Raw genomic sequence first — 72,089 nt, 5'->3', positions numbered from 1 at the left:
ACATGTTCTGTACCAGCTCTATTAACTACATAGAAAGATGGGTGTTGGCGCATTTGTGTTGATGAGCCATCAACAAAATCACCATAAAATACAGTTTCCTATACCACGGTTGGACGATATCTTGGACATGCTAGAGGGTGCAAAAATATTCTCTAAATTGGACCTAAGGAGCGTACCATCAGATTCGAATACGGTCGGGTGATGAGTGGAAAACGACCTTTAAAACCAAGGAAGGATTATACGAATGGATGGTCATGCCCTTCGGCTTTCGAATGCGCCTAGCACATTTATGAGATTGATGAACCAAGTTCAAACCTTTCATTGGGCGGTTCGTTGTGGTTTACTTCGATGATATTTTGATATACGATCAAGACGAAACCACCCATATGGAACACCTCAAGAAGGTCCTTCAAGTGCTCACTAAAAATAAACTGTATCTCAATTTAAAAAGTGCGCTTCATGACTGATAGCCTATTGTTTCTGGGTTTTGTCGTCACATCCACGGGCATTCGGGTGGATGAGGAAAAGGTGAAGGCAATCGGAGAATGGCCGGTTCCTACAAATATTCACGAAGTGCGAAGTTTTCATGGACTGGCGACATTCTATCGTCGGTTCGTGAAAAATTTCAGTACCATTGTGTCACCAATCACAGTTTGCATGAAGAAAGGGCAGTTTGAGTGGACTGACGACAGAGCTTTCCGAAATCAAGTGCAGACTATCCACGACCCCAGTTCTTGTACTTCCCAACTTCGACAAACTGTTTGAAGTCGAATGTGATGCTTCATATGTCGGAATTGGGGGAGTTTTGTCTCAAGAAGGTAGACCGGTAGCCTTCTACAGCGAGAAACTTAGCGATGCACGTAAGAAGTGGTCTACATATGAGATCGAGTTATACGCGGTGGTCCAGGCAGCACTGGCGACATTATTTGATTCAAAGGGAATTCATACTTTACACGGACCATCAAGCTCTCAAATTCATTAATAGTCAAGCTAACATTAACCGTGTGCATGCTAGGTGGATCTCGTTTTTGCAGGAATTCACGTTCGTACTAAAACATAAGTCAGGGCAACAGAACAAGGTAGCTGATGCACTGAGTCGCCGCGCAACTTTGTTAGTCACCATGAGCAATGAGGTTGTCGGGTTCGAGCGCCTCAAAGACATATATGCCGATGACGACGACTTCAAGGACGCATGGGTTAGATGCCAAGAAGGTCACCCCGATGACTTACATATGCAAGATGGGTTCCTTTTCAAGAGAAATCGATTGTGCATCCCAAACAGTTCGCTAAGGGAACAGATAATCCAAGAGCTACATGGATGTGGCCTTAGTGGACACCTTGGGCGAGACAAGACGCGAGCTCTTGTGGAAGAACGGTATTACTGGCCGCAATTGGTACGTGATATGGGAAGGGCAGTCCAACGTTGTTATATTTGTCAGACCTCTAAGGGGCAATCTCATAATACAGGCCTTTACACTCCGTTACCCGTGCCTGACGGCCCTTGGGAGGATTTATCTATGGACTTCGTGCTTGGTCTCCCACGAACACAACGTGGCATGGATTCGGTGTTCGTGGTAGTAGATCGTTTCTCCAAGATAGCGCACTTTATTCCATGCAAGAAGACTCTCGATGCAACACACGTGGCGAATCTATTCTTCAGAGAAATTGTGCGGCTACATGGGGTTCCCAAGACTATTACTTCTGACCGTGACACGAAGTTCACAAGCCACTTTTGGCGGACTGTGGACTCGATTCAATACACGACTTCAGTTCAGCAGCGCCTACCACCTACAGACTGACGGTCAAACTGAGGTTGTGAATTGCACGTTGGGAAACCTCCTTCGATGTATTTCAGGAGAAAAACCGAAGCGGTGAGATTTGACTTTGTTTCAAGTAGAGTTTGCATTTAACAACATGAAGAACCGCTCGATAGGGAAATCTCCGTTCCAGGTTATTTACGGACAAGTACCTCGCTACACACTAGACTTGGTCCCTCTGCCCAAGCTCCCAGGCATGAGCATTGCAGCAGAACATATGGCTGACAAGATCATGGGCATTCATGAGGAGGTACAAACCAAGCTACATGCCTCGAACGAAAAGTATAAGGAGCAAACGGACAAGCATCGACGACAAAAAGTGTTTGAGGTGCGCGACCAAGTAATGGTCCATTTGCGCAAAGAACGATTTCCGACCGGAACGTACAACAAGTTGAAGAATAAAAAGATCGGACCTGTACCAATCATCCAAAAGATCAATGACAACGCTTATGTTATTGATATTCCGGATGACATGACGATCTCACGGACTTTTAACGTCGCGGACTTGTTCGAGTATCATGAACCAGCGCATGATGAGAACTCGAGGACGAGTTCTTTTGAAGTGGAGGGGACTGATGTAGAGCGGGTCGCGGACAGTTTCATGGCCAAGATGGTGAAAAAAGGCCCGGTCGACGACAAAAGTGATCCAAACCGTCGGACCTTAGATCGGGCGTATCTCGCAATCCGGAATGAGTTACCTGACGTAAAATATATGATTTTGGGGTAGAACGAGCTACTTTAGCCAACCAACCCGCTACGCCGGGTTGCGCCGCCCGGAATTGCGAAAAACCCCTTGATTGACGGTCGTTTCCCTGTTTTAATTTCGTTTTTACTATAAATAGTAAGTTTTAGTTTGATTGTAACTCTTCATCCGTTGGGCTTTAGGAGTTGCGCCCAACGTGAAAAGAGCTTAGAATAATTAGGGGAACGGTTTGGTGAAGCCAAATAGGACACTTACTATTTTTGGCCGAAAACCTTGCGCACTAGTAGACATCACGACCGTCTATAAATAGTAAGTTTACTATTTATAGTAAGTCGCGGATTCTAGGAGTTTGAGTTGTAGTTTGGTTATGATTTCTTTCCCATTGCTTGATACCCTTATTTAAAGGGTTGTGAACTCGATTTTAATAATTCATCAATCAATTTTGAATTTATTAGAATTTATTTCTATTTTCTGCTTTCCTTCCTCGTGGATTCGAGAAGTCTCTGTGAGGAGTCTAGAGAAGTTCCATGGATTCGGAATAGTTATCCTCTTGAGGAAGACGGTGCTCGACCTCACGTCCTCCCCTACGTCATTGGCCCACTTAATAAAAGTTTTATACATGAAATATGGTAATAGTTAGGTGACTGCCTGCATACCAAGCATCTCGCACGGCCAGAGTATCAAATAACTCCTAAATTAAAAAGGGCCCATGTATTAAAACGGTTGGGGGTGCAAATATCAATTCCTTTTTACATTTGTCCATTTGTTACTTGAAAGGGAATATTAACACGACATCCTTGAAAATTTTAACTATTATTGTTACTGTATTAAGACTGGGCGACAGTAAAAAAATTACTTCTATAATTCTGCATGTGAATAGCAGCCCAAGTGGGTGGTTTTGTGGGCCCCACACCAGATTTTTAATGGATGAAGACATGGATTTTCTAGGGACAAGTGCCTTAGGGATTAGGGGTAGGTTTTCTTTTCTTTAATGCTGGATGATTAGTGATTTTCTCTGATGCTCGATGTACCCATGGTGTACATAATCTTTAGGTGCACCCTCAGCAGTTGTAGGTATGTGGACATCGGATCATCTATCTGGACTGTCCATTGGGTTCAGACCACTCGTCATGGGCAACCATGGGAGATTCACTTTGAAACAATGATCTTATCCATTGGAAGAATGCAGAAAACAAAATGGACGGTCTTGATTACTTACTGCAAAAGAAGGGCCACTAATCAGCACGAATAAATCATGTAGTAGAGTCCATGGCATGTGTCTTTGAAGAGTGATCTTGGTCAATGGCCATAATAATCTTGTACGCTGCTTGGACAACCGAGGGTTAGAAAAGGGCGTTTTTCAACGTTTGGATGGTTCGATCAATATGAACATTTCATGGTGGCCCATGAAGAATGGCTTTGATCCAACGAATGGTCCGGATCGACAATTAGATTGTCCATGGGTATAGGTGTACACGAACCAAGCTAGCTCGGTTAGCTCGCTCGACCCAGCTCGAGTTGGCTCAGTTCAAAGTTGAGTTTGATCGTAGTCGAGCTAGCTTTTACAGCTCAAAAATGAGTTCGTGTGAGCTAGCTCCAACTCAACCCGAGTCGTTTTGACATGTAGCTCAAACCTGGCTTGACTCGGGTCAATTTGAATTGACTTGCTTAGATAAATATAAAAAGTGTATATATATATATATATATATATATATATATATATATATATATGGAAAAGGTTCCATGAGCTTAACCTCACAAGATAGTCCCATGAGGTCGAGCTGTGTGGGCCCCATTGTGATGTGTTTCATACATCTACCCCATTAGTTAGATGCAACATTCCATCATGGGCCTAGGTCTCAAAAATTAAGTCAATCCATGACTTGTGTGGGCCACACAACATACTGAAGTGGGGAGGGTCCGTGCACCATTAAAACATTCATAATCATTTTTTGGGCCCACTGAGATGCAGTTTGCAAATCCAGCCCATCCATTATGTGTGTCCCACTTGGATGAGGGTTCAGACCAAGTTTCAACAGCATTCAAAACTCAGGTTGGCCCCACCAAGTGCTTTTATATGTTTTTGGCATGTCTTCACATGATTTTAGATGGTATGGCCCACCTGAGTTCCATATACGGCTGATTTTTGGAATATCCCATAATTTAGAGGGGACACATCAAATGCACAGTGTTGATGGTCGACACACATCACGGTGGGGCCCACACAGCTTGACCTCACAGGAGCTTATCGTGAGGTCGAGCGCATAGTACCTTTTCCCACACACACACACACACATATATATATATATATATATATATATATATATATATATATATATATATATATATATATATATGCAACTCATTGATTGGTGGTTACAATCGTTCAACGATGCCATTTAGGAAATGGTCCGTCCAAATAGATGGCTTCGATCTATCGGTTCTACACTGCCATTAGTGTACCAAATCCCACCAGAACTGCACTATTTAAGCGTGCTTGGTTCAACATTTCTGGTATGCCGTTGTTATCTTAATCATTTACAGATGAACGGCACCGTTGGTGGGCCCCACAAAAATAAATGGCTATGAATGATTTAAAGAGGAGTTCTACAGTGCTTGGACCAAAAGCTTCTACGTAATGTTCGGGTTACAATTTGTACAGGCAAGCAAATCATGGATTGAATCAAACCGTTGAATGCCAGCTGTTTATGTACTTTCTTTCTTAGCCGTTCATTTGTTGGACACCCATTGAACGGTTGATATTCTTCCGATCCAGAGATTTTTTTTGGTGCATTGGCCATCCACGGTGGATAAATAGTACCAACGGAGTGGATCACTAAGCCACGGGTCCCACTCATACAATCTGAAAACCCGAATTAAACTCTCAGCCCGAGCATTGTAAGATACAAATCCTTTCATGGCTAATCATGATTTTTAAGAGAGTTATAGAGTACTTAGGCAGCTTTGATGCGCAGGCGCTCAGAAGCTGTACACGTGGCATACATAAAATCAATTAAACCGACTAAATTCATGGACCCACTGTCGATAAATAACCTTCTCAAAATCAGATTGTTTAAATGATCCTAGCCTCTGATTTTCCGATGCTTGTTCGTTGAAAGGAAACCATTAAAAATTCCCATTTTAACTGTCCAATAATGACTACGAATCTGATAATTAGATTATCGAATAAACTTAATTTTTGGTTTTGGGTATATGTAACCTGGGATCCATATTTTGGACGGTTTAAATTGAATACTTACATGCCACGTGTACAGTTTCTAAGAAACTGCGTATCATCCATCATCTTCTGCCAAAGTTTCTCTTTATCAAAAGGTCGAAAGAAGCCAAAAATCATGGTAGGTGGTCCAATACCGGACTAACCATATGGGTCCCCCCGGGGTGGGGTCCACTATTACGCCAGTGGGACCCACCAGCTAACTAATCCGGTATCCAACCACCTAATTCTCTACAGATATATTCAATTAACAAATACAATCTCATGATTCGTCATCCACGGTACCTGAGTAACTAAGGTGCTGATTTCCCATTCTGCGGCACATCTGAGCCGTACACGTGGCACATTCACCTGAAGCAATGGCTGATATCTCATTGATCAGAAGATCCCAACCGTTCAATCGGGAAGGATCTGTTATTGGAAGCCAGGTAGTCTGGATTTTAAAAAGCAGGACTTTAGCTCGAAAAGATGTGAAAAAGAGAAGGTACAAGGAATGCAGTCATTTTAGCTGGGGGAGTCTAAACGTGAATGTATGATAATTACCGTACATTCGACATTTGTGGGCCCATATGCAATGTGTATGTAGAATCCAAACCGTGCATCTGGCACGAATCCTATGTTCATCTTGTACCTCAGGAGTTATCATGATCCAGAACTCATTTGGGACAAACCAAAGGGACCAATATATGTTCATGCCTAAAACCTACATATTCACCCGGTGTGGCCCATATAAGTTTTTTAATGCCCTAAAATTTTCTATATCCCTTCATCTTGGTGGGACGCACTTGATTAATAGGTTCGATGGCATGTCATATATGCGATGGACCCCACATTTCTTCTGAAAATTTCTACGGTGAGCATCACCCTTCCCAATGTTCCCCACTGTCCCCCTCGCGTGGCCCACATGAGTTATGGATCAGTTGGATTAGATCTAACTACGGGAGAGGGTGGGATCTATTGACGGTTTAGATGGCACTCACGCTCACGACGGGTGGGCCTCTCGTAGCTCGAACATACGGTAATATCAATGTGTAATAATTTCTCCACAGATTCACCGTGCGCAAGGCGGCAGTAAATCCAGCAGTTCCATTTAAGCTCGTGTACTGCAATGGCGCGCTATAGTAATTACCAAAATCATTTGAAGAAGGACAATACTCTTCATCCACGCCGCGACACCCGTTGAGATCATTTTTGGGTGGGGTCCACTTCCCATCGAAATGTATGATCTTGATCGAACAGTGATAAGTTTAATCACAGACGTCCAAGTTGCTCCTCTATGATGGCCACGCTTGTGAAGTGGTTAAAATGTTTCATCAAGTGGGCCCCTTGTTCAAGGGCCACAAAGCAAGATTTCCCCCAGATCAACGGTGGATGATCTTTACATGGTGAATGTGAACAGAGATTTTTAAGGAGTGGGATACCAACATCAAAGCCCACCAGATCAACCGTCCGGATCACTTAAATATTGGGCACGCTTCTCCCAAATCAACACGTGGGATTAACCGTTCATTTCTTGGGCTGGAGGATCATTCAAATCGGTAATCCCTCGCCTCCCAAACTCAACAGTACCATCAACATGGCATGTGGTGAAGCTTCCCGAAAAAAAAACCAACACCGAATAAACTAATATACGCCTACAGTAGTCGATGGTACCAGAGACACATGCTTTTACAGTATCGGGTAGTAGTCGATGCTCGTGTGGCCCCTACGGCGCATTTTAGACACCAGAGACATCCCCTGCCAAAATCCCACCAAAAGGCTTCTCCTTTTTATTTCAACCAAAACCCAAAAGCCAACAAAGCCTGAGACAAATCAAGCACGTGACCTGACAAGCCAAAAAGATGAGATGGTAGACTAGAAAAGGACGATACGGTAGAACGGGGAGCACCAAATCATGGTACCGCCATCTCTCCATAGTTCCACAGGATAGGATGATGCATAGATCGGTTCCATCCATATACTGGGTCCTATGACAGAAAATACCTCCTATCATTTTTTATAAATTTACCCCACATATTACCTGGACGTTAAGTGATTTTATTCCTACCTTTGATTTGAGGGATGCCCTTCAGAGATGGATAGGAACGGCTTCGGTGGATCCGCGAGGTGGGTGGATCCCTGTGGGGCTCACCTTGATGTATGTGACTTACATCCATGACGTCCATCCGTTTTGACATCTCATTTTAGTGGAGGATTCCCAAAACGAAGCAGATCCGAATTTAATGACCACACCACAGGAAAAAGTGATGACTGATCATTAAAAACTTACTGTGGGCCACGGAAGTTTTGGATCAAGCTGATATTTATATTTTCCATTCATCCAGGTTTTTGTTGATGTTATCAACAGGTTGGATGGAAAATAAAAATTCCGGTGGCCCTCTTGAGAGGTTTTTAATGATGAGTATTCAATTACTACTGTTTCGTGTAGTGTGACCCACCTAAGATTTGGATCTCCATCATTTTTGGAACCATACTCTAAAATGAGCTGTTAAAACGGATGTACAGTGTAGATGTAAGTCATATACATTATGGGCCCCACAATCAATGAACCACCAAAGCCGTACCCGATTGAGGTATCCGCCAGTCACGGAGTAGAGCTCCACCAGACCACCTGCGGCAGTGTTTCATCCGAACCACATGCCGCGTGCCCGTATGGATCTAGACCGTCGAATTAGTGCGGACCATTTTGTACAGATAATCCACTCCGAAATCTCACCATCTCAACCATCAATTGTTGGTTACTAAAATTAACGGATGTAAATACATTGCTTAGCTGTCCAAAACTAAACAAGCAAAATCAGATAGCCGTCTAATCAATTTGAATTTTGTGCTATGATAATCATCAGAAAATGGCCCACAAGACATTCAGGATCGATGTATTATGCCACGTGTACGGTATATCTGATATGACAACTTAAAAAAGTGATGGTGAACAATCACTGTAGTTCTAAGCGAATGATATTTCTTATTTTCTTACCTGCCCGCTTTTTTTATTTAATTTTATTTTCTCCCATCCTTTCGTTCGCTTTTCTGATCGTCTTTCAGTCCAATCAATCCAAACCAGAGCTACCAAAAGGAAAAGAAAAGTACTGTAGTCGCAGGACTACCGAAGTGAATTCTTTTTCTGCTAGTTGGGCTATAGATACGGATGATCTGAACCGTTGGAAAGATGATTCCTTCTGTGGATAGGCTAAAAGAGAAGTTTGACCTTCACGAACTTTTCCAGTCGTTCGATCTATATACAGAAATGTAATCAAATTATAGATAGTTTGTATCTAATGTAAAATTTTCGAATGGTTAGGATCATCTTTACAGGAAAAGAGGGATATGGTGGGACCCACTTATTGAAGTGGGTCACACACAGATTCACGTGGTCCAGCTGGCAAGTGTGATTTTACTTCAGTAGTCCGAGGCTTACATGCTTTTATATCCCCTCACAAGAAGAAAAGAAAAAGAAAACAAAATCCCGTTTCCTCACTCTCTCTCTCTCACTCTCTCCCTCTGTATTTGTGTCTGTTTGGCCTTTTCCATTCGGCCATTGCGTGTTTGCTTGTGCGTTTGCTTGTGTTGTTTTGCTTGCTTGGGTTGGAGAGAGAATCGCGGTGGGTGGAGAAGAAAGCAGGGGATAGAAACCAACAACATACAGAACGAAATTTGCGAAGATTGTGTAAAGATGAGAGATGGGATTCTCAATTCTCTAGGATTTTGAATTTTCAGAGACGTTGGAGCTTGTTATTGAGGGAAGAATCTCTCCTTTTTCTGGATTCTGGGCCTTTTATTTGGAAGAAATGGTTGGAAGATGGAGAAGTCGGATTGAGATAAGTGGTTTTTATTGAGAAACAGTCGTTTGGCATCTGGGTTTTTGATTGCAGAGGATTTGAATGGAGTTTGTATAAAAAAGTTGGGGTTTTTTCTTGCTATTTTTCTGATGGCATACTAGTTCTGGAGTTTTAATTTCAGCTTTGGCATCTGGGTTTTTGTATGAGAAGTGTCTGAGTGGATCTTGAAGGAGTTTGTATTTAAAAGCTGGGAGGTTTCTTCCTTTCTGCTGAAAATAGTGGTTTTTGGGGTGGAAGTTTGGCTATTGGGATCTGGTTTTTATTGTGAGAGGCTTTTGATGGAGTTTGTTGAAAAAGAAGCTATAGAAAGTGAGTTTTTGGTTACTTTTCTGTCGAGATAATGGTTTGTGGGATGAACTTTCAGTTTCTGGCATCTGGGTTCTTACTGTAGAGGTTTTTGTTGAGTTTTTTGGAAGATAAAAGGCTAGAGCCGGGTTGAAGTTCCAGCAAGATTTTCAGTACGAGAGGCTTTTGATTGGGTCCATGGAAAGAAGTAGCTAGAAAGATCATCGCCTTTTACCCTTCTTTTTTTTAAAAATTTTTTCTGCTGAAAATGGTGGTTTTGTAGTTTGAATAAGTGGAGTTGGTTTCCTTTTTGGTAATGGTAATTTTTGCATTTGGGTTTTGACTGAGAGAAGTTAGAAGTCTTGTATTTGGACTGGAAAAGAGGATGGAAAGAAGAGATTTCCTGTTTTGGGAAATGGGATTTCTGGTTTTAGCATGGATGGAGAGTTCTTCTGCTACTTTATCTCCTTCTGGTATAAACTATGAAGGTTAGTTAGATCTTGTCCTTTTTTTTCCTTTCATTTTTCCTCTATATGAATTGCTGCTTCTGAATAAGTAGATGCTGTTTTGGAAGTGTAGAAGACTATATGCATAGTTCTCTCATTGATTTTTAGTGTTTTTGTTGTTGTTTATAATAGTGGAAATTGGATTTCTTTCATTTCTGTAATTAATGTACTTTTCTGCATTTGTATTAGGATATTTTTATTCACTTTCCTTCCTAATATTTTGGGTTTCTTGATTTGTATTGAGAAATATATGTGTTCTTTAGAAGCTGGCTGGTTCATGCCGTTTAAAGAACGGAAAAATAATTCGATGGAATTTCTAGTTCAGTAGAAGTTCCAAAATTACAAAATGGGGCTCTTTTGTGCTGTATTGGAAAGAAAGAGCTCGTGTATCGTTTCGTGGTTTTGGAAATTCTAATTAGATCAGGAAACCAAAATCCTGGATTATTTTTCTTGCAGCAAATGCTGCCTTAATGATTCTTTTCATTTTCCCTTTTCTTTCGATTTGAATACTGCTAGAATGTTTGAATGGCCCTTGTTTTGTGTTTATCTGATGAAAATGCTGCTATTATTCTCGTTTTTTAGTGGAAGATTTGTAATTGAGTCCATCTGAGATTATCTGAAGGACCTATTTTCTGTTTTTTGTGACCAACTTTTAGATTGAAATCTTGTATTGATTTTATGATACATTACCAGCATTCTCTAATCTCTCTCTCTCTCTCTCTCTCTCTCTCTCTCTCTCTCCCCTAATGCAGTTGTCGCCTTGATGGCTATAAAGAACGAACTGAATGACCCGCACAATGTATTGGAGAACTGGGATATCAATTCAGTTGATCCTTGTGGGTGGAGGATGGTTACCTGTTCTTCCGATGGCTATGTTTCAGTTCTGTAAGATACTACTGCTTAAATCGGACAAAAATCCATGATCATCCATCCGTTTATCTCACTTGAACATGCTCATTTTATGATTTTCTCTTTTGGGTTTTAATGCTATCAGCGGGCTACCTAGTCAGAGCTTGTCTGGGAAATTATCGCCAGGGATCGGAAACCTTACCAATCTGCAATCTGTGTAAGTGGAAACTCTTTATTTTGAGCGATGGTGGTTTTCATCCGTCGAGTTTTAGCTTCTATAAAATGTAGAATGTATGAGGGGAATAATCAAATCGTGCATGCATGTCTATGGGAAGAACCCTCAATATTCCATCTTGATTGGCCATTTGATCGGGCCCCAATCAACATGTCTGGCCTACATTTATTAACCCAAGTTGCTCTTATGGTGGGCCCATGGTGATGTTAGGTTCCCTAGAAATGGAAGTGTGGACCATTGGTTTTTCTTTTTTCATTTTCATCAGATGGGTAGCAACATCTGGTAAGCGAGGTACTGGCTATTCCCATACTATAATGGAGCTTGCCAGATCAACTGCTAGGATCATCTCATCTGATTCGTTTCATTCAATCCAGCATTGTCTATTTTCTTCCTTTCATTTCCTTTAGGAATGAAAATCTAGAATCTTCTTATAAAAACTTATAAGATTGTAGTTTTATGTAGAAGATGATATGCGGTTTTTGGTCCAATATAGGTTGCTGCAGAATAATGCCATTTCGGGTCCTATTCCTGCTGACATTGGAAAGCTGGAGAAGCTTGAAACGCTCGATCTCTCAACTAATAAGTTCAACGGTCAGATACCCAGTTCAATAGGGTATCTGGAGAACCTGAACTACCTGTAAGATTGGTGAATTTTACAATGCTTTGGTTCCCATAACCTGCATCTAAATCGCTCAGAATTTCCTTTAGGCTCATTTTATTTTTTAAAGGAAAGATTTCTTGGGTTAGGAAACTGATCGGTTGTTCTGTTTCGTTCTTCGTCAGGCGTTTGAATAACAACAGCCTTTCTGGACCCTTGCCCGAATCTCTGTCCAACGTCGAAGGTCTCACTCTCTTGTATGATTCTATATCCTTTGACTCTTTCATTTTTTTTCTTTGAATGTTTTATCTGGAAAAGCCTGAATTTAAATGTTTTATCTCATTATTGGAAAAACAAGTCATTATTAATCTTGAAATTGCTTGCAGAGATCTTTCCTACAACAATCTGAGTGGTTCCTTGCCAAAGATATCAGCTAGAACTTTCAAGTAAGCAATTCTGTGAACATTTCATCATTTCTTCTTTGATTTTGAGGCAACCCATTTAACTTGCAAGGAGCATGGATGTGTTGGTGTCAGCCGTGGACAGTGGACACAAGCTGTTGGATGCAAGGGACCCTTGAAAAATCCAATGAGCCAACATGTCTTTACAGGCATATAATGATATAATTGAAAAATATATTATTATATAAAGAGGTCTCAATTCCAACCAGTCGGGCCACAAGTTATGGTCCGCCAGTGGATAGCTTCTGACATATTAAGTGCATGCTTACGTTGGGCCCACCAAGATCACGTTGTGCAAAAATTAGCCCCATCTACCCATCAGGTGGGTCATAGTGTAGAAAGCAATGCCTAGCTGTGATAAATTCCAAACTAGAAGTGTGATCCACTTGATGATCAGATATGACTGATTTCTGCATGATGTGATCCTCATGATGGGACCAATCTATCGTATGGGTTCGATGCTGCCTGCACATGAAAGGTTGAAAGTTATCCATTGGGTGTACCATAGCTTGCAGTCCAACCAGTTGGACTTGAGACCTCTTATATAAAATCTAGTATGTAAATGCGGGATATATTAATGCATTTGCATTGCTAGAAATACATTAGAACGCACAATATCCAAATACTGCTATGATACAAGATGAACGAAAGATAAATTGCTAGAAGCACATTAGAAGTTTGGAACTAATTGACAATATCCAAATGCTGCCAAACGTATGATATAAAGAAAAGATAAATTAAAGTTTTCTCCTAGTAGAATTCTAAACTGTGTCCCATGAATGTGTGGGATGTGTCGCATATGGCAATTTTCTTTAAAATGGATTGTCCATGTTACCGATGAGGTGATCTTTTGAAGTGGTGCTTGACTGTTGAGTTTCTTCTCTCTCTCTCTCTCTCTCTCTCTCTCTCTCTCTCTCTCTCTCTCTTTTCAGCATTGTTGGAAATCCTTTAATTTGTGGCCCAAGTTCCGGAAACAACTGTTCTGCTGTGACAACCGAGCCACTTTCGTACTCACCAGATTCTCTAAAAGGTGATTTAACAAAGAGAAGTTTTGATGGTTGTAGAGTTTGGGTTGCGTTTGGATGTACTATGTAATTAAATTGCAATAATGAAATGACCAGATTGTAATGGGAACTGATCTCCTACAGGTGCACTGCCCCGCAACAGCGGCAAAGTGCATTTTCAGCCATGAAAAAAAAATCCCCCTGATTTTTCATGGCTGAAAACATGCTGTACCATTGTTACAGTGTAGTGTGCCTTTAGGTGATCAGTTCTAAATTGTAATTTTGTAGGACCAGGCTCCAAAATTGCATTTGCATTTTCAAGTTCAGGCTGTTCAGCTTGAAAGAAATGTAACTGCAATTTGAGGTCTACTTCCTCATTATTTGGCCATTTTCTCATTGTCAAAATAATTATTGGATTCCAATTTGATAGTGCTTCCAAACACGGCCTTAATATTTTTTTTTGGATGATAAATGTTTTGAAACGCTTTGGTGCTTTTCCTTTCAGACTATTCTAAACTATAGGCATCTCTTCCTTTTCTCAGGTCAGTCACAACAAGGAGGAACAAGAAGCCGTAAGGTGGCTATTGCTTTTGGTGCAAGCCTCGGTTCTGTATCCGTAGTGATAATTGCTGTGGGGCTGCTCCTTTGGTGGCGGCACCGACACCATCGACAGATTTTCTTTGATGTTAATGGTTGGTATTTGTATAGCTTCAAGTTTTCAACCCATGTTTCTGGTTTCTCGGATTGCTGCCTGCATTGGCAAATTCATTTTTCTGCTTTCACCTTATGCATTATTTGGCAGTTACAAGAAATTGCAGTTTATGTATACGGGGGCTTTCACATTGTCATCTTTTTACTTGTAATTAGCAAGCATTTTCCATTCCTTGCTTTGTATTTCTGTTGGTTTTTATTTGCTTTCATCTCTCTCTCTCTCTCTCTCTCTCTCTCTCTCTCTCTCTCTCTCTGTGCGTGTGGGTGAGTATGCGTGCATGTATGCGTGCGTGCAGTGCCGATAGAGCCCTGAAGCTGCCAGCACATCTAACAGACCTCCGAAGCTTCCAAGGCATCCAGTTGCATTTGGATGAATGTGTGCATGCGTGTGTGTGTATGCTGACAGACCCCTGGAGCTTCCTGTGCATCTAGTTGCATATGGACCAATGTTACCTAAATCTGCCCTGTTTTATGTTCCGAATCCTGTGATCCCGATTCTGGGTCATTTGTGATCTGGACTGCTATTTTCTCCTGGTGTAGATTACGTTTGTAATGTGAGTCACCGCATGAAACCCCCATGTCCCAAAAGTTAGCCTGATCCAAAAATCTGGTGGGGCATTGCAAGGTGAGAGGCAAATCAAGGGAGGGAATTCCCTCTCACTTTGCCATGGCCTGCCAGATTTTTGGATCAGGCTAACTTTTGCGCCCTGGGAGTTTCATGAGGTGATTCATCTGGTAGACCGTTTGGATTTTTGCCCACATCACGTGTCAAAAAAGTGCTCACGAGTTCCCATGAGAACTGGTTCCCATGTGAGCATTTCACCACGCACATTTGTTAGGTTAAGGCTTAGATGATGATGATGATGATGATCTGCATGTGGGACCTATAATAATAATATTCATCATTTCATATACAAATTACAATATCAATTTGTAATTTTGTATATAAAGCTTTTACCATATATTCATCATTTCATATGCAAATTACAAATCCACGTTATACAACACCCAGAGCACCACACATTGGAGAAAGTAGCGCACTGTGTAAATGTTTCCATGCCACATACTGGAGTGATCTCGATCTAGGCAACATTGACATGGACATGCTGGTAGTCCATATCATCTAGACTGCCCATTTGGTCCAGCCCACTCTTCATTGGCCACCATGAAAATAATAATAAAAATAACATTAAAAAAAAATGAAAAGATTGGGTGATTCCATCTTTCTGATGTCCTTTGAAATGGGTCTGTGTTAGTTTTCACAGAAAGATGGGTCTTGTCATAAATCTGAACCATCCATTTGATAGGTCTTGTCATCTCTCTCTGTCTCTCTGTCTCTCTCTCTGAATATGTTGTGCATGTGGTGTGGGTGCATTCGTGTGTGCATGTTAGAAGGACCAGATTCAGAGCAACTCATTGTGGAGAGATGGTTATGTATGCTTTACAATCTAGAAAATTTCTAGTGTGCATGTACTTGTCTTGGGCATGTCCGCTGGCCTTTTCTTCTGACTTCAAATTTGCCTGTCAGATCAATACGATCCAGAGGTGTGCTTGGGACATCTGAAGAGGTACTCATTCAAGGAGCTTCGGGCCGCCACCGATCATTTCAATTCGAAAAATATTGTAGGGCGGGGAGGTTTTGGGACTGTGTACAAAGGTTGCTTGCAAGATGGTACCCTAGTGGCTGTAAAAAGGTTAAAAGATTACAATGCGGCGGGCGGTGAAGTTCAATTCCAGACAGAAGTGGAGCTGATTAGTTTGGCCGTGCACCGCAATCTTCTCCGGCTTTGGGGGTTCTGCTCAACGGAGAACGAGAGGCTTCTTGTCTACCCTTACATGGCAAATGGAAGCGTTGCCTCTAGATTAAGAGGTGAGCAGCCATATTAGTTAGGTATTTCATATCACATGCAGAGTAATGACAGTCAATTGTCACAAACACCTCCGTTGGAAAATGTGGCATATGTATACAAAATATGGACCGATAATTTGGTGGGCCCATCATTGACGAGCCATAACCTCAGAGTAGTGCTAGTCAGACGATGCCCTAAATGCTTGAATGGAGGATTCCTGTCTGCTGGATTTGAACCATGGACCAACTTATTTTTAGCCGTCTCTTTTCTCCCTGAAGTATTTTGGATAGCAAAGTGATTTGAGTTGCATTTTACATGCCCAGATGGATGATACAGTAAAGCTGATAGAACCGGATTATGGTAGAGCCGATTTGTTGCAGTACAAGTGGCAGGGTAATGAATCAATCCGGTACATCCATCTAGTGGCCCTTTGGATGCCTGTGTATCCAAATACGAAAATATCCGATTGTACTATACATCTGATAGGTGGCTTTCAAAGTGACGGTGTGAGATGAAAATAGTTGATGGCCACACATTCATCAAGGGAAATTGGAGAACTGTGACAGACAGGATTGTCTAATTGGTTTGGTTTTTGAAACATGGGCCGTCCATGATAGAGCCCGCTAAATGGACTGTCCCGGTCGATACATCTCCTTGCCTTGTCTACTGTGGAGAGATGGCTCCCTACTTCAGTTGTACTTATAATATGACAGGTCTCATATGAGAGCTGATATTTACTCCCGCCCTTGTGGAAAGCGGCACCCTTCTTTCTACTTTTGGTAGTACAACATACTTCAAAGTTGTACTCTTGGTAGTACGATACTTCAAAAATTGTACTCTTATATTACAAAATATGGAAGAAGAAGGCACATGTCATTTGTGGGTGGGTGTTAATATCAATTTCCTTTATCATTTATGAAACTAGGAGAATAAATGCTCTCTCTCTCTCTCTCTCTCTCTCTCTCTCTCTCTCTCTCTCCTGAAAATGCTTCATTTCTAAGTTGTTGGTTTGTCTTACAGATCACATTCATGGTAAACCAGCTTTAGATTGGCCGGGGCGAAAGAGGATAGCATTAGGAACTGCCCGGGGGCTATTGTATTTGCACGAGCAGTGTGACCCAAAAATAATTCACCGTGACGTGAAAGCTGCCAACATTCTTCTCGACGAAGACTTCGAAGCCGTCGTCGGAGATTTTGGGTTGGCAAAGCTCTTGGATCACCGGGACTCACACGTGACCACAGCTGTGCGTGGTACGGTCGGGCATATAGCTCCAGAGTACTTATCGACGGGCCAGTCATCGGAAAAAACTGATGTTTTTGGCTTCGGTATCTTGCTCCTAGAGCTGATCACAGGTCAGAAGGCGTTGGATTTTGGACGGGCGGCCAATCAGAAAGGCGCAATGCTTGATTGGGTAAGATTCTTTTCTCTTTCTCCCCTTCTTGTTTGATGAGAAGTATCTTTAGGACAGAAGGCTATTTTTAATGAGGAAAGCCGTGATACTCTGGCATAGCATGATGGTTCATATGGCACTCTGAAGTCGCACAAATGACATGTATTAACTCAGATCAAACTATCCAATTCGGGTGGTGACTTTAGATGGGTTGTAAACCAAGCATTTATGGAACTGATGTCCAAACTGGCCCACTGAAAGAATGGTCCCATCACCAAAGTGGGCCCCACTTGTACAGCCTGCTTGATCAAACATTGTTTTATCTCCCCACTTTTTCCCATGTTTTGTAGGTGAAGAAGCTTCATCAAGAGAACAAGCTCTATCTGATGGTGGACAAAGATCTAAAGAACAAGTTCAACCGAGTTGAGTTGGAAGAAATGGTCCAGGTCGCGTTACTATGCACCCAGTTCCACCCCTCCCACCGCCCGAAAATGTCAGAAGTGGTGCGGATGTTGGAAGGTGACGGCCTGGCCGAGAAATGGGAGGCCTCTCAGAAGGTTGAGACGCCGAGGTCCCGATCATCTGATAACACGCCCCAGAGGTACATGGACTTTGTTGAGGATTCTTCTCTCGTCATTGAAGCAATTGAGCTCTCGGGTCCGAGATGACACCAATTGGTCGCGGCCCACTCATAGTGCATTTAAGTTTGAGATGTTGGAACTGAAAAAGATGTGTATGCCCAGTGGAAGAGATTGCATGCGTCTGATTGGTACTAAAATTATGTGCCGAAAATCTTCCACCGTCCATTGACGGCGGGTGGGAATCCCTATGCACATTCGAAATGGGGTTCTTGATCAATCCTATTTTGGTGGTGTATGGGTGGGCCACCTGCAACCTGTCGACGGTGGGATATATCTTTGTACACAATCTTCTGTGTACCAATGTGGACACTGTTGTGCTCTGTGATGTTTAATGGAAGTTGTACTGATAAGAGTTGAATGCATCTCTATTCATCTGTACAAAAATGGAAAAAAGGGGTAAAGGAGTTTGTTGAGAAAATTCTGACATCTTCTAATATGTTGCTTATGAGTTATGATAAGGGGAATGACAAGCGTTCAAGATGTGTGGGACCCACTCATGATTTGTATTTATAATCCAAACCGTGCATTTGGTGTGCCTCCTCATGTTCACTGTATATACCAAGAATGATCTCGATCCAAAAATCAGGTGGGACAACATGCTTGAAACCAATATATCTTCAATTGCTGTGATCCAACTAAGTTTTGGAATTGTTTGAATTTTAGGGTGTTACTTATCCTGGTGGGGTGCACCTGATTAATGGTTTGGATGACATAAATAATACGGTCGAAGGCTAGTATTTTTGTGTTTTCAGTTCATCTCGGTAGGAATGAACTTATGAAGGGTCTATATGGCATATAAACATGGCAGTGGACCACAGTCGATAGGCATTTCCCTACCCACCTTTTCTGGTCATATGATCCACTTGAGTTTTCGATCTATCTGTTTTTTTTTTGCCCATGTCCTGGTATGATCAGGCAAAACAGATGTATAGGGTGGATTCTCACAAGCATCATGGTGGGCCCCACCATCACAGCTGTTAAAGGTTTTCGCAGGAAATCTTGTGGACTTGTCACTTATGAAAAGTAGGCAATCTCTAGCATTGAATTAAACCAGCTCTTGACTTTCATTAGAAACTAGGTTTTCTTAAAATAGTCTTTTAGAGCTATCTTGCGAGAGACAGAAAAATATTTGTAGTAATCTATTTTCTTCTTTTGAGGTTTCACAAACGCCTTGCAATTGGCATGTGAGCATAACTCTCCCTTTAAGATTTTTTTTTTTTTTTAATTGCTTGAAATCCCTTTACCTAATTTGAAACATGCCATTTTGTTGTGTTTTAGATTACAAGTGAAAGTTGTAATCCGATTATAGCCTGCAATCTGGTTACAGACAAGTACAACCATCCAAACGTACCCTGAAATCTGATTACTTATAATTGGATTACAAGTGATGGATTTTATAGACGTCCCATGAAATCTGATTACTTGTAATTCGATTACAACTAATTGATTTTATAGGCATCCAAACGACCCCTTAGAGACTGTAAGATTCTATTCCTTCTATTTCACAGGTGGACTGTTAACATAGCGAAGTGACCGATATTCGATTACAAAGGGTTTTGTAACGCCCTGAAATTCGGGGGTCGAGCATAACTCAGCTCCCGAGTTCCAAAACATCACTTATGCAACATAATTAATGAATGATTTATGTTGACTGTATTAGCACATAAACAAGGGATAGATTAAGCCAAAATGCAGATATGATTCAGGGATAAGTGAATAAAGCAAGCGGAAGACTTATAGTAAAATATGTGTACAAGTGTAAATCCCTGAATTACATATACAAGCCAGATCATTTGAAAGTGTTATTTATCAAAATTATAAGTACAAGTTACATCATTTCAGTTCCCAAAATAGTAATCCCATAGATCCCGCGCAACAGACCGAGGCTCGCTAGAACCCGTCTGAAAACTGCATATAGGAGAAGGCAGCCTCGTCGTCATCCGCTCGCTCGCCTCGACGTCCGCATCCACATCTCGCAACATCGGGCCTAAGACAGTCCGGTGGGTGTTCAGAACACCGCCCCAGAAACGTGGGAGTGAGTGATCAACTCAGTGGAACAATAAGGCACTGGTTAACATGCTATCAGTTCAATCAAACAGTAATGATAAAGCAGGACAATTAAATAAATCCTAAGTACTCTTATTAATGCAAGTATGAATGCGGTATGATGCGTGCCCTCACACGTACACCTTCAGCGTCTTCATCTTACGTTACGCATGACATCGCCTCAAAGTGCGCCACATCTACAAAGCACATGCAAATGCGGTGCATGGATATGATTACCAAGTTGTTATTAGTCCGTTTCACACAACAGGATTGGGAAGCTAAGATACCTTCCTCATGTCACCATCCAAACAGTGATCCATACTAGGGTCGTCAATCCTAGACATCTCATACGATTTTATATTTAAGGTCGTAGCAAAGGGCTCGTCACCAATCAATGCACGCCTTTCATGCCCTTACTACCACAGATCGGCTCGTCACCTCCTTGCGGTATCCAGGTATGCTCGAGGTCACTACAAAGGGCTCGTCACCAATCAATGTAGCCGACAAAGACGAATATAGTGTCCCATACCACCATAATCGGCTCACGAGATTAAGTTGCTCACTTTGGTCACTACGGGAGGCTCGTCACCCCAGCGTGGCCGACGGCTCGACCACGGTGTCCCATACCACCATGTCCGGCTCATGAGTCTTAGCGGATCGAGTACCATAGTTAATAGGATTTCACCGGTAAGTTCGGTACCCTAGATTCAAGCAGTAGCGTCCATACATGGTTAACATACACTGGACAATCGGGTTATTTGACGAACTCGACTAGCACGAGCGCACGTTGAATTGAACGACATGGAGTGCGCAAACACTCCGCGTGGTCGAACCACTGCCGACAACTCTAATACGACTCGGGTTCGTCTAATGCGTCTCACGTGGCGAAAGCAATCTCAACCACGACCATAGGGTCAATTACCGATTTCCTGGACTAAGGCATAGTCCCAAACATCCTACACTACGACAGATATTCATATGGAATGTAAAACAGGAATGGATCAACAACTCAAATCATGTTACATACACATCTGAAGAATAATCAACTTAATATAAATGTAAGCATAGGAATGCTTGAATTTAAATAACTTGAAATGTAAATGCATAAAGGAAATCATGCGCATCCATGGGAGTATTGAGAATCAACTTCTCAACGCCCACACTTAGTGTAATCAGTTACACTTAGGTCATTCATGCATTTCTACAAACACTTAGCATACAAGGAATAACATACATGACGTATGTTGGAATACATGCACTTAGACAATTCCCTTTACCAAGGAGTTGTCATACATGCATCTAACATACATACATGACCAATAATCATGGCAAGCACAAGTGCGTATTTTATACGTATACGGTACTTTATAAATACACTTAGAATACACAAATCTCAATATAGCACATGCATATCAGGAAAGCAATGTAAACATAACATTTGACATGTGAAATCTCATCCATAACAAGAATAAATCACTAACTGGGATTGAAAGCCTTGAAAACCATAACCTATACACTTAAAGTCCGCACCTAAGCAAAGAAAGAACCGCCGAAGTGATTTAGACGATTTGTATTTGTGAAAGTCGCAAGAATACCCTAAAATAAGGATAGAAATGAGATACAACAACACCAAGTCTAGTCTAAGCTCTAACACGGGTTAGGGTTAGGTTAACTTACCCCAAAAGAACTCAGAATCGTCAGAAGGAACGATTCAAAGTGAAGGTTCAAAGGTGAAGAAAAACAAGGAAGAATCAAGATGATTCACCAACCAATCTCTCTCACTAACTCTCTCTTTTCCACTCTCTTTCCAAGCTAGGGTTAGAGAAAATTCGTATGGAAATGAGAGCTAGGGTTTAAGGACTATATATAGACCTTAAAATGATGGAAATAACCCAAGGGGTCAAGGTATACTTAGGTTATAACCAAAGTACGCATTTCTCGATCCAACGAAGCACTTGGTGGGCATATAACCACGAAAGGTCGGACTTAAGCTCACCGACCATGGATCTAGGTCAGGCGAAGTTCCGATCGGGTTTGCAGATCCACCGTGGCGGACCACACTCAATTCAACGGTCACGGAAACTCGATCAGTCCACAAGCACTAGGATATGCCCGGGCCAACTTCCTGATTCGAGGGTGAAATTGGGTCGAATCCAACGGTCGATAGCTTAAAATCGTCCGCAGCGACACGACTCGAATTTCATAAAAGCTTAATAAATTCCAACCGTTCTCACACTCTTCACTCCGAGCTCAACCAAATCGACCCGGAAATCAGATCGACTTGATTTTCGAGGTGAAGACCAAGCCCAACTCAGTGACCGCAACAGCCTAAGATCATCGCCATCGGACTTTCGACGCGCGGTCTAGGTCCGATCCAGATCTTCCAAAAAATCCCCAGAACAACTGGATTTAGCGATGGATCCCAGATTTCAGAGTAACGTAGCGCTCACTAATCTACACGTTTAGAGCCATGCAGATACAATTTAAAGTGACTGATGCGAATTTCACAAGCAATCAAGTAAAGCGCTAATTACCCCAAAAACAACTACTTAAGGAAAGATTAGCACAAAAATTCCAAGGTCGTTACAGGTTTAGAGCAAATTTGCCCCACCTTGATGTATGTATGTATGTGTTGTATATCCAATGTAAACATCTGTTTTGCCAGATGATTTCAGGGCATGAGCCTAAAAATAAAGCAGATTCAAAACTCAGGTAGACCACACCACGGGAAACAATGGTGATTAAATGCCTACCATTAAAAGCTTCTTGGGGATCTTGATGGAGGTCTTTCTTTCCTTATTGGATACCTTTTTTTTTTTTTCGGAGGGTATTTTTAAGAGAGGGGACCACCATCAAAGAAGGCTGTTACGACCATTGTTGTAACTTTCGTAGGACCCACTCTGGCAATCTTATGACGTCAATATGGCAGTAGTTCCTCCATTCCGGTGAGTTCTAGCGATATTTCAAGATTTTCTTCCAGAGTGGCACCCCCAACCATTTTGAAAGATCCGAGAGTTGAAAAAGTAGCGATGCAAGCCCCATTACACTCTTCGACCACTTCTTTCAAGTTTTTCTTCTAGAAAGTAGGATTGATACGGTGGTTGGAGATAGGAATATGAAGTTCATTTCTTTTTTGAACGAGGTATGAGGAGGAAATTGGACAAAGAATGGAGGAGGTTGTGATGTTTTTAAATTTTTTTTTTTTTAAAAAAAAAAATTTATTTTTAAGAGTGTCATTATTATTATTATTATTATTATTATTATTTTTCACATGTGCATGTGAATGTGTTTATAAAAGTGGAGGTGAATTTTGAATTGAATGAATGAAAATGTGGAAGTATGAATCTCACTTGGAGGAGTGAACCACACATGAGGAATGTGGATTGGACTTGGGAGAGATGGATTCCCCTAAAGCACTATGGATTGCACCTGGGAGGAATAGATCCCTCCAGAGTACTATGGATCGCACATGGGAGAGGTAGATCCCGCCATAGCGTTGTGGGCTGCACCTGTGAGGAGTGGATCCCCCTTACCACTATAAATTGCACCTATGGATCCTAAAAGGGACAATGGGGATCCCAATTGAGCACTATGGATTCCACTTGGACACTTTGGAACCCATGTGGCCATTGTGGATCCCACCTAGGTAGCCTTTGTGAATCTCAACTAGCCACTATGGATCCCACCTTGCTTTTGTGGATCCCACTTGGACACTGTAGATTCTACTTGGCCATTGTCGATCCTACCTGGCACTTTGGAACTCATGTGGCCATTGTGGATCCCACTTGATTTTTGTGGGATGCCACTTAGCCACTGAAATTTTGGTCTATATTCTGTTAATTGTTTACACTAATAGTATTTTCATCATGAACAACATGTTTGATGTATGCGAAAGCACCACGTTCTTTCTTGGATTATGTTCCTAGAAAGGTATCCTAGAAGTGTTCAGTAAAATTTTTAACTCTACTAAAGGAGGATTTTGAGAAGTGTGAATAATGTAGAGAGATGCATCGGTTATCTGCTAGACTTCGGAGCATGCCCATTGTGAAGTTCGATACAGTTGAGTTTAAAATAGAGGAAGATGAGGTACATGTGCTGGAAAGTATATCGACAGGCCCATCTTCAAAGAAGACAAAAAAGCTCGTATTGAAACCACTCAAAACAAGGCCGAGGACATGGAGATTCTATTTTAGAACGAGGAACAATCCATTTTAGTATACGAATTTTAGTTTTCTGTTTTCAAGAGTTATGTAATTATTTGTATACGTCATTCGGGCAACCATTTGTTTGTAAGAGTGCTGTGAATTTTTTTTAAGAATAGATATTGAATTGAATGAACGTACTCATCATTTGTTTAATGATTGCTGAGTAAAATGAAGATGGATATGGATGTGAATGTTGAATTGAATGAATGAAAATGTGGAAGTGCGTGTGGATGTAGAATTATACAATTAAAAATATGGAAGTGCATGTGGATGTGAATATAAATATTTTATTGTATAAATGAAAATGTGGAAGTGCATATGGATGAAAAAGTGGATGCAATGTTGTATTGTATGATTGAAAACATAAAAGTGCATATGGATGTGGAAGTGGATGTAAATGTTGTATTGTATGAATGAAAACGTGGATACGAATGTTGAATCGTATGAATGAAAATGTGGAAGTGCATGTGGACGTGGGATGTGGATGTGGATGTAAATTTTGAATTGTATGAATACAAGTGTGTTAGTGCATGCGGATGTGGATATAAATGTTGAATGTATGAATGCAAATATGAAAGTGCATATGCATGTGGAAGTTGATGTGAATTTTAATTTATATGAATGAAAATGTGAAAATGGATGTGAATATTGAATTGTATGAATGTAAATGTGAAAGTGGATGAGAAAATTGAATTGTATGAATGAAAATGTGAAAGTGGATATAAATTTTGAATTGAATGAATGAAAATGTGAATGTGATTTTAAATTGAATGAATGAAAATGTGAATGTGGATATGGTTGTAGAAGTGAATGTGAATTTTCAATTAAATGAATGAAAATGTGTAAGTGAATATAGATGTTAATTTTGAATTTAATTAATGAAAATGTGGATGTTGATATGATTATGGAAGTGAATTTGAATTTTGAATTGAATGAATGAAAATGTGTAAGTGAATACGGATGTGGATGTAATTGTGAATGTGGATTTAGATTTTTAATTGAATGAATAAAAAAGCGGATGTAGATGTTGATATAAATGTGAATGTGGTGGTGAATGAATGTACTAATTATTTTAGAAGTGTGGATCTCATCGGGGAGGAGTGGTTCTCACTTTAGATACTTTGAAATTCACTTAGGAGGAGTGGATTCCTCCTGAGCACTATGGATCTCACTTGGGTGGGGTGGATCCTTTTTGAGCATTGTGGATCGTATATGGGGGTAGTCCCCCTAAGTACTTTGGATCTCACCTGGGAATGGTGAATCCCCTCAAGTACTGTAGATCACTATTGAAAAGTGCGGATCACCCCTGAGCACTGTTTGTCGGACCTGGGAGGGGTGGATCCCCCTCGAGCATTGTGAATCATATATAAGAGGGTGGATCCTTCTTGAGCACTTTGGATCGCACCTGGGAGGGGTGGATTGCACCCGAGTATTGTGAATTGTACCTGAGTATTGTGGGCCACACTTGGACGCAATGGGTCACACCTAGGATGTTGTGGGTCACACCTGAGACATCGAACCCCACTTGAGACACTTTCCACGAAAATGGACATAATCCCCTCGTTACAGGTTTGATTAATGCGCTCTTATTTTTGTTAGAAAGATAATTTAATGAACTTTCTAATATATTTTGAATCATCTTATTTAAATACCATTAGATTACCTAAAAGTGGGCCCAAAGTCTATCATAACATGGATTACACCTGAAAAAGAGGGCGAGAGGGATCCCACAAAAATAGCCATAACTTTATCATTATAAGTCCAATTGGAGTGATCTTATGCTCGTTGAAAATATAATTTAATGAACTTTCGAATAGGTTTAGAATCATCGCATTTGAATACCATTTTATAGCATAAAAGTAAAATTCAGTATTAATATATACATATTCATTCATTCAATTTAACATTCACATTCACATTCAAATCCACATATTCATTCACTGAATTCATTATTTAACATTTACATCTATATATTCATTCATTGAATTCATTGTTTAGCACTCACATCCATATTTTCATTCATTTAATTCAACATTCACATCCACATCCACATCCATCTCTACCTCCACCTCTACATCAACATATTCATTCATTCAATTCAACATTTACAATTATATTTTCATTCATTTAATTCAACATCAACATCTACATATTTATTCATTAAATCCAAATCTAACATCCACATTCATATCCACATCTTCATTCATAAAATTTAACATTTACATCCATACCCTCATATGCATTTTTATTCATTCACATCCACATCTTCATTAATTCAATTCAACATTCACATTTACATGCACAATCATATCGTCATCCATATTTTCATTCATTTAATTTTACATCCACATTTAAATTTTTATTCATTCAATTTAACATTCACATCCATATGTTCATTCATTCCATTCAACATCTACATCCACATCCATATTTGCATTTTTATTCATGTAATTCAACATTTACATCCGTTCAAATTAAAATTTACAACCACATCTACATTCACATTCATATCCATTCACACAGTTCCACATTAACATCCATTCAATCCAAAATTCACAACCACAATCACAATCACATCCACATCCACATTCAAATTCTTTTAATTTATTGTTTACATCCACATCTATAACCATATTCACATCCACCTGCATTGTATTTAAGAAGTGTAAAAAATGACAAATACATTCATTCAATTTAATATCCATCATAAAAAAAACAAAACACTCATATAAAAAAGTGATTGCCCAAATGAAGTATACATTTAATTACATATCTCCTTAAAATTAAAAACTGAAATTCTTATACTTAGATGGATTCTTCTTTCTCATATAGAATCTCTATGTCATCGGCTTTCATGTGATTTGTTTTGATACAGACTTCTTTGATGACGAGTCTTCCGGCCTGCTTGCCATTACCTATACCTTATTTTCCTTCTTTTTAGACTCAACTGCATTAGAGTTCACAATGTGTATGCTCCTTTGCACCTAAGTCTTTCTACGTTGTTGAAGGCAATAGAAAGATAATATTTGTCTAAACTTGGAGACTTCTTCCTTCAGATTAACATACAAGGTAATATAATTAATTAAATGATGAATAAGCAATAGTGAATCAATGACATAATGTCTATGCATTCAAACAATGTAGTCTTACCAGGCTAAATTGTACTTCCATCTTGTTACAAAGGAAGTCGATGTATTGGATATGAAAAACTTTGTGCATTCTTCACACTTCTTAAAATTCTCATTCAATAGAGTTAAAAAAATTCTACCGAACACTTTGGAGACACTTTCTAGGAATATAGTTAAAGCAAGGACTTGGTGGTCTCTCATACATAGTCAAAGATGTGGATGTGAATACTAAATAGAATGTATGAATGAAAAACTGAAGTTTGATGGAGATTTTGAATTGCGTGAACGAAAATGTGGAAGTAAATATGGAATGCATGAAGTTGATGTGAATGTTGAATCTGAATGAATGAAAATATGGATGTGGATTTAGAATTGAAAGAATGAATGAAAATGTGTGTAGATGTGAGTGTGAATGTAGACGTGGAGGTGAATGTAAATGTTGAACTGAAGATGTGAATGTGAATGAAGATATGAATGTTGGTGTGGATGCCACTTGAGATACTTTTGAACTCACCCGGGAGGGGAGGATTCTCCATGAGCACTGTGGATCATACTTTAGAGGCCCAGGTGTGATCCACAATGAATACATTCACCTCCACATCAGCAACCATATCCACATTTACATTTATACAATTCAACATTCATAATTCACAACCACATTCACATGTATATTCATTTAATTTAACATTGACATTGCCCAAGTGAGATCTATGGGGTGCCCAAGTAGGATATACGGTGGGAAGTGGAATCCACATTACCCAAGTGAAATCTATAGTGGGCAACTGGGATCCATAATAGGCAAGTTGGATTTATAGTGGGCCAGGTGAGATCCACAGTGCCCAAGTGGGGTCAACACTGGCCAGGGGGGATCCATAGTGCCCACTTGCGATATATAATTGCTACACTTAAAAAACATCACAACCTCATTCCTTGTAAAATCTTCTCCTCATACCTCGCAAAAAAATAAAAATAAATAACCAACTACGTATTCTTACCTCTAATCGCTACATCAATCACACTCTCTTGAAGGAAAACTTGAAAAGACCACTGAAGGCTAGCCAGAGAGTGTAATAGGGCCCACACAATTACCTTCCAACTGCTGGAACTTTCGGAATGGTTAGGGATGTTGCTATCAGGAAGAAAAGCTTGAAATGTCACCAGAATGAAGGGATTACCATTGTAAATACGCCGGAAGAATGGTGGAGTGGGTGCCATGGAGGTGGAAGCAATGGTCTTAACCGCCTTCTTCAGTGGTTGTCCCCTCTCTCTCAAATAGGTGGTGGTCCCCTCTTTCTAAAACAACCCTAATAAAAAAACACACAGCTTTTCATATTGTTCTTGTGGGACCCACCGTGCATATCCATTGAAATCTACTCCGACCATTAGCTTGGGAAATAATTTAAAGACATGGCCCTAAGATTGATGGAAGAAAACATCATGGGTGGGCTAAGCTAGAGGAAAAAGTTCCAAGCGAAAGTCCACCATTAGGTCTATTGAAGGGGCCACAGAGGCCTCAAATGAAGATGAAATCAATACCCTTCGATTTCCTAGGATGCCCTGAAACAAATGAACGGATCAGATCTCAAGAATGGCTCGGTTATGGATTTACGGGACCCACAATCTCTTCTTTGAAAGGGCCTTTACAACTTTGAGGCAAGTTAGAGTCAATGGAGCACTGGCATAAGGACAATTTTGTTCTTAAAAAGAGTAGGAAGTGTCCTTAGGCTTAAACAAAATACATTTAATGAGAGAAAGATCACTGCCTTGGTAGATCATACCTTGTGACCACTGTACTAAAAATCCCTTTGTCAAGGGGCTTTGTGGGATCCATCATAAATTATGTATTTTATATACATTGTGTTGCAAAAAATATTGATTTTAATAAAAAATATTTTAATAATAAAATAATATATAATATAAAAAGTTGTTTTGAAAAATACTTTTCTGCGGGTTTTTTGGGAATAGTCCCACATGGAAAAGAGAAGAGAAAAACTTGTGGTTTATATGAAGGATGCGGAGTATTATAATATTTACCTACCTAGTTCGTGGACTATGGACCTTGCGTGTTCCAGTGCGTAGCACTAGAACACCTGCGCACGCGCTCGGGCTCGGGCTCGGGCTCGGTCGCGGGCTCTGTGCGAGGGCGTGGGCATGTGAGGCAGTGTGGCTGTAGAGGCGCTAGTGGCGTACTTTGCACTTAGACGTGTGCGAGTCGCGGTGCGACTAAGTGGCTATGGCGGGTGACTAGTTAGCAAGAGACTAAAGGACTGAGAGAGAAATCTCTCAGTATAAATAGAGGGACTGAAAAGAGCTGTTGCAGCAGAAACTATAACAGCTGAGCCATTAGTGCAGGGTCCAGATGTAACTGCTGCATGGCTAGCCCAACAGCTAGAAAACGGCTAGCTATTGTCTCACAACAGTCAGCATGCAACAACTTAATGGACCATGCACAACAGTCAGAAAACGGCAATAAAACGACTAGTTTTCCAATAGCCAGAAATGGCTTAATGGAATTTAAGTCTCTGGATCATAACCCCCTAGCCACCATAGCCTATAAAAGGAGGACCTGAATGTGTTTCCAAACCATCTCAACTCACTCTAGCAAACCCATACGAACTGAGACAGCCAGCCCCTCTCCACTCATATATTCTAGTGTTTCCAGCAACATAGCAAGGCTTAAACCTTAGCTTGAAGAACAGACCAGCGGTGTGGTCTAGAACGGTTCAACTGAACCAGTGGCTGAAGATTTGAACTGACCTGTGCAGAAGTCAAAACTCCTTTTCTCTTCTTTTCTTCTTCTTTTGGAATTTTTTCCTTTATACTGTAATACTGCTAGAAAGTATGTAATTGAGTTCCATTTGGTGGGCCTTCGTGTTTGCTGAACGCAGACCCACACCAGGCTCGTCGTATCCTAGAAGCTATTTGCCTGTAACCTACCAGCATACTCAATTTACTTGAGTAGGGGCAAATAACGCTTTAAGGACAGCGTTTCAAACATGCTTCAGCCTGTCCTGATTTTTGATTATTTTGCACTTTTCAGTTTCCACATTATACAAAAATACATTAATCTGTATATTTCCAACACATTGTCCATCCATTTTTTAAGAATATTTTAGACACTAAATCTAAAAATAATGTAGATCCAAAGCTCAGGTAAACCACACAGTGAGAATTGAACGTCTACAGTTAAAAGCTTCTTTAGAGCTATGGAAGTTTTGATGAAGATGTTTCCTTTACGCATGTGTATATGAACTTATGAATAGGCTAGATGGTAAATAAATATCACGGTAGCCTTTGAGAAGATTTCAATGATGATGGGTGTCCTTATCACTGCTGCTCCGTGTGGTGTATTCCACTTGAAATATGATCTGCCTCATTTTTTATTATTATCCTTTCTTAAAACGATCAGAAAAAATAGATGGACAGTGTGGATAAACATCATGGTGGGCCCATAGAACCCCTGATTATCGTCCAACGGGGAAGGACGCAATCCACCTCCAAATTCCTCATATTACTCTTGCCACACGTGAAATCCAGCACTTGTGCAGGAGATTATAGCGGTTCATCTGATGAAGCAGGGTGTCAATGGGCCGGGGTCGGGCCTGAAATTAGAACTTAAATAGGCGAGATTGCCTGGCCCGACATAGTTCCAAATCCGGGCTGAGACCTACCTAGGCCCGGCCTGTTGTCAGCCTTGGGTGCAAGTGTCCATGGATATGTCTGTTCCTATCATAAGCGCGCTAGAAGTGCAGCGCAGATAAGGTGAGTCACCTAGGGGTGTGCATCCAGTCAAACCGAGTCGAGCTGGCCTCAGCTCGACTCAGCTCAGCCACTAGCTGACCTCATCTTGAACTTGGCTGGGCTTGGCCCTCGAGCTTAATTGGCCAGCTCGGCTCGGTTCAGTCAGTAGCTCAGGCTAATTTGAGCCAAAATTGTGCCAACTTCGTAGCAATTTCACAAACACCTGGATTGTATCTTCAAAATCTTATTGTCTTTGAGACAACAACAATTGTGTTGCAGGTATTTTATCAAATACCCTTAAAATTTTATTTTTTTTTCACACATGCACACACACCACCACACGTTCAAGCCATGGTGGGATTTCACCACATATGGGTACTCAAACCCTTAACCAAGTGTTGAAACTCTTAAGAGTCTACCACCAGAGTAAAAGTAAGGTTCCGTGTTTTATCAAACACTTTTTAAGCAACGTAAAAATAAAGAAAAGAAAAGGGTATTGTTTTCATGTACATATCTTCATTGTTATAATTTGTGTCATTTCATCAACACTTGGTGAACAACATTAATATCAAAGTAACCAAGTCACTGAACTGGTTTGATCTTAGTTTGATTCAAGTTGGGTTTGATTTGAGCCGAGTCAAGTTAAGGCCAGTTCAAACTCAGCTTAAACTCATTTTTGAGCTAAAAAATTCAGCTGGACTTGGCTTTAACTCAGCTCCGAACTGAGTCAAAACGAGCTTTTTTGAGTCGAGTCGGCCAAGCTCGGTTCATGTACACATTAAGAGACCGGATCCACCGAGGTGAGTGGGACCCTGACTGTGGGGTTCACAGTGATGTATGTGCCTTAAATCCCACCGTCCAACTATTTTAACAGCTCATTTTAGGGCATGATAAAAAAAATGAAGCTGACTCAAATCTTATGTGGACCATAACACAGGAAACAGTCGTGATTGAATCCTCACCATTAAAAGCTTCATGGATTCCACGTAATGCTTATTTCCCATCCAATCTGTTGATTAGGTCACAAACGACTAGATGTAGAGACCACACAAATATGATCTTGATCCAAAGCTTTGGTGGCCCACAGGAAGTTTTTAATGGTCAATCACCGATCTTTCCTGTACTGTGGTTCATCTGGGATTTGGATCTACTTCATTTCTGCCCTAAAATGAGCTTCAATGGAAACGTTAACCACCTACCAACATGACCGGCATGGTTTTCGCGGCCCAAACCCACCCGCTAAATTTCACTTGATCAACGGTTTGGATTTTTTACACGTGTCTATTGGCTACTGGCGAGAGTAGCCTTTTACACTCCTCCCAACAACATCTCTCGAACCTGCAAAAATCACTGTAAATCCCTCTGCCAGACTCACTTCTCCTCTGTTTTCTCTTTCGATGATCTTTCTTCAGCCATGGATTTGAAAATTCTCCCCTTTCAAGAGCATTTCTCTCCCTCTTTTCCTTCCAAGAGAAAAATACTCTCTGTTCTTGCTGTAGTTTTATCATCTTCCCTTCTCCTTTTTTCAGTGACTCTACTGAAAAACCCATTCAAGATCTCTCCCTTTCCTCAAAGACTAGATTCTTATCCATTTTCATGGTTTTTTCCAGTCCCAAATTCTTCAATGTCTTCTTCTTCTTCCTCTTATTCAGAAGCAGAGTTGCAGAAATCCATGGATTTATTGCAGAGAAGGGAAGAAGAGAGAGTCAGGGAGAAAACCCACGAATGGAATTTATCAGAAGTTGATAAAAATCGAAGCTTTTTGAGTTCTGATGGAAGAGAGAGTGTTATGGAGAAAAACCATGGAGGGAATTTCTCTCTGATGGATAAAGATGCAAGGTTTCCTGTTGAAAAAGAGAGGAATGCAGAGCAAACCCAGGTTTTGGATTTCTCTAAGAGAGATAAAAATGCAAGCTTTCCTGTTGATGAAGAGAGGATTACAGAAAAAACCCATGAAGGCAATGTCTTTGAGAAGGATAACGGTTCGGCTTCTGTAAGAAGGATTGGGGGTTATTCTCGAAAATGTGATATTTTCAATGGAAGATGGGTGAGAGATGAAGGAAAACCGTATTATCCAGTCGGATCTTGTCCAGTTATCGATCAGGATTTCAACTGTCTTGAGAATGGAAGGCCGGATGCTGATTATCTGAAATGGAGATGGCAGCCTAATTACTGTCATATCCCAAGGTAAGAGAACGTTCCCGTTCTTGAAGTTTCTGTGAGCAATGAAAAATCACTAAATTCCTGTTTTCTTATGGCATTTTAGAATAACATTGATTTTCTTGCTGGGAAAATGATTTAAGCTGTGTTTGGATGTGTTGCAAAACGCTTTACGCAGCAACAGACTCTTTATAAAGTGGAACTAACCAACTTTGGAAATATTACTAGATTGTTACTTTATGATTGCAATCTAAGTCACACAGTGTTATTTTATTAGAAGGAAAGAAGTAGCCAAAGGCAATGCCGTTAGACTTCATGAAATTAGTGGAAATTAGTGAAGAACACTTGATGGAAATTAGAGGAAATGCTTTAGTTCTTTATAAGTAATGAAATAACTGAAGGCGTGGGATATTTCTAAGTTTTTATAGATTATGGAAATTAGTGAAGAATGTTAGATTAAAAGAGTTTAAAAAAGAATATTTGGAAAATCTAAGACAATTGGTTTTTGCCTTTGTTAACCAACTTGCCTTGATTGAGTTTAGTTTTGTCCCACATTAGAAAGTTGTTAAGAAAACTAAGCCTTTATATTAAAATACCACATTGATTCTTTGTATTGGAAAACAAGGGTGTGCCATGGGAGCTACCTCGGTAGGGCTAGACTAGGTTATGTGAATTATCATTCTCTAGAACAAACCTCCAAGGTAGGGCTACCTTTACTCAAGAAAACAAAATTAGGGTTTAAAATTCTTGATTGTGCATTCATAGGCTATGCGCAGAATAGCAAGGCTTGTAGATTTTTGGTTTTGAGGTCATATAATCATATTAATGTTGATTCCATCATTGAATCCTTAGATGTCAATTTATTTGAAAATGCATTTCCAACTAAATTTAAGGTTAGTTCTTCCGTGGAAGTAGCAGATTCGACTGTAAGGATTGATGTAAAGAATGACAGAATAGAAGAGCCCTTGGAACCTACAAGAAGTAAAATGGTTAGAGTTGAAACTAGTTTTGAACCTGACTTTTACACTTTCCTTGTAGAGGATGGTCCATCGTCATATGTTGAAGCTATTAGCTCTCGTAATGCAACCTTTTGGAAGTAAGCCATTAATAGTGAAATTGACTTTATATTGCATAATAACACTTGTGAGTTCGTAGACCTGCTTACGGGTAGCAAACCCATAGGTTGCAAATGGATTTCTAAGACTACACTTCGACTAGATGGGTCTGTTGAGAAATTCAAGGTTAGGCTTATGACTAAGGGGTATAGGGAAAATGAAGTCATTTACTTCTTTTACACATATTCATCGGTCACTAAGATCACAACTATACAAGTATTGATAGCTATCGCCTCCATCCACAATCTTATGATTCACAAAATGGATGTGAAAACCGCTCTCTCAAATGTAGAATTAGAGGAAAAGATCTATATGGACCAACGAGAGGAGTTTATGATGAAAGGTCATGAGAATAAGGTATGTAAACTAATTAAATCTCTTTATAGATTCAAGCAAGCTCCAAAACAATGGCATTAGAAATTTGACAAAGCGTTGCGTTCAAATTAATGAGCCAGATAAATGTGTGTATAGCAAGTTATTTGAAAATGCGTGCATTATTATATGTTTGTATGTGGATGACATATTGATCTTTGGTTTTAACATTGATGTGGTGAATAAAACTAAATCCTTTCTTAATTCACAATTTGGCATAAAGGTTTTTGGAGAGGTGGATGTGATTCTTAGAATCAAAATTGTGAAAGACTCCAATGGAATCACTTTATCTCAATCACACTGTAGAGAAAATTCTGAGAAAATATAAACTTTTAAATTATACACCTGCAAGTACTTTATTTGATCTATATGTAAAATTGTGTAAAAATGAAGGTGATAATGTATCACAACTTGAATACTCTAGTGTCATTGGACATTTAATGTATCTGATGAACTGTACTAGTCATGATATTGCATATGCAATTGGTAAGCTGAGTAGATACACCAGTAATCCTGAAGAAGATCACTGGAATGCCATAAATAGATTACTAAGATACTTGAAAAAGACTTGCAACTATGGTCTCAAGTATACTAGATATCCGGCCATATTAAAGGGGTATAATAATGCAAATTGGATATCAGATTTAGTGGAGTCCAAGTCCGCTAGTGGCCATGTGTTCACTTTTGGATGAGCCGCAATATCGTGGAAGTCTAATAAAAAAATATGTATATCTCGGTCCACGATTGAGTTCGAGTTTATTGCTCTTGCAATTGTAGGAGAAGAGGCCAAATGGTTGAAAAATCTGCTATCAGATATACCCTTGTGGGGTAAACCGGTAGCAGCAATTGTGCTGCATTGTAATAGCCAAGCTGTGATAGTTAAGCAAACAATAGTACCTATAATGGAAAGTCCAGACATCTACGTTTGAGATATAACTTAGTTAAATAATTGATCCCAGATGGGCTAATTGCAATTGACTTTGTAAGGTCTAAAGAGAATCTAGCTAATTTACTAACTAAATCGTTGGCCAAAGAGTTAGTGATGAGTACCATCAAGGGGAATGGGGTTGAGTCCCATTTAGATTAATCACCGGCAATGGGAACCCAACCTATATGATCGGAGATCTCAAGAACTAGGTTTAATGGATAGCAACAAGTTGCTTTGAGTGATTTGGTATCGGTACTGTATAAGGAAATTGAGAACCTCATTCCTATGGTGTAGTAGTGCGTTGACCTGTGCGAGGAAGGTTGGCCTATGTCCTTAATAAGTTCCATAGTAGTGATATAGTGGGATGTTTAGCTGTAGGTGCATCCCTGATGGACTCACCTATGTGAGTGTGGAAGTGGGGCCACTTCCTATGAGAATTGGGACATTCTCTAGCGCACATGAAACTGGGATAAAACACTTGGCCGTAACGTGCTGGCTTAAGAAATTCAAGTTACTCTGAAATATTGTGCATGTGATGTGTTTGGGTTATTATTGTGGGGAGTTAGTTCAAAACTTTATGTTATTTCCTCCCCATAAACCATACATAATTATACTAGTTAATGTTCAAATCTTTTAGATACCTTCGCTGATGCCCTTCGTTTTGTTGATTTGCCCAACTATTTTCCTGATTTTTCAAATTGTGGAGGATTGTTCGATTAAAAAAGTTTAAAAAAGAAGATTTAAAAAATTTGGAAAAATTGGTTTTTGCCTTTGTTAACCAACTTGCCTTAATTTGGTTTAGTTTTGTCCCGCATTGGAAAGTTGTTAAGAAAATAAAGCCTTTTTATTAAAACCTTTCACTATTTTTTTGTATTGGAAAACAAGCGTATGTCATGGGAGTAACCTCGCACGGCCGCAGACGTGGACATGGCACGGAGTGGTGCGGTGTGGTTTGTCTTTAATCTGGCACTCTTGATTTTCTTGGCATATGTTTTGTACTCATGCACATGGAGACAGAGCCGCTATACACCTAAATAAAATTAATGAGTCAGCGTGCGCCAATATGCATTTATTTTGCCGCTCACATGCACCTTGAGCCCAACTATTACATACTTTTCCTTTATAAAGACATCTTTTCTCAATTGCAAAATCATCCGAAAATTCTCTCTTCTATGATTTTTCATCTATGCTCTTTCTAGGCAAATCAGTTGGAGGAAAATTCTCTCTTCTTGAGTTCATGTGGTTGTGATCGAGAGTGCACCAGATATAAGCCGTTCAGGCTTGCTGGGACCTAGTGCATGATGGATCGTCTTCCTGTGGGGGCAAAGTTATCTTTAAGAGAATGATTGTAACATGCCTCGGCGCTCCAGGTTCTTCTGTTATTATTTGTGGTTTATTATTTTGGATTTTTGGTCATATCTCTATATTTTAGAACCAACAAAGAATATTGGATGTGTATTGGTAGTGCCTGGATTCATATTATGTGTATGATGTGCATCTAAGTGCATTTAGGTTTGGTCTGATTCTGTGTGCATCTAAGTATATTATACTGTGAGGAACTTAACACAGAATGTATTTAGATTTTTAGACGCAGGTTTTGGTAGGGTACGGTGGACCCACACCTCGGTGGCATGTTGGCTGGTTTCCACCACTGGATTGCATCCTTAGATTGATATGAACTGTTCATATTCTCAATATCACCGTATAGAACCTGTAATCTTACAATCATGCTTCATTAATGATTTTGACCTTTATACCCAATCACCCGTTCAACAAATGCTTCTTATCATGGCTTGGGTAGCATAAACTTCAGACATGAATGGTTCAGATCATCATTCAAAATGCAATCTGGGGGTGAAAATCATCCACCATAAACCCATTTAGACACACCTAGATGCATTTAAATGCACTTGAGTGAACTTTTGTACCATACACAACTTTGTATTGGATCCGGCCCCATATTAGTTATATTATAGAAGAGGACTCTCTCTCTCTCTCTCTCTCTCTCTCTCTCTCTCTCTCTCTCATGGAGATTACCTAGAGGAGACTTTGTCGTATTTCTGTCAGCTGTTGACATTATCGAGAAACAACCACTGATTTGCGATATTCATCACCGGATGCGATTGCATTGCATCTCAACTGTCTTCTTTCATGGGGAGTAAAACCAACCTGTGGAATTATTTGCATTTAGAGAATAAAGAAAAAGAAGCCACTTGGGCAGTGTTCTTTTTAAAATCCAGGTTGAATTCAAATGACCCGATTTTGTTTTCACAAGTTAGATGCCTTTTGAACTTTTTCCTCCAATGACTATATTCCTTTAATGAAGGTTAATTCTACTTACCTAATTTTATTTTCCACAGCATGAATGCCACTGACCTTTTGGAACGGCTGAGAGGGAAGAGGCTGCTTTTCATAGGAGATTCTTTAAACAGGAATATGTGGGAGTCGATGGTCTGTATTCTTCGCCATAGTGTAGTAAACAAGAGTAGAGTTCACGAGATCTCTGGAAGGAGTGAATTCAAATCAAAAGGTGATTATGCTTTCATATATGAGGTGAGTTTTTCTATCTTTGGAGATACATGAATCGATACTTTGAAAACATTGTTCTGTGTTCTAACTAGCCTTATTCTCTTCATGTGTTTTGGATTGTGTTTTAGGACTACAACTGTACTGTAGAGTATGTAACATCTCCATTTCTAGTGAGACAGTCGTATTTCAATTTTGGGAATGGATCAGAAGAGACTCTAAGATTGGATTTGATGGATGAAAAAGCTTCTACTTATCGAGACGCGTATGTTTTGGTCTTCAACACCGGCCATTGGTGGACGCATGAGAAAACCTCTAAAGGGTTAGTGCCATTTTCCCGCAGCTCAAAACATCTCCTCTCTCTTCTTGTAGACACCTTGTTCTGCAGAAGTAAATTAGCAGCCACTTGAGAGTGTAGGGGTTTGAATCCTAGTCTCTCCACATGTGGGCAAGATCTAGGCCGTTCAGCAGGTGGGCTACAACACTTGCGGACATCAGGCTGTTTTGAGCTTCAAGTGGGCACCCGTGTATGGAAAGTTTGGACAACCACAAAGAATTGATCAATGGTCCACATTTGACTGGCCGGATTTTTGGCCAGTCTAGTCCTGACAACTGGACTGGCCCCGCCATGTGCGAACATCTGGGAATCCACTTATCAAGTGGGCACACATTTATGGCCAGAATGCATGATATGTGCTACTGACCTGACGAATGGACTGGCCCGATTTCAGACCACGGCATATACTCAGTGGGGCCACCTAATGAATGGCCTGGACCTCAAAGGAAAGTGTGATTTGAGATCATAATCCTGCAAGTAGCCTCAGCAGGTCTCATAGAAAGGAGGGGTTCAATGCAACTGAATGTTTCACATCCACGTCTTGCAAGTGATCCCAACCACTAGTGGTGTGCTGGGATAATTCTTAGATGATGATGACAATTACTAAGAGTTTGTTTAGATGCTGCCCATTTTCATTTCTTATTAAATCTGCAAATGACTGCTCCTTTTTAGAAAGACGTGTGCTAATATGTGCCATGTGCTCAAAATCTGAACCGTTCGTCAAACTCGCCAGCACAAAAAACACATTTTGGTGAAATTTCAGGTCTACTTGATGCCTCGGCAGGCCACAATCGTCTTTTGAATGCTGCCCGTTGCTATGCTTCTGATAGGCAGTGTTGGGAGAAAAACGCATTAAAACTAATATCTAGTGGCACCCAAACACACCCCAATTCTGCAGGCTGATTTTTTTGTCTTCCATCTCATTAACAGAAAAGACTATTATCAAGAAGGTGATTATGTTTACCCAGTGCTCAAAGTCAAGGAAGCATACAAGAAAGCACTTGCAACATGGGCCAGATGGGTCGACACGAACATTGATGCCAGCAGAACTCGGGTTTTTTTCAGAGGATATTCAGTCTCCCATTTCAGGTAAAACTACCGCCTATTCACTTATCTTTTCTCTCTTCGATCAAGTTTTTGTACTGGAGCTTATAATCCACTGAGGGCGCGTTTGGATGCACTATTGAATCAAATTGCAATCCATTAATCTATCTAAATGACCCAACCGCACATATTGCGAGATTGGGGTCCAAATTGCAATTACATTGAAAGACTTGAAAGGAATGTAAATGTAATCCCAATTTGAGGGTCCATCATTGTTATGAATGCTCGGACATGTCATTACTGTTTTGTTATTTCTTCTTGTTTAAAGTGACTGTTTTGATTCAATTCATTTGTGCATCCAAACACAGCCTCACTCTTTAACCGTAGTTCTAATCTATATGAATCGGTCTTTCATCTGTTCAATACAAGATATTCTAAGCTATAAAGATTCAATATCACACATCCCTTAGAGAACTGCCCAACTTTTGATTTTTTTTTTTTTTTTAATGGTCATGTTGGATCTTAAAAAAAAAGAAGAAACTCCACAAGGCAGGTTACTGCTAACCGTAAAAGACATACTCGTACTGTTCTTCTACGCTAGGATTTATTTATTTATTTATAGCTCCACACATGCACACTTGCATATGGAATGGAAAATCTTCTACTGAACATATGCTGTGCATGTTTGTTCATCAATCTGATGGGTCCAAATGTTGGGTCCCATTGTGGATGAAACGTGGACCAAAATTCACAATATAGGATTATCCTAACTGTCAAATTGCCAGTCATTGAATGGGCAGTAGAAAGGAAATGGTGTACTCAGGTGGTTAAGGTTGTATGATCAGTGTGAATATCAGGATATACTCTGTCCACAGTGGGGCCCATGGTATGCATGGTCTGGATCAAGCTATGCAAAATGCGCCTCCCCCGCCCTTTGCAGATGCAAATATCAGGCAGCCCACATCTGTAAGAAAACAAAAATAGTTCTCAAAAGATTCCCTGCAGTCCACATTTGCAAAAAAAAAAGAAGAAAAAAGTCCTACATTCTGTTTCAAAACTTAGAGAGACGAAAAAGGAAAAAAAGAAAAGAAAAGAAAAGATAAAATGGCTCAATTCACCCAATTTGATCTTGTTCAAGACTCAATTGACTCGGTTGACTTGACTCAATTCGACTTAACTGATTCACCAAGATCTATGATAGTTATTATTTTAAAATATTAAATATTGCCTTGTTTTGATACTCAAGACTCGAAAAAACTCTCCTCTTCTCCGGTGACCGCCGCTCGTCACCATTGCTCCCTGCACTTTTCCGATAACTCTGCAATCTCCTACTCAATGCATTAATGGCGTCCGATATAAATAGAAGATCAGGCAAAGAGATTCAAACCAAAAATGGTCATATTCCAAGCAACAGTGAAGGAGTCACATGGACTACAGTCGCACCAAGAAAACGTAATCGGGTCCTGACCAGGAAAAGTCGAAGTAAATACGCTCATTTCCCTACCCTCTTCGTAAAAGGTTACTCGCTAGGATGGTATCCTCTCAACCTCGAAAAAATTTTCGGCCGCGCGGGTGCTGTCATGGAGGTGCTTATGCCCCGAGATAAAACCACAAGGGAATATAGGGGTTTCGTGCTAATTCGCATGGGAAGTGAGAAAGAGTTGGCAAGGGTGGTGGATATGCTACATGGTGATAGCTTTGATGGTCGAAAAATCCTCGTTCAAAGGGCTCGGTATGGTCCCGACACTCTTCTCAATCCTCCCGTTCGAACACAAACAGTCACTGACAAACCTGCAAACCCTCTAATATTTCAAAAGCCTTCGGCTACAGACCGGTCCTCGCACAATCCTACGCTGCCCTAATCTTTCAAAGATGTTGTTCTTAAAGGAAAAAGCGCAACCAAGGATAACGACTGTATGCCTTCTCTGCCGGACGTCCCCGCCATCATCGATCCGCAGCAGACTCACAATTCGTATGGCGACCCCGCAGAGGAAGAAACCATTCTCATCGATCCTACTAAGTTCGCTCAAAACAGAGCTGATCTGGCTAAATCCGTTGTTATCATCACAAACGAAGGAGTTTCTATTCGATCCGTCAGGGATTGGATCAAAGAGAACACTGGTTTTCAATATGGGCTTACTGAACTTAAACCTATCGGTACCAACGCATTGTGGATCAAACTCTGCCCAGGACTCAATCTCGACCTATTGACGTCAATAGGAACATCTCTCAAATCAGGGCCGAATGCTAACATTATGCCATGGTAGGAATTCTCCATTTTCGGGAAAGAGAACATCTAGGTGCTAATATGGGATGTTCCTCTGGAATTTTGGTTCGACGAGTTCCTTATTTCAGCCGCATCCTCTTTGGGTTTCATCTTGGAAATGGACCCCAACACCCAACAAGGAGTTGAGCTGGGCGTTATCAGAGCGAGGGTTAGGAGGAGGAAAGGTTCCCCCCTCCCCGATCACATTCGCGTCAAAGTAGACAATCGAACCATCCTTCTCTCGGTCCAAAAGGAAGAACCTGGAGTCAAATATCTCAGGTGGGGGGACATCTGGCGATCCAGAGAAATTGATCGTCGACAGCAGGCTTTGAATCGGAACAGTTTCGGGGAAGAAGGAGCTCTGTCTCCATACACCGGCAGAGTACCGGACAGAGGCGCATTCAAATCACCTGCTCCTACAGACCTACATGACAGCCATCAGCCGCCCTACGAGGTACGTGGCAACTCCCCGTCCTGACTTGCGGCTTGTATATCTGACGACCATCATATCGAGTGCGAAAAAGATCGGTGCCTCCTGCCCTATTTGACACGTGGCACTTCAGGTCCTCTTCACCCTTTGGATGCATCGACGGTGGAGACACAGTCACGAAGCCTACTGCCATTTCACATCCCGAGTACTCACCTTTCTAAATGCGCGCCCTTCGCTCCGGCTCGACGCGTGGCCCCCGAAATTGCTGATCAGCGCATCTCAGCCCCCCACGTGGAAACTGATGTCGTTATGCCCAGGCTAACGTCTCTAAATGACTTCGGGTCCGTCGACCTGGGTCCGCTCTCGACCCGTATTACTTTCCCTAACAACAAACGACTCCCTTTCTCTGTTACTGAACCCATTCCTCCTCATCCCCGATATGTCCCTAATTCGGACCAAGCCTCTACTTCATCCCCTCGCCCGCCCCAAATCACCTCATCGCCTATCCATCACCCTTCGCAAAGCCGTCAGCTCTCATCGACGAACGACACTCAGCCTAGCGGGGAATTCTCTGAAAGTCTGATCTCTGAATCTCAAGGTGCCGACTCTTGCCCTTCTTCGCCCTTCACTTCTGCATCAAGGGGTCAAGATTGGGCTGATATGGGCCCCCTGACTCTCTTCCAGGAAGAGCGGCCTAGTGACATTACCATAGTTGAACCACTTCAGGTGCGGGCACAACCCGCCCACAAGCAACAGTCTCATTCCCTGCCATTACTCACGGAAGAAAAAAGTAGAGAGGAAATTTTTGACAAGATGCAAAACAAGAGGTGGATCAGGGACGCTGTAAATCACATTGGAAGGTCCTTAGGCTTATTGTTCGGAACCCGCACAGAAGATTATATAGGTCCTTTTCAATATATCGAAGACAGAGGCCGACCCCTACCTCCGCCAAAGACCCCGATCAAACATCCGCCCCGGGCTGCGTCCAAACGCGAGCTCCTACGTCTTCAATCAATGCCTATGGCTTCTCCCGCGTCGTCCTCCAGACGTGGAAGGAATGGTTCTCAGGGAAGAGCGGTGTCCCAATGAAAATCATCTCTTGGAATGTGCGTGGGGTGGGTTCCAGGCAGAAGCGGTGCCTCATCAAGGAATCCATTAGGCGAAAGAATCCAGACGTATTATGCCTTCAGGAAACTAAAGTGCCATCCTTCTCAAACAGGCTCCTGGCCTCTTTATGGCACTCCAACGATGCCAATTTTGTGGTGAGAGACGCAGACGGGTCCTCAGGCGGCATCCTCATTGCCTGGAAATCTTCTCAGTGGGACCTGCATCACTCGGTCAAGGGTGATTTCTCATGTTTATTGCAAGATAAGTCCTCAACCTTCTGTTGTCTCATTATTGTCGTATATGGCCCTAATGTTGATTCTCTTAGACCGCTCTTCTAGGATGAGTTATCTGTAATGAGACAATTATTTTCAGGTCCTCGCTGTATCGTTGGGGACTTCAACGTGATTCAATTCTCTAGGGAGCACTCTCGAAAAAGGCGATCCACTCCAGCAATGGCAGCTTTCTCTGATTGGATCCAGCAACAGCAATTGGTTGACCTCCCGCTCTTTGCTGCCAAATTTACTTGGTCCAATGGGCTCCGCAATCCGATCCAATCCAGGCTTGACAGGTTCCTCCTATCCACGGAATGGATTGACGCTTTCCCTTCTGTAGCGTAGATTGCCCTCCCTAGAACCACCTCGGACCACTGTCCGATTCTGCTTTCGTCGGACGATATTGACTGGGACCCCAAACCATTCAAATTCAATACAGCCTGGTTGGAGATCGGGGGGTTCAAACAGAAGGTTGAGGAGTGGTGGTCGGGATTTCAGGTCGACGGCTTCGCTGGTCACAGACTACTCTGCAAGCTCCGGTTACTCAAGGAGAAGATTAAAGGATGGAAGGCCGAAGCGCTTAGCAAAAGGAACCAAGAATCGGAAGCCCTTCTTTCAGAACTTAATCAATCGACGTTGGTGTCATCGATAATGAAATCCCTATTCACATTCTCTCCAGACGTATAGCAATAATTCAGGAATTATCTTCCAAGGCGCTTCAAGATGAAATCACATGGAAATTGAAAGCGAGGGCGAAATGGATTGCAGAGGGCGATCGAAATACGAAGTATTTTCACAATCTAGCAAGTATGAAAGCTTGGGCCAAAGCTATATACAGCATTGCAGTCGACGGAAGGGAGATCGACGATAAGGATGAGATTGCCGAATGTGCAGTGGCTCATTTCAAATCCGTTTATACGGCAGAGGGCTAGAATAGACCCCTTCTTGATGGTATCCCTTTCTTCTCTCTTCAAGCTGAAGAAGCGGCTTCTTTGGAAATACCCTTCTCTGAGGAAGAGGCTATTACGACGATTAGAGCGATGGGTGGGGACAAATCCCCGGGTCCTAACGGGTTTCCTATCAGTTTCTATCAATTATTTTGGCACACGATTCGAAACGACATTATGCAATTCCTCCACGAATTCCATTCCAGGAACAAGCTATCTAAGGGCCTTGGCGCCTCCTTCATCGCCCTCATCCCGAAAGTTGTTGGCGCGTGTTCATTCGCTGAATATAGGCCGATCATCCTCATTAGCAGTCCCTACAAAATCCTAGCCAAAATTCTGGCAAGCAGATTGTCGACAGTCATGGGCAAGATCATATCTAAGTATCAGAACGCTTTTATCAAGAGGCGTCAAATCATCGACGGGGCGCTGATCGCTAACGAAGCCCTCCACACTTGTCATAATTCGGGAGACAAATTCATCTTCCTTAAGCTGGACATTGAGAAAGCATATGATCACACTGATTGGAGCTTCCTATCATACATGCTCAGTCGATTGGGTTTCGGTAGAAAATGGAAACGGTGGATGCATGCCTATTTTGAATCAGCCCATTTCTCTATCCTTCTCAACGGGGACCCCCAAAGGTTTTTTCCCTTCTTCTTGAGGACTCCGCCAAGGAGACCATTTATCTCCCCTCCTGTTTCTTATGATTGGAGAGGCCTTATCCCAGATGATCTCTAAGGGTGAAAGTGCAGGTCTATTCAAAGGAGTTGCGATTCCAGGTGTTCCATCGACAATCTCTCACATCCAATTTGCCGACGACATCCTAATTATGGTGGAAGCAGACCCTTTATCAGTGCAAAATCTGCAGACAACTTTAAAATGCTTCAAGGAAGTGTCTGGTTTAAGAATCAACATGTCAAAGTCCAGAGTATTTGGTGTTAATTGCAATGACGCCGATCTCTCCGATTATGCTTCCATTCTTGGCTGCTCCCTGTCCTCCTTTCCGACCTTTTTTGTGGGCCTTCCTCTATCGATAGGCCCCCCTCCGACTACTATGTGGGATCGCGTGATTTAGAAATTCAACAACATGCTCGATTCTTGGAAGACTCGCTACTTATCGATTGGGGGAAGACTGACGCTCATCAAAGCTGCGCTAACTCTCCCGTCTATTTTATGTCCCTCTTTACCTGCCCCCCTCAGGTTCTCCAAAGAATAGAAAAGCTGAGAAGAAACTTTCTTTGGAGCGGTAAGGAGCTCCAGGAAAAATTCCATTTATTGGATTGGAAAGAAATCTGCTCTCATTTTAATGAGGGTGGTGCCAACATTAGAAACTTAAAGACGATGAATCGGGCTCTCCTCTGTAAATGGACTTGGCGGATGGGTACTGAGCCGGACGCGCTGTGGAATTCTGTGCTCAAAGGTAAATATGGATCGTCTCCTGGGGGTTGGTGGACCAGCGATTCTTCGCGGTACAGAGCTTCCTTCCTTTGGAAAGGTATTTTGCCGGTCAAAAAGACAGTTATTCAAAATATTGGGTTCCAGCTTGGGAACGGCGCTGCCATAAGGTTTTGGGACGACCATTGGATTGGTGACACGCCCCTCAAAAACAGTTTCCAAAACATTTACCGCATTGCAGTCCTCAAGGACCAGCCGATTAATTGTTTCTACTCTCATACAGCTGCTGGCACTGTGTGGGAAATTAATTGCTTTAGAAATCTTCACGATTGGGAGCTGGAGGAATACGCTGCCCTCCTCAATTGCCTCTACTCGTCAACGCCTACTAGGGATGAACCGGACAAGCTTATCCGGAAAGGGGAGAAATCCAATCAATTTTCAGTTAAATCGCTTTATTCCATCTTTTCCCCTTCCTCCATCTCTGTATTCTCGGTGCATTCGTTTATTTGGAAATACCAGGCTCCCCCTAAGTATATCTGTTTTGGGTGGTTGGCGACTAGAAATCGGATTCTAACGGTTGATAATCTCAAGAAGAGAGGCATGCAACTTCCGAATATTTGTCTTTGCTGTATGAACGATGAGGAAACGGTGGATCATTTATTGCTTCACTGCCCTCTCATATCGCACATCCTGCTGGATTTTTTTCAGAGATTCGATGTTAGTGGTTGCCTTCCTAATACTCTCTCCTCCTTACTTCCATATTGGCATGGGGTCAAACTGGGGAAATCAAAATCGAGTATATGGAGAATGGCGATTCTCGCAATTTGGTGGGCTGTTTGGATGGAAAGGAATGACCGATGTTTTAACAATGTTCACGCTTCAGCTCAACATGTTGGGTCTCGGGCCAAAAACCTCCTTATTGAATGGGCTGTGTCTGTTTCGAATCTTAAGGACTGTAATTTTCTTTTCTTAGGCCTGTAATCTGGTTTCTGCCATCTCGGCAGCGCCTTTTCTTTTTCTAATGAATCGTTGCTTTTGAAAAAAAAAAAAAAAACTCGAAAAAACTTGTCCTGAGTTACTGGACTCGACAGGCGGTCATGCCTGATATGTGGGCTGCCCTGATTTTTATTTTTATTTATTATTTATTATTATCCTTTTGTGTTAGGCCATCTGCAATGTGGGGACCACCTTATGCATCACCCAGAAGTCCCACATGCATGCCAATTTGGCATACCTCTCTAGCATCCCAATTAATCTTCTCTTCTTGTAATTAAACCACAACACAGGGTTTAATCGTCCTTTTTATGTCCTAGTTGAAGTCAGTGTCCACTTTTGTCTCTAACTCCTCGATTGATAAAGAACAAGGCTTTGAAGTGTTGTCCGAAAGTGGTATTCATCACTGCCTGAAGTGTACCCATCAAACATTTGTGGTTTTTAAAAGATTAGAGTCCTGTTTTTCGTGCTTTCATCAGTTGTTTGGGGTTTTTATTTGTATTTTTCATGTGCCAATGCAATCAAAGAGAGATGAGAGACTGAAGAGGAGAAATGTGGGGCACCTATGTGAGATTTGGGAACTCAGTAGGCGTGGGTCCCATCAGGACCAAAGGCAGGCAATCCACTCATCATGCAGGTCGCACCGTGAGCCCACTGTGACCCAAAAGTGAGGTTGGTCCACTCATCAGGTTGGTGGCATGTGTGTCGAATATAGATCGTCAGTCATCCTTTTTTTCTAAGCTTCCGTGTGTGGCCTGCCTGATGATACTGGCCTGATATTTGGACTGGCGAGTTTTCATGGCAGGACCAACCGGATGAGTGGCTCAGATCTCGTATGCATGTGTGACACGTTGGTAAGAGTGCTGTGAATTGCCGTGGAAAGCTTGCTATGTGCTTCGAAAAATTGCTTTGCGAGCTGGAAGATTCTAAACCGTCTGATTCTACTGCAGGGGAGGCCGATGGAATTCAGGCGGGAAATGCGACGAAGAGAGGGAGCCTGTCTCCAAAGACTCTAATTTACAGAAGTACCCGTCGAAGATGCGAGCATTCGAGCAAGTGCTGAAATCGATGAGAACTGATGTAGTATATATGAACATCAGTAGGCTTACAGCTTATAGAAAGGACGGCCACCCTTCGATCTACAGACATGGACATCAATCAGATCAGCATTCGCAGGATTGCAGCCATTGGTGTTTGCCTGGCGTGCCTGATACGTGGAATGAGCTGCTTTACGCATCGCTGGTAATGGACGGATGATATGATCATGGACAGGATGATCCAAGAGATTCATGTATCTGATGCATATAGTCTGCGAACTAACCGGCTGAGCCATCCCAGATCGCTAAGCCCATGAGAACTTGACTTGGGCATGCGAAGTTAGAGCCATTCACCATGTGGACCCCACAATGTAGATGAACTGGCCCAAGAATCAGGCCGGCCGCTCATCATGCCGGCGGTGCGTGTATGTTGAATGTCTACAGTTTATGATGATGGGCATATTGAATGTACAGATTAGTCATGCTCATACACAACAGGTTGGACAATAACATACCGTCCAATGGGTAGATAAGTTTCAAATTTTTATGTGCATGTCGAATCCAAACTGTCCAGTAGGTGGGTCTCACCATGAGGATCGCCTGATGCAAAAACTGATTCATTCCACTAATGTGGGCCACACCACAGATAGCAATGGATTGCTACTAAAATAATATAGAAATGCATATGTGGTCCACCTAATGGGTGGATTAGGCAATCCTCTTAGTGGGCCCAACCATTCCTTTTGGAGAGGATGATGTGGTAGAAACATGATAGGATGAAAAATATTAGCTGGTTGGACGGTAAATTAGGGGTCCAACCGGTTGGACATGAGCACATCTCATTACATGTATGGAATTATTTGATGAAATATTACACAATGTGTGATGTTCTTTCATTGCTTTCACTATTTTGTAATAGGTTTTGTGTTGCACAATGCTGGCCGCTGGTTATGTTGTGGACCAAAAGTCGCCTCCGGCGAACAAAATCCTCACCATTTGTTGGACTCTTTAACATCGGAAGTGGGTGCCATAGATGGTGTGCTCTGGGTGGGCCGCGGTTGTGTTGCTTTCTGAACCGTCTATTTAGTGACCACCCATTGACGGCTCGGGATTTTTCCAGTCGAGGGGATTTTTGGTGCATGGTCCATACATGGCGGAATCCATAATATGGACGGGTGAGATCGTTGAATCATAGACCCCACTGGATGGCTTTAAAGAAGAATGCCAACTTACAAATGGGTCTGATTATTCAGTATCTAAATGGGCTTTTGTGGGTACCTCTACGTTTTTACAATGGACTGGTGATCTGGTTCTTGATGCTGGAAATTGAGAAAAATCTATATACCACAAGCAAAAAAAAACTACCAATTACAGTACTAGTAGGGACACCTGGATGATCCGATCGATCAGGACCATCCATTAAGTCCAACACTAGCAATTACATACCCCATATGTAGGGTGGGATGAAATCAATGCTCTTGATGTATTTAGGCCGAGCCCGTAAAAGAGCCAACTAGAAGAAAAACCAGTAGTGAAGAAGTAGAAAATTGCACAAGGATTTAAACTGAGAAAGACTTCATTTCTAAAGCTATTACATTACTGCTAATCACGAGCTTATTGCCAACCATAGCACATATGCTGAATGTAGTGGAATTCTAATAAGCAATTGTGATAATAGACCTTGCATTACAAGTAGAAGAGGGGAAATGGGGAACTAGAAAGACCCGTAATGATGGGGCCTGCATCGCCGTTCTGTGACTTGCCGGTTCGCCATGCCTAAGCCAAAAGCTCTGCTAAAATTAGCGAAGTTTGTTTAAGAAGTGATTAGCAGCGCTAATGACAAAGCATAGACAAACAGAGTGGAATTTGGAGGAGGGTGTGAGAGTGTTGAGTGTCCATCCCTCACTCCAAATTCCATGCTTTTCAAGACCAATGGATGGATTCCTCCCAAAGATCTTCCATTCCTTTTGAGAGGAAGAGAAGTAGAGAGAAAGAATGGATTGATGGCTGTGATTATGCAATGGGAACTGATGCAAGCAAGTGGAGAATATGAATTTGATTGTGGGCTATAAATAGCTGCTAGGTGAGGTGTGTAGAAGCACACTCATCAGAAAACCAATGGGAATTGACTGAATTGCCCTCTTGTTCTGGACTAAATTTCTAACATTTGCTTGGGAGAAAAAAAGAAAAAGAAAAGTGCAAGTTTCACATGGTTTCAGATGGTATGGCCCACTTGAGTTCTGGCTACGATTGATTGTTGGGATATCCCATAACGTAGAGGGGATCTACCAAATGAATGGCGTGGGTGTCCACCACACATCACAGAGGGCATGGATGGTCTAGGGACAACATTACCCCTGGTAAAAATCTGAGAGGCTTGTAATTTTCAAGCCACCAAAGACATTATGTGCCTCTGATGAAACATTGGATCGCTCATTTTGGCATAATAAGTGCAGAATTACATCAGTTTTCTACCAAAGAGGGCCATTTTCGAAATTTTTTGACAAGAAGAGGGGCATTTTGGTCAATGTGGAAAGTAATAGAGCACTTCATTTTTTTCTGTTGCATTGCTTTTGAATATTTCTCTTTTAGGGCCTCTTTGTGCCTCCACTAACTGGTGCTTATCTACAACTTGTCTTGACTTCAAAAACATTCTATAATTCCCCACTAATTCCCATCCTCTAGCATGGCTAGGCTTGGCTCTTGCCAGCGTGATATCAGGCTCATTAGCTCATCCAACTAGCTTGAGCAACTCTACTTGCTTTTGACCCTGCCTCAGGTTATGTTGGAATGGTATTTTCCACCCATCTATGCTATTCTTGGCAGTATGCCTTACAAAGTGGGAGGTATAGCTCAGAACAGTGTTGGGAGCACAACATGCCCTAGTATGACTTATACAGCACGGAAGCAACTTCATATGGAGTCACACAACATAATAGGAAAAGAAAAATTCAAGCAATCACAGAAAACACATGATTTTTACATGAAAACTCGTGCAAGAAAAAAATCACAGCACCAAGTGATAATGAATCCACTAAAATCAGAAATTTATAAGAAATGGAACAACTTACATATGAGAAAATCCTCCCTTCAAAGCCCTTAGCTCTTAAGCTCTCATAATTTTATCTCTTAGAATTATCCTAATCCCATATTAACACAGTTTATATAACCCTTGTACAAAACTAGAAACAAAACTATGCACTTTCATGTTCCGCTCGATCGCACCTTTATTTGACTGAGATATCAACAAAGCCTCTAGATCAATTGAAACAGATCTCAATCAATATGTAACATCATAATGTGCTGTGATCGACCCAAGGATTCCTCGGTCAACCGAACAACAGTGCACCAGATTAAAGACACTCTATCAACAAATAGCACTAATTTTTATATCTCTATCAGCTTTATTTTTTTAATTTATTATTAAGTATGTATATGCAAGTTCAAGTCCTTAGATTTATCAAGGACTATTTTGATTGCTTTTGGTGGATCACTTACTGGGTTCGATTTAGTCTTGATTTTCCGTCAACTAAATCTATTTAAAATTCATTAAGATCAAGTTAGACCTCATCCATTGATTTATAATTAGGTTGGGTTAAACCCAAACAGCCCAGTGATTCTGACTAGGAAATTGCTTTGGAGCATGGTCCTAGTCCATCATCTTAGGTGGATCCAACAGATCAATGTTTAGGATTCCTAAATATTAAAAGATCTACTACTCAGACATTGCTTACTATATAGTTAGCAAAACAACATGAGGCCAAAAAGAAAAAAGTATGGGATATGTTTAATTCGGTTTTCCTAATTCGAATTATCTGGTGTAGCCCTATGATTTACCATTGGTAGTGCTATACGGAAATCAGGGTTATGCCGTACAGCAATTATCGGCGGTTGAGCATCACCTTGAGCTCGGGGCGGAATCAACGCATCTACAATACGGCCGAGGGTTGCTTGCAGCTCTTATATGGTTAACTGACTCTCCTAGTGGAAAGCTTCCATTCTTTCCAAAAGATAATAAATCCCTGGATCATTATTCACATAATTTTAGTTCATATATTTATTGTTTGCCATCGGCCCGATGGAAATCCTCGCTCTGATATCAATTAACGTAGGGATGAACGTGATGGGGTCGATCAAAGTCTTCCTCAAGGATAAGTACTCCGAATCCACGAAGCTTCTCTGGACTCCTCACATAGACTTCTCGAATCCACAACGAAAAAACAAAAAAATAAAAATAATATTCATTAGAATTTGTGAATTGATCAATGAATGAAATAAACAAGTCTACAATACTTTAAATAGGGATACCAAGTCTTGGGAAGAAATTTCAAAATTAAACTACAACTAAAGCCTCATAAAATTCATCACGTACCATAAATAGTAAATTTACTAATAAGTGTCCTATGTGACTTAACTAGCATTATACTCCTAATTTTTCTAAGAACTTTTCATGTTGGAAACAACTCCTAAATCTCAAAGGATGAAGAGTTATAATAAAACTATAACTTACTAAAAATAGTCAAATTAGAAATAAATAAGGAATTCGATTGTCGATCTGATGGAATCTGGCAAATTTGGCATGGGTTAGTTGGCTAAAGTAGCTCATCCTATCCCAAAATAATATATGGTAAGTCGAATAACTCATTCTGGTTTGCGAGATATGCCTGTTTTAAGGTTCTAATGGTCTTGATGACTTCTGCCTCCGATCAGGCCTTCTCTATTCCATCTTGGACATGAAAGTGTCCGCGACCCGCTCTACATCAAATTTCTGATGCTAGTGGGTGATTTTCTCTAATGCTACCGGATGATTCAAATGAAAAGGGGAGTTTAGGGTTGGAATGGTTGGGATTCTACATCCCCAAGCAACAGGATCCAGACGGTTGGATTAATTAGTTAGATGATAATTTTAGGCCCAATGAAGGGGTCCAAAGGACTTTTTACAACCCCCACGTACTTACCCGTTAGAGAGGAGGACCTGCATGTGTTAGATACCTCTAGTCAAGTCATTGGTTCATCCCTGCTTTGGCAGGTGGTCTCCCACAAGCGTGTCGGAGCTTCGATTTTGCTGGATTCACTTTGGATCTTTGTTGGACCTATGGGTTGGGGTTGACCTTGGTTTTGAGGTTAGTTTAGAACTTAGTTTGACTAAGTGAATCGACTAAGTTTTAATTTAGCAAGTCGAATCGGCATGACTCAATGAGTTGACTCGGTGAACTAACTTGCTAAGTCAAATTTTAAGATTCCTAGGATTTAGGCTTTCAGGACTTAAAAGAGTTTTAGATTAGAATTGGAACTAGGGTTAGGGTTTTGGAAATGGATCATGGGTTAGATTAGCCTTCAAGTGAAGATGGTCCAATATAATATGCTCATTGGCCTGGGGTGAGGTACCTGCAATCCATGCTTCACCTGAAAGTCGGATGGAAAAGGACCGGTCAAAACTCAGGCCAGGCGAAGCCAAGCCTGAGTATGAAGTCATGGCCCGAGTCATAAAGAACTTGGGCTCTAACCCAGCCGAGCTAAGTGGTGTAACATGGCCAATTGTCTCCTTTGTCCCCTTTCCATAGGCATTGTAGGATACCCACTAAGGGGGAAATTACGGTACGGTCTCACACTACCTCTCCACACGTACCTTTGCACGCTTAACACGTGCCAGCCCGGCATCTGTCGCACATCTGACTGGTGTATAGGGTGGCCCCATCATGGAGATGACTAAATGCAAAAAAGAGGCTAGTCCACTAATCATGAAGGCCATAAACGTAAGCTAAATCAGAACCGTCCGATTTTTTTTTTCAAACCATTCATTTTTCTCATATAGTGGTGGCACATCTGACGAATGGACCAGCCTAACTTTCTGTATTGGCACATCTCTGGTAGGGACCACCTTATGGACATCTCAGATTTTCCACACATTTGCTATGCTGGCACGTGCACTGCGCAAACATGAGTGGCTGCGAATGAGAAATCTCGTTCTCCGGAATCTCTCAGGATATCATAGTGAAATCTGGCTAAAAAAAATTAAAAATAAATTGGATAGGGGTTAAGATATATGGTGAATGTTTTATGGGCTACTAAAAAAATTATGGTCCATTTCGAGCAGTTTGGGGACTATAATTTTTTTAGTAGCCCATAAAACATTCACCATATATCTTAGCTTTTGGTTCATTCTAAATCAAATTTGGGGCCACAATTTAGACAGTTTATATTTTAGTTACTAGTGCACTAAGTATGTAATGTCATCTTAATATTTTTAAGTTTTTAATTCTTTGATTGATTATGAAGATGGTTATTTTTAGCTTTTTATTTTATTTTTTAATTCAAAAGAGCATCTTATCAACCTATATTTTGTAATTATAGTTTTTTTTATTCTACTATAAAATTTAATCTTTAGTACTAATGGTATGCATTTATTTTATCTAGCTAAACCTCAAATTATAAGTGGATATTTGATACCCTTGCTCGGGTGGTGGACTCTCCGGAGTTTCAACACTTGGACAAGGGTTCGAGCATCCATAGGTGGTGAAATCCCACTGCAGCATGAGTGTGTGGGGGTGCGTGTGCGTGTGTTAAATTTTTTTTAAAAAAAAAGAAAAAAAAAAGAAAGAAAAATGGATATTTGATACCCTTGTCATAAATGGTACATGTATGAGTGCCTTTTTTAAGTCCAACGTGTCATAGGTACGATACCATTGGTAGATATGGGTGGACCTGTTCTCAGCCCATTAATACCCATAGATATGTGCATGTTTTTTTTAAAAAAGTTCATCTATACTATTCTTTATTTTGTTTCGCCTATTAGTCGGGTCAAACTTGCGTTAGGGTTGGATCGGGCAGGGTTTGGTCCAAGCCCTATCCATTTACTTAAGTGAACCACATTGCTAGCCCAAGCTCAAACTTCTACCCATTTAACTTGGCCTGAACCTGCCTCAAAGGTGAGTCAGACCAGTCGACCGATGGGTGTCTGTTATATAAGTAGGAATCAACTCAAGCCCAATCCATTTACTTAAATTGGCCGAACTTGAAGAGCTATCCATTTAACTTGGCTTGAACCCACTTCAAAAGTGGGTCAAGCCAATTGACCCATGGATAAACTCCACCCGTCGCCACCTCTATTATATAACGAGTTGATTAGGATTTTTAAAGACTTTTACCATAATAGCCGGATATTTTTGCAAAAAAGAAAATAATAATAATAATAATAATTCAAAGATGCCGATATTTTGAAAATATGGTGGTATGATAGATTTATTTATCCCAAACAGATTAGAAATATTATAAAAATTCCAGCTATATTTGTTGGAACGGTGGACGCCACCTCAAAGTGAAGGTTTCAGTATTTGAAGTAAAAGAATAAAAAAGCAGATATTTTACTTTTGGCTCAAAGGAGTGATCTCCAACTCAGAAATGCACCCATTTATATTCAGATGGTCCAATCGTTTTCATCTTTTCACATCAGCTTTCCATTTCTATCTTTTATTATGACAAAACAAACATCACTTCTCTATTCTTCCAATATTTCAAATAGTGGTACCGGGCAGACGTGGGGCCCACGTGATGCATGCATATAATCCAGCCCGTCTATCACATTCGCCACCGCATGTTACATCAGGGTCTAAAATCAGACTAATCCTTGAATTAGATGGGCCATACTACAGGGAACAAGTTGGGTGGAAACTTCCACCCTTGATTTGTGTGGAAGGTTCATTGTGTTGTGTATATGAAACCACTGCCATTCAGACCCTTCATCTGGTCTAGATGAATGGTTGGGATGAAAATCAGTCTGTTTTGAAATGCCAGTGGACTGTAAATCAAGGTTACGCATCCCCTATCGCACTGTTCCCTGTGTTGTGGCACACTCAAATGTTGTATCAGGTTAGCTATTGGCAGTAGTGGATAATATGACGTAATACATTTAATGAACGGGCTGGATGGCCTCGTATATGGGCATGAGCCCAAAAATGAGGAAGATCCAAATCTCAGGTGGACACACCACAGGAAAGTGGCGATTGAAAGCCCACCATTAAAAACTTCCCAGGACCTAATGTTGTTTATTTGCCATCCAACCCGTTGATTAGGTCACAAAGACCTGGATGAAGGCTAAACACAAATATCGGCTTGATCCACCACTTTTGTGGGCACCAAGAAGTTTTTAATGGTGGTCGTTCAATCACCACTGTTTCCTTTGGTGTGGTCCACTTGAGATTTGGATCTGCCTCATTTTTTAGCTCATGCCCTAAAATGAGCTGGAAAAATGGATAGACAGCGTGGATAAAACACATGCATCACGATGGGACCCACAGAGCTTTTCCAGCAGCAGGTCGGTACTAGAGTGGTCACCACCGAATCCGAGTCATGCTGGATCGGTATCATCAAGTAGTGGGATGTAAAAGACAAAAGTACCGTTGAAATTTAAATAAGATTTTCATGATTCTACGGTTAAAGACGTCTAATTGCAGTTGACTACAATCACCATCACATCATCACCGTCTTAGCTGTCCAATTTTAATTGGACTGAGATCTTCACGGGATTACTGACGCTGACGCATGATGGATTCAGCACAAATCATTCGAAAATCATGACTCTGATCATGGTCCACTTAAAATATGGGGACTTACATGATGCTCGGCCGAATAGTTGAATAGTGACATTCAAGTTTTCAGTTTGTACAAGTGGGGCAACATGGCCCATCATATCAATGGTTTGGATCATTTAACCATTGGAAAAACCCAAATGGCACTTATGTTTTGTATGATGCCTCATGGTCATCATCATCTGATCAGGTCCATGGCCTTGATGTTGCATACATGGGAAGCAGGTGATCCTACGCTGTGGGGCCCACCCTGATGTATGTGTTTCTCCACGCCGTCCATCCATTTTGGCAGCTCATTTTAGGGCATCAGCCCAAAGAGATCCAAAGCTCAAGTGGATCACAGAAGAAGAAACAATGGCGGTTGAATGCACACCGTTCATTTTTGAGCTCATGCCCTAAATGAGCTGAAAAAAATGGATTTTTTCCACACACACATCAAGGTGGGCCTCACAGTGCCTGCCATCAGGGATATTCCTGCTGGCATGTCCACTTCCACATTCTAGTGTCCCACATGGCGTGTGGAGACAGAATAGTCTCGAGTCTCTGAGGTTGTGCTAAGAATCCTTCTAGAATGTTCTAGAATTCAATAAGGGATTGTTGTAAATAGTATATAGAATTTTCCAGAAACTTCTTGGAGAAATTATAATCCTTAAATCAATTCGCATGGCACCATCCCAGCCATCCATGGTGGCTTTCAAAGATTTATTGTGACTATATAAGGGCTCCTTATTTGGAATTCACTCTTTTGAGTTTTAATCCTCTTTATGGTGCAATACAAGCTTTCCCTTTCAAGATTTAAAGTCATCGCCGGTTCATACATGATATTTTCTATGAACGATACGGCCATATCGGTGGACACGGCATGATACAAGATGATACAGAGTCCGTATTGGCAATGAATGATATGACATTCGATACGCCAAAACCAATTATTAAAACCCGTTCTTATTCACTATCCTGTGTTCTGTTGTGCTCTCTTGCATTTTCTTTCATGTCTTCAAGGTATAGAAATTGGTAGACAAGGGAGTGTTAGGGCTCATTTATGAGTTTGTATGTGGAAAGTATTTGAATCCAAATCATAATTACACTAGAATGAATCAAGGTGATTCTGAATCTTAAGTTGTGTTTCCTGGAATCCAAAAATTGTGTTTCGATGCCTGTAATTGGAATGCATTGGAATATTTTAGTCACAAGAACTCAAATTTAAATAACTAAATCTGCTTTGATATCTCAAATTAGTGTACATATGTGACATTTGACAGAATGAACATAACAAACCCATTGAAATATATACTTCGGCCACAATTGATGAAATTTCAAGCCTTAGGTGAGCCACAAACATAAGGACCACAAATGATTGACTCAACGATGTTTTTTTAACTGTCCATTTAAATGGCCAACATTTGGATAGTTCGAGTCATTATGGTGATGCAATTGTAGTATTGTAGCTGATAATTGGATTGTTTTATGGTATCAACAGCATGCCACATGTACAATAGATAGTACCCTGGCGACTCTCCTGCCTTCAAAAAGATAGCCAAAAAAGACATTTAGCTTGGATTACACTCGAATCACAAAAAAAAAAAAAAAAAGGTGAAAATTCAAAATACATCAAAACTGTGTATTTTAAATATCTCCGATTCCATTTACCTCTAAATACATTGGCATCAAAGGTGAAAAAGCAGCGATGAGGAATCAATTTACCTCCAAATATATCCAACAAGGGGTTGCCCCATGAACTGTTAGGCTCCAACTTCCATAATGTTAGTGTTACATAAAACCAATGGTGGAATGCGAAGAGCTCCATTGGATTTGGATTGCTTGGCCGATGGCATCAAAGATTTGGATGACTCTTTCCTACAAAAAGAACAAAATATTTTTAACATATAACAGAACAAGGAGGTATTATAGGGTCATGATGTATTACGATGTGTAGCTTTTGTGATGCATCCAGACAGAACAAGTGGGCTGTTGCTTTGACAGTGCCCATGGTGAGGGTGATCCCAAACCCCAACCCTCCAATTATTGGTCCTACAAATAGGGCACGCAATGTTCCGGAACAAAAAAGGCCAAAGAACGGATGTGTAGGATCTGCCAATCTGAAAGATTTTTGAGACACCCCTCGAACATTGGAGTAATGGGCTAGATTGCCAAACCATGGGCACCACTTGTATTGAGTGGGGGCAACAATACACCATCGCATCCTGGTGCTTTATTGCCCTATAATTCTTCAAGAATAATAACTCAGTGTCTAATCTATAAAAGCAAACTGCTAAGCTGAATGAGACAGTAATTCATGTTTGTTATGTTAGGCAAAAGCCCTCTTAGCGCATACACCTGTTTTTTCAACTTTTGGTGTTGGAACAATACATTTTTGTACCATTCTAATGCCAAGGGCTGAAAAACTGGCAGTGGGTGTAATTATCAACTCCAAATATGTAATACATCAATTCGAGTATGAAAATCAATGGAATTTTCAATAACAATGATGAAAGACTGATAATGCTGTCTTTTCTCATTGTTTTTTTTTTTTTGAAGCGATAATCACTTCATTAGAAAAAGGCCAAAGCGAAAGAATACAAAAAGAATGAAAAGAAAAATACAACCAAAAGGTCCATTACAACTCTGACCATCATGAAACTGATCAAAGACTAATACACAAGGCTGCAGTTTTCTTTCTTCTTTTTTTCTTTTTTTCCTCCCTGCATTTTCTACAAGCATCTGACATTAGGGCTGCAACTTAGATTTGGGTCAAACTGAACCCAACTTTAGGTTGGGTTGGATTGGTTTGTAAGGTCCTCAGGTTGGGCAAATTTGGGTCGGGTTAGTTCAAGTTGGGAATAATCACATGTATTTGGGTTGCATTGGGTCGGGTGGGGTTGGGCTAGGTTAGGTTGAGTATAAAGGACTATGGTTTGGTCACCTCGGGTTGGAATTTAGGTCAGGTTGGGTTGCCGGTTGGGTCCTCTTGAGGCTCAACCCAACCCAATCTGCCTGAGTTGCACCCCTATCTGACATCAGTCGCTCCTAGTTTTCAAGTTCAGGGTAGCATGCACAGTGAAAAAAGGGGTGTTTGAGATGGGTGCAGCATCCATTTTCAAGTGTCTATGTAACCTATGTAGCAAACCAACACCAACTTATCAGTATCATGGCAAGGAAGTACCTGATGAAGGTAAAATGGAGTCATCCCAGAACCAGATACCAATAGATAGAATTGAATTCTGCTTCAATAAATCATTTAGCCGTCTGACTCTCTGGCATCCATATTCGGAGAAGTCGATCATAAAATGAGCAAGTTGCCACAATGGTTCCCTTTTCTTTTCCATCTTCCATACATAGTCCTCCGTGCTGCCAGTCAGCTCCATACGCGAGTGATTCATGCTTACCGTATGTCTCCACTACCTCGACATTCCCACTTTCTATCCTCGCAACTGCAAAACCATTGTGCATGCAAGCTGCCAAAACAAGGCCTGGCATATTGGGATGGTGCTTGATTCTCCACACTCCGCCCCCTAGACAAATAGAAGTTTCATTGATGGGTTTTGACGTTGATCTCACATCCCATACCCGAAGGAACTCATCATAGCTCCCAGTGAGTAGTGCGTTAGAATCCATCGGACTCTTTGCAATGCAGCAGACACCCATTTTATGGGTCTTTGTATTTTGAAACACTGACACCGTATGACTCTCCCGCAAGTCCCAACAGCTGAATCTACAGTCATCTGAGCCAGTGTACAACAGCTGTGGTTGGTGGGTGTCAAAAGAGGTGGTCCACAGCTCAAAATCATGGGCTTTCCAGGATTGCCATATCTGCAGTTGTGCCTCTTTAAGGGCAACTATGGAGACAGAACCGGATGAAAGGCCCACTGCAAGTGACGTGGATGATGGGTTCCAGTCCAAACATAGGCACATGGAAGAATCGACCTTTTCTACACCAACTTCTCCCAAAATGGCCCCTGCTTCAATTCTCAACATGAAAGGAAATAAGCAAAGGATGCTACAGTGGTTAAAGATAATATCATCACTCAAATAATAGTGAAATAATAATAATAATAAGGATATGCATCTGCTAAATTATAGAAGAATTTCATAACAAAGATGAAAATCAGGTATATCTACTCATTTACAGCCGCATATCCCCATCAAAGAATCGTTTCTCAGCAAATCCATTTCTTAGAAGATAAAACTCCTCTTCGATGAAAAAGATAACATTCAAAAACATGAAAGAAAAATGATTAGATAATAACCAGAGTTGTGCTAATGTGCCACATATGAAGAGAACTTCATATACATGAAACATTGGATCCGACGCTTAGACCTTAAGGAAAGAAAATAGCTGGTTGCATGGAAATCAAGGCAGTCCCTAAGGCCTCTGGACCTAGGTCTATTGCCTAGGATTCTATGAGCCTGTTGCAAAGGAGGGGCACGCTCCAGTGGCATACCACCCTAAGCTACGATGGTACCAGGTAGATATGGGGCCTACATGATGCATGAATAAAATCCAATCTGTCCACCATGTGTCAGCGCCTGTTACACCCAGGATCCGAAAATAAGGTTGAACTGTGAATAGGTGGTCCACAGCACAGAAAAAAGTTGAAAGGGAACATCCACCCTTGAATTTTCATGTAGGACTGACATTGTTGTGTATGTGAAATCCAGGCCATTCAGACCTTTCATCTTGTCTGGACGAAGGGTCAGGGTAAAATCAGGATGATTTTAAAGATTCAGGCGGGCCCTGTGAAAATCAGGGGTGTGCGTATCCTCTCACATTGTTCCCTGTTTTGTTGCCCACTTGAGTGTTGGAGCAGGATAATTTTTGGCACATAGAGGTAGTATGAGGTGACACATCTAATGGATAGGTTGGACGGCCTTCATATGTCACGTGAGGTCCACATCTGCTGGGACCACGATAAGTAATGCAGAGGCATTTTCACGCCAAGCTCGAGTGGGGTGGCATGTGTGAAGCGGGGGCACACTCAGGGTGGGCGACCTGTGTGAGGCATGTGGCTCGTGTGAGGTGAGACCCATGCGAGTGGGGCCCATGTGAAGTGGGGTTCGGCCGAGGGCCTGACCTAGGCTATGAGGTAAATGGATTGATTCACCATGCTCTATCAATTCGAGCTTTTAGAGCAAGTGGTTAATTGTCCTACGATAGTAAGCATAAGCATACAGTGGTGCTGGTACCACGGTAAGTACATGTTTGCATGCTTCATTGAATTGAATTGCCATAATTCAAGTCCATAAGAGTCGATGAACAAAGTGGAGCCAGCTGCACTCCATCTGTAACAAGGACCTAGCCCCCAAATTGCTGTCTTGTGGTGTTTCCAGTCCAATTTGAAACATGGGGAATAACAATATGGGATTTGATTGTCATTATGAATTAAAATGACATCACCCACACACGGTTTCTCCATGATGGATTGAACAAATTGCAATTCAGTTCAGCTGAGCATCCAAACACACCTTAAGATTCTTGATAGATGGTTCAAGACTCACGAATTCTGATGTTTCCATTTAGATCTTCGAAACTTCTGATGGTTGACAATGTTCTCAATCAATGCATGTGTGAGCCAAGTACAAGTTATTTTGAAGTCATCGTGTTTAAATGAAAGAATTCTTTGACACTTTAAAGGAACATGCAACGATATATGCCCTACGTAATGGGCCAAGAATGGAAATCATGAGTTATGCAGCTGATTGGGTTGGACATACAAATGATCAGAATTTCATGTTGGGAACAAATTTATAAAGTATTTACAGGACTCTTGAACCAATGCATACTCGGGTTCCCAATTCGAACAAGTAGGCCATATTTCATTCAAATCATTGCTCTCTTAGGCCCCACCATGGATGGACCACGAGATGAAATCTCCTCAACAGGACAATCCTCACCTTTCAATTAGTGGGCAGATAACAAGATGAGCATACAAACAATCTACATGCAACTAGCAATGGCAGAAAATTGTTGGCTATGATCTTTTCTTGAAGAGTTTGGGTAATGGCCCATCCATGGTGGGATGCTGCAGGACAGTGTTTTGGATTGCTCAAATATGGGCCCCATTTGTTGGAATTGAAAACTCAAGTACACTGTGCAAAGCCTCACACAGAGGATCCTATAATTCAACATATATTCCTTGGTGGGGACCATACATCATAAATTAAAAGAAAACAACACCATGGAAAAATAATCAAGTGCACAAACCCATGCCATTGTACTATGGTAATGAGGGTGCTTAGCATGAGAAACATTGAATATCGCAAGCCATGCTCAAACAAAGAATATTGGAGAAGAGGTCTTTGCTTGAAAACTCGAGCCGCATCATCTACAGTCAAGGGATCGGATTGCCAATGAAAAGCCCAAAGCACTAACTCATGACAGAAAATAATCTCTCCAAAAACTTTTTAACACAAAAATAGTGCCATTCAGCTTCATTGTTAGAGAAGGCCAAACATCGACCAAGAATAGGATGCTATAGTCTTTGTTCCTCTATCAGCTCATCAGTGATTCACTCTCCATGCACGCAGAAAACGTGTAAGACATTTGGACAAATCATCATGTAGGATGTACCTTGGATGGGCCATACCCAAATAACAATGATTGAACAACTACAGTCATTCTGTTGGAGGACTTCTGATGAATGAATGAAATTTCTGTCTGTCCCCTTTTTTTCTTTAAAAACATCCTCCGGTACAAGGGTTGGGATTCACAAAAATGTATTGTTCCAATCAGTTCAGACCTTGTAAACGTTTTCCACATTTACAAAAACCAGAAGCAAAAAAACAAAAAAAAAGGTGTGCCCAGGTTGGCCGTTAAGGCATTAACCAAGGGTTGTAACGGACAACCTAGAGATGACAAACATTCTAGGTTTTATTGAAAATAGGAGTCCACAATAATTTTCATCAAAAGAGTGGATGTTGGTCTATATGTTTAGCATCAAGGATATACATAATTGATTTACTTATAAATACTACAATAAAATTAGCGAGCCTTAAATGCATTAGCAAGTGGTCTCTTTATTTTCAGCACCGCATTTGATGGTTGTATGCTATGATGAAACCCATTTCCCTTTGCAAATTACCTATGATTCTCACTTCCCATTTCCCACATTTGTTTCACATTTGTACCCACTTGCTTTAACAACTGTTGTAAAATGAGATTTTCACTCATCCATATGCATCTTGCCCGCATTTGCTTCTCACTATAGTAACAACAGTTAGATGCAATATATGACTCGACTTAACACATGCTAATTGTACGTTGGCTCCTAACCTTGGGCTATGTTTGAGTGTTCATGGTTCTCAAGGCCAACAAGTAGACCATCAGACCACAGTTGACCCTGTTCTTATCCAAAACAAGAGCACGCTAGCCCTCTTAGTGCAGGTCATAATTTCTATATCACTTCAAACACCAAGCACATTAAGCTGGTTTGGGAATCCCCACCAACCACAATTTTGGTGGTACACTCAAATCCTACCTTAAAAAGCATGCCAGATTGATGATGCAATTGACACTTAATAGATAAAAGAGAAACTTCATGCATGTGCAAGATCAGCGCCTAGGATTTAACAATAACATAGTAGAAAGGCAGAATTGTAAAAGGTAACAAGTTCTGGCATTTAAATTGCATAAAATAGCACTAGTTATTGTAAAACATCGCGGTTCTTCAATAAATTGAGGGCTCATTTGTACACACTTGCACAAAAGGGGGTTTCTAGGGAAGGGGTTTCAAGCCTGGTTTTTTTTTTATTGACTCAACAAAAACCAAATGGATTGGTTTCATCGAATCAGCATTTTAGAGCCTATTTTGTTGAGTGGGATTGCGAAACGGAGGTTTGTGAAGTGCATCCAAGTGGACATCACAACCCCAGCTTGACTCAAAAGGGGGTTTATGCCTTAGACACCCCTTTGGAGGGTGCGTTCAAACGGGCCCTGAAAGTTTCACACGAAAGAAGATACTTAGTAGGAGAATTGAGGATAGTAAAAACACCTCTAGATTCTGGTACATCTGAACTGTATCCAAATCTATGGAGTCTCAAAAAGCCATCGGCATCAGCTTGAGCGAGTAGAGGATGCGTGTTAGCTTGACCTTGGTTCCATTTTATGTCAAAAACCCCAGCTGTTTCTATCCGATGAAGTAACTCGAGACCCGCATCAACATCAACAGAGAAAAGTGATATGCTCCCTGACCGATTGGGCTGAACGCCCTCTTGCAGCGTGTATGTTGCAGCAGCTAGAACATGGTGGAACAGATGATGGGGGCAAAACTCTACTGCATCTGCATTGCCATCTAGAAAGTACTGGGCAACATCCATCTTACGATTTGACCAAAACAGAAAAAAGAAAGTCAAATCAAGAACATAATATTCATCGAATTCATATATATATATATATATATATATATATTAATAGCCAACCCTGAATAGCTGGGACAAGGCTACGATGATAATAGTGATCTTGATCATGATCATGATGGTTCATGTATGTATTAATAAGCCACTTGACAGTATTATATCAAATACACTAAAGAAATAAAAAGAATCAACTGATCACATCTACGGCCATCCATATCTAATGTACAAAGAAGCTGGTGTAATCAATGAATGAGATAAGGGAGTTTATAGGTATGGTTCTCAATATCAACATGCATGTGAAGTTAAACTATTCAAATTTCAAAATTTTCAATACTTGATGTTGTCGGTAATTCAAATAATTATTTTTCAACATACATCTTTGAAAAGGCCAATATATTTAACTAGGAAAGTGGACTAAGAAATAAGTGCCTTTGTGAAGAAAAAGCCCAAGATATAAAGTGAAATCCCAAGCATGTGTCCACTCTAGAGAGAGCAACTACAAACAACTGGGGTTAAGGAACATGCAACACGTGGAGAGAAGAAGGGAGAAAGAGATTAGGAGAGATAGGGATATGGGTACCCACACGAGAGAGAGCAACTGGGGGTATGGAACATGCAACACATGTGGAGAGAGGAAGGGAGAAACAGATCAGGAGAGAGGGTAATGGGTACCCACATCACATGAGAGAGAGTCTAAGGGTTAGGGCTACTCGCAAAGAGCTAAAATCTAAGCTGTCACACTGTATGTCGCCAACTCGTCATACACCTGTAAAAGGACCTAATTACCCTCAACTATATATTAAACCCCTTCCCATATCCTTTTAAAGATCTACGTTCGAGACTCTTTAGAAGACTAATTGCACGAGTAAAATTGTCTACGGCCGCTAGTATTATTCATAGTAGAGATGAGTGCCTACCAACCATTATCTTAAAAAAAACTATTGAGTTTTAAAAAACTTCAACTGCGACACTGGATGTGAAACATGAAAGCGAAATCAAATCCCACGGTGTTTGCAGAACCTTGACCAATGACGTGGAACTCAACATATGCAACCTCTGTAAAAATTTTCAAATTCATGACACAAACTTACCAAATACATTCACTTTGAGTAACCAATTGAAAACAAGATTCATCTATCTGAGCTAATAAGTCTGCAAAACTCATCAACTATTCTTTTTTCTTCTTTCTTTCTTTCTTGTTTTTTGGTAGGCAAGATGAGAACCAAGATCTTATGGTTTTGAAACAAATCACCGTACCATAGAGCTATGTCAACTGATCTAACATCATTCAATGAGGACCGACAATGTTATGGACCAAATACATCCTACCACTGAGAGTGTACACACCAGTGGCAATGCTCTAGTTATTCCTGATTCAAACCGAATGACAAACTACCCCCTGTGACATAAATGATAACTTTCTGGCAACTAAGTACATTTAAATGCATCTGGGTGTGTCTAGGTACAGTTTATAAGTGTGTTTAAGTCCACCCAAGTGCAATATACTTAGATGCACTCGGACACATTTAGACTCGCATTGTACCCTTACAAAGTTACGTATTATATATTATGCGGGCTCCTACTGCCAAAAAAAATTAAAAAGGAGCCTTCTATGACTGACTAATTACAGTTATCTGCAACAAAATGCAGTAAACAAACCAAGCTGGTCTCAGATAAATGGCCTCCAGGTTGATGCTGGGGTCTGCGGCACGTTGCAGCCTGTCTCTGGGAGAAGTGCTAAGGCATTCAGGTAGCATTTGGATGCACCATTCTGTCAAATAGTAATTGCTAGATACCATTTGATAACTTTGCAACTTAGGTAGATTGTGAATTACATTGAGTTTGCGTGCTGATCCTTTAGATACATCAGCTTTCATGTCTGTTTGGAAGGTCCACTCCAAAATGCATGTATTGCTGGAATGATGCCACAACTGCATCCAAGAACAACAGGCATGTGGTATGCATGCTCCTAGTCTAAACGGCCCAAATCATAGGATCCACTGCAAGCAGGTTGCAACTCGAAAACTGCACTGATTGGGTGGTCCTAACTAGCCCATTGGTGGGCTTCTGGCAACATGGAAGAAGAAATGCTAAAGTGGTTTGGGCAATGAGCGATTAAAGAGGTGGATCACATGTATGGGATCAGGACTGTATATCAGGTAGGACTATCTCGCTGTGCCATTTCTGCCAAAACCAAGCCGGTCTAGTCATCGGGCAGGCAGACGTGCATGCAGAATCCAGACTGTTGGTAACTTTCTCTCTACCGGTCCATCTTCTCATTCAACAATGGTCCACCGGCCGGAATTCTAGGGCCATGGAATGATTACGGTTTGCCCACCTTGTGATCATTTCTCACATGGAAAATAGGAACAGTCACAATTCAACAAACAAATACTCACCAACCAGAAGATAGGATCATCCAGATATTTTGATTCTCCGGTCCATGCCTCTTCCACAGTGGGGCCCACTAATTGGATGGTTTGGATTGAGGTAAAATGTGTGCCACATGTACATTAGTTGAGTACAGGGGATGCGGACTGCCTGAAAAGCTCCATGGGGGCATGGACATTAGAGAATCCTCACCAAGATACTTGTGAGTTGTGACACACTAGATAAAGGCTCCTAAGATAGCTGTAATACACTGAATACAAAACCAAATAAATCTCCTAGAATGTCTCCACAAAGGAAGTAATTTATCTTCATAAGGATTTATTTTTATTTTTTTATTTATTGAAAGGTAACACTGTCAGGGATTGAACCTTGGATCACTCACACACACTACATTGTCTCTACCAACTCATCTAACAAGCGAGAGACTCTAGTAATCTCATGTGATCTTCTTTTAACTTCCAAATCATGGTTCTCACAACCTAACTTATTGCTGTAACAGCCTAACAAATGGCATGACAATTAGCCTTGATTCGTGGCCATAAAGTTGTAATTTATCTATAAAATAACAGAGAACTTCTCTTCTCACACATTGTGAGAGAGATCCAAACACTACAGAGTATCTGCACTTTCCATATGGTATTAGAGCAAGGTATTCCGTAATGGTAATGGTGGTCATAACGGCCACCACCATTACAATATGGGTCGTAATGGCTGTTACGGCCCTTGTAACGGCCGTTACGTTTTTTTTTTTTTTATTAAAAGAAAAAATCCAAATTATCTATATCTACCCTGTAACGTTGAAATAAAAAACCAAAAAACTTATATTTGTCCCATAACAGATCATTACAAGACTGTTATAGACTTTACAAGGGGCATAATGGGCGGTTAATGTCGGTTACAAGTCATTTTTTCTATGACAGACGTTACAACCATTATGACCCTATAATGTGTAACAATTGCCACCATTACCTTTACATAACAGCCTTTACCGTCCTATAACAGCCTTTACGGCACACCATGTATTAGAGACACGTATCTGTTTGTGTGAAGCTCTTCTCTTTATTTCTCTCGTCTTTATTCTTCTTTCTTTTCTTCATGGCCAATATATAAGTTCCCTGCTCTTGAAAAAATATCCATACCCATCTACTTTAAATGTTAGAAATTTTGTCTCACATCAAACTCAATCAAAACAATTCTCTCCTCTATAGAATACAAATGCTTCGCTTAATCAAGAGCCGTGATATGATGAGTTTCATCAATGAAGAAAATTCAACATCACCTAAAACAACCCAAAACCTTATTCTGTGATAATCTTAGTGTTCTCTATATGATTGCAACCCAGTCTTCCATGCTCGCACAAAGCATATAGAAGTTGACTATAATAGTTTGCGAGAAAGTTACTCTTGGATCACTCATTACTCAATTTGTGTCATCGAAAAACAAGCTAGCTGCCTTATTTACAAAGCCCTTGCCTTGGGTTGTGCTTCATACATTGTCTACCAAAGTGGTCCTAGTTCGTTCCCCTTGGCCCAGTTTGAGGGGGGGTATAGAGAAATCCCCAGCAAGCTCACCAAGATACTAGCGACGAACCAAATAACGGCTCCCACGATAATCATAATACACTGAATCCAACCAAATAAATCTCCTAGAATGTCTCCACGAAAATAGTAATTTATCTTCACAAGGATTGTGGCTCTTGTAATTTATCTTCACGATGGGCCCTAGGAAGGTTTCAACGGTGGGCATCTTTGTCCCCACTGTTTCATGTGGTGTGGTCCACTTGAGCTTTAAATCTACCTCATATTTGGGCTCCTGTCTTAAAATGAGCTGGATAAACAGATACAAGGAGTGGATATAACACATACGTCACGGTGGGCCCCACAGAGCTTAGGGCTGCAGGCAATCCGTGTCTACATGACTTTGCCAGTTGAATTGGAGTGAGGAAGATGAATAGAGGATTAAGCTTTTTGTTTTTTCTTTTTCTTTTTTACATTTTGGGGTATGATTTTCATACTTTATGGACCCTATAAAATGCAAGAACAGTCCATATTTTATGAAAAGAGAAATACAGCAAATCCATCTTCAAAATTACGAAGAATAATAAGAAGAAGAAGCCTCAAATACCTGAAATGGACGGTGGAGATCCGGCGATGGTAATGGTGGCGGGGTTTTGGAAGAATAGGTTTGAAAGGGGATTTTAAGGAGGGGGTGTTTTTGACGAACGCGGGTAAGCGTGGTGAGTAAACTCTGTGGGGCCCACCTTGATGGACTGGTCATTATCCACTCCGTAAATCTGTTTTCCAACTCATTTTAGGGCGTTTTTTCAAAATTTAAGAATATCTGAAGCTCAAGTGGACCACACCACAGAAAACAGTGGGGATAATGACTTCCACCGTTCTCTACTTTAGCTTCTCTTCAATTTTGATTTCATGCCTTAAAATGAGCTTTAAAAACGGATGGACGGTGTGGATTAAGTATATACATCACGGTAGGCCACACAGAGTACTCAACATGCAATTACATTCGGTAGTTATTTCCGGACTGTCCATTTTCCTGGCCACTGATCGGATGGTTAGAATTACCCGATCAAAGTGATTCCTAGATTTACAGATAATCGAAGGTTGGGACTCCATAATAAATGGTCCAGATCAATGTTATTCCCTTTTCTAGTGTAATTAATCAGAACCATCCATTTAATCGGTTGTTGATTGGTTTGATAGAATCGCCTCATCAAACTGATCCACGGGAGTGTTGGTTAGTCGAAAGGCAGCTTAAATGATAGATGATCCGGATCAGTAATTGGACCTTTTTCCACTGTCATCTTTCTAGGCCATATATTTGTGTGGCTGTCGATCTGACGGTTAGAATCAACCTATCGTGGTGATTTTTAAGCAGCATGATCATCGAATGAGCGGCCCACATGATGGATGGTTTTGATCAATGATAAGACATTTAAATATAAAAACATGGACGGTCCATCTCTTAACCATTGATCCCGTGATAAGAATCGATGTAAATTTTATTTATGATCCATCTCAATTAGCTCCCCGAAAGCGTTTTCTTGTGGTGTGGTCCACCTGAGATTTGGATCTGCCTCGTTTTTGAGCTCCTGCCATAAAATGAGCTCGAAAAAGTATGGAGGGCTAGTGTAAAACGTACAATCTGGTGGGGCTCATCGAACTTGGACACAGCTATCCGGCTGAGCCAAACCACGACCACATAGGGTATGGTTCTGAGTAAAGCTGTACACAAACTGCGTTAGCTCGGTTAGTTCGCTCAATTCAGCTAGAATAAGCTCAATTCAGCTTAGTTTGAAACTGAGTTTGAGCCGAGTTTAGCTGAATTTTTGAGCTTGAAAAAATTTTGAATTGAGTCCGAGCTCCCCGAGCTCAACTCAACTCGGATCATACCCAACTCGAATCAAACTTAGATCAAATCAGCTCAATGACTCAGTTACTTTGATATTAATGTTGCTCACCAAGTATCCTATGAAATGACTGAGCAAAGTGTCAGCCGGTGGCAAGAAAGGTATGTATGTTAAACAAGTATTCTTCTTTCTTGATTTCACGTTACCTACAAAGTTTTTAATGAAATGCCTATAAAATCACTGCTAAGTTTTTGATGAAATACCTATAAAATCACTGCTGCTATTTTACATATAGAGAAAATCTGGAGGTGGGGGCTATGTGTTTGTGTATAGGTGAGCTTGGCTCAATCTTAGCTTGAACTCGGCTTGAACTGGCCAGAGCTGACTGAATTGAGCCGAGCTGAGTTCAAGCTGGGGTCAGCTAGTGGCCTAGCTCGACTTGTGTACACCTCTAGTTGCGAGGGCCCCAGGTCCCCCATGCTCTCCCAATGGAGCCCATGTAAACTGTCTTGGCCCAGTGATAGTTTCATATAACATGGATGGATTAAAGACTAATTACTTGCACATATAATGTTTCAATGAGTAGTGGATGGTGTCCGTCCAATACGAACTCATACGATCGTGGCCCAGGATCAGGATCAGGCAATGGGCCTCTGGGCCACCTTCCTATTGACAGCCATAGCAGAGTGAGATCTTGGAGAACTATGTGTACCGGAACCTTCCCCTACACATAGTTCTATCTCGATTTCGTTGGCACTCACATCACCTATCTGGACCGTCTGTTAGGTTCATTTCACTCTCCTAGGCTGCGCCAGTCTGCTCGGAGGATCCAAACAGTCCAGTCAAGTGGCATACAGAAAATGATGGACGGGATCATTCCAGAAGAAATATCTAGTCATGAATGCTGCCATTTTCGCTTAATAGTAGAAGAAGAGTGGAATGGACCTAATGGACGGTCCAGATAGGTGTCCAAATGCAACTATGCGCATGAGAAAATTTCCTGGCCCACTAGGTTTGTCACCAGGGTTTAAATGGGCCAGGCCTAGTCTTCTACAGGCCCAGATATTAAATAAATACCCAAGCCCAGCATAGAAGGCCTAGACCCGTAACATCAATGCACGATTCTTGCCCAAGCCCATGGGCAAGCTGCTGTACACGAACTGAGTTAACTCGGTTAACGACCTAGAAAAACTGGACTCAACTCATAATTGAGTTCA

The 72,089-nt window shown here is 41.0% G+C and overlaps 3 protein-coding genes across 3 annotated transcripts; 2 read left to right on the top strand and 1 right to left on the bottom strand.

The window, feature by feature from the left end:
* Nucleotides 1-9,214: 9,214 nt before the first annotated feature.
* On the top strand, nucleotides 9,215-18,605 carry LOC131234373 (protein NSP-INTERACTING KINASE 3). Its single transcript, XM_058231200.1, has 11 exons — nucleotides 9,215-10,367; nucleotides 11,138-11,270; nucleotides 11,380-11,451; nucleotides 11,963-12,106; nucleotides 12,253-12,324; nucleotides 12,454-12,513; nucleotides 13,461-13,558; nucleotides 14,075-14,224; nucleotides 15,772-16,113; nucleotides 17,114-17,505; nucleotides 17,835-18,605. The coding sequence occupies exons 1-11, from the start codon at nucleotides 10,265-10,267 to the stop codon at nucleotides 18,150-18,152; spliced, it is 1,884 nt and encodes a 627-aa protein (XP_058087183.1). The 5' UTR covers nucleotides 9,215-10,264; the 3' UTR covers nucleotides 18,153-18,605.
* A 13,977-nt stretch (nucleotides 18,606-32,582) lies between these two features.
* Nucleotides 32,583-49,079, top strand: LOC131235012 (protein trichome birefringence-like 2). The gene is made up of 5 exons (XM_058232083.1): nucleotides 32,583-33,432; nucleotides 38,181-38,373; nucleotides 38,478-38,668; nucleotides 39,614-39,772; nucleotides 48,088-49,079. The coding sequence occupies exons 1-5, from the start codon at nucleotides 32,660-32,662 to the stop codon at nucleotides 48,392-48,394; spliced, it is 1,623 nt and encodes a 540-aa protein (XP_058088066.1). The 5' UTR covers nucleotides 32,583-32,659; the 3' UTR covers nucleotides 48,395-49,079.
* Nucleotides 49,080-58,369: 9,290 nt separating this feature from the next.
* LOC131234831 (uncharacterized) lies at nucleotides 58,370-69,788 on the bottom strand. The gene is made up of 4 exons (XM_058231812.1): nucleotides 69,630-69,788; nucleotides 64,751-65,075; nucleotides 59,926-60,718; nucleotides 58,370-58,619 (listed from the first exon to the last, which is right to left on the bottom strand). The coding sequence occupies exons 1-3, from the start codon at nucleotides 69,780-69,782 to the stop codon at nucleotides 59,997-59,999; spliced, it is 1,200 nt and encodes a 399-aa protein (XP_058087795.1). The 5' UTR covers nucleotides 69,783-69,788; the 3' UTR covers nucleotides 58,370-58,619; nucleotides 59,926-59,996.
* Nucleotides 69,789-72,089: the final 2,301 nt, after the last annotated feature.

This window comes from Magnolia sinica, chromosome 19 (genome assembly GCF_029962835.1).
Source record: "Magnolia sinica isolate HGM2019 chromosome 19, MsV1, whole genome shotgun sequence".
Taxonomy (NCBI): Eukaryota; Viridiplantae; Streptophyta; class Magnoliopsida; order Magnoliales; family Magnoliaceae; genus Magnolia; species Magnolia sinica.
This window is presented reverse-complemented; position numbering and strand designations above follow the sequence as displayed.

What these genes read in the sequence shown, in the direction of transcription:
- LOC131235012 (XM_058232083.1), top strand. Translation starts at nt 32,660, where the DNA reads ATGGATTTGAAAATTCTCCCCTTTCAAGAGCATTTCTCTCCCTCTTTT. An exon ending in ATTATGCTTTCATATATGAG is followed by an intron (nt 38,374 to 38,477) that starts GTGAGTTTTTCT and finishes ATTGTGTTTTAG; the next exon opens with GACTACAACTGTACTGTAGA. An exon ending in TATTCAGTCTCCCATTTCAG is followed by an intron (nt 39,773 to 48,087) that starts GTAAAACTACCG and finishes ATTCTACTGCAG; the next exon opens with GGGAGGCCGATGGAATTCAG.
- LOC131234831 (XM_058231812.1), bottom strand. Translation starts at nt 69,782, where the DNA reads ATGACCAGTCCATCAAGGTGGGCCCCACAGAGTTTACTCACCACGCTT. An exon ending in ATCTCCACCGTCCATTTCAG is followed by an intron (nt 65,076 to 69,629) that starts GTATTTGAGGCT and finishes TCAAATCGTAAG; the next exon opens with ATGGATGTTGCCCAGTACTT. An exon ending in AGATGTACCAGAATCTAGAG is followed by an intron (nt 60,719 to 64,750) that starts GTGTTTTTACTA and finishes GAATTGAAGCAG; the next exon opens with GGGCCATTTTGGGAGAAGTT.
- LOC131234373 (XM_058231200.1), top strand. Translation starts at nt 10,265, where the DNA reads ATGGAAAGAAGAGATTTCCTGTTTTGGGAAATGGGATTTCTGGTTTTA. An exon ending in GATGGCTATGTTTCAGTTCT is followed by an intron (nt 11,271 to 11,379) that starts GTAAGATACTAC and finishes TAATGCTATCAG; the next exon opens with CGGGCTACCTAGTCAGAGCT. An exon ending in CGTTGCCTCTAGATTAAGAG is followed by an intron (nt 16,114 to 17,113) that starts GTGAGCAGCCAT and finishes TTTGTCTTACAG; the next exon opens with ATCACATTCATGGTAAACCA.